Source organism: Helianthus annuus, chromosome 9, assembly GCF_002127325.2.
Source record: "Helianthus annuus cultivar XRQ/B chromosome 9, HanXRQr2.0-SUNRISE, whole genome shotgun sequence".
Lineage (NCBI taxonomy): Eukaryota > Viridiplantae > Streptophyta > Magnoliopsida > Asterales > Asteraceae > Helianthus > Helianthus annuus.
In genome coordinates this window covers 52,316,318-52,388,406 of record NC_035441.2, presented here as the reverse complement: position 1 = coordinate 52,388,406, position 72,089 = coordinate 52,316,318, and the positions used below count along the sequence as shown (strand labels likewise).

Sequence of the window (72,089 nt, the reverse complement as noted above, 5' to 3'; positions counted from 1 at the left end):
CACATGCCTTAGTCTTCAATTGCAAATGAATCGTCTTGCCTTCCGGCGGTTTCCATCGCCCCATCTACTCGATAATACCTATACAGATTAGAGAAAACTCTTCATTGTACCATCACCCTCAACGATTGAATGGGTTTCAATTCCCTCCCTGCCTGATTGAATGTCCACTCAATTTTCGCATTGAATGCAATTTAAGATTGAATATCATTTATAATCCTTACAAGAAACTGAAGAAGTTAAGACGTTCCTTTTATTTACTCATCGTCACCACCGTCACCGTTTACTTCATCAGCGGCAACAGTTACGATCACCAAATCTGTTGTTCCCCAAATTCTCATACCCAAAGACAAAATCTGGCATGTAAGTTTTATCATTGTAACAATTTATTACAACCCTATGTGATTTGATTGATGTTTTAATTGAAATATTTTTATTATCGCTGTTTTAATATAGGAATTAGAGACTTGGGTTAGCAACGTTATTAGGGTTTCTGGGTTCGGCATATGGGACAATTGGGACTGTTGGTGGAGGGGGCATAAAAATATTGTCCTGCTGCAAAGCTTTGATATGCAGATTGTGTTAATCATTATTTTTTTATAGTATTCAGCATAATCATCACGAACATAATGCATATAATGTTAGTTGATTCCTACTTCCTCATGGTTTTATTTGAATGGTTATTGATTTGTTTAGGAAAGGTGTCATTGCAAATGGTCAGAATGTTGTGAACAAGCACATTATCAACGGTGGTGAAAAGATATAGTTAGAACATGAATCCAATGTCTTTAAATCGGCTATCGATTGTGCTCAGTGACTATGGTTTCTTCACAAGTACCCTGGAGGATGCAGAGTTCATCATGATTAAAGGTATCTAAGCCATTTAATGGTGATTTCTCTAATATTCTGTGGTGATTTTAAAGTTTAGATATTGGCAGATGACGAACATCTCCTAATTATGAACTTTCAAGCGAAGCCGGCCGACAAGGATAAGCATAATGTCTAAGAAAGCTGCAGCTATGATATACACAATTTCACTTGGACCTAATCTAAAAGGTCGAGGTACTTTGAATTGGGTTGGCTGATATAATTGGTCAACCCAACACAAACCATTTAATAAATGACTAACCTGAACATGACGTATTTAATAAACTGGTTGGTCCGATATCCCGTATAAGTTTTAGGCTTTTGTATTTTGTTTTTATGCTTGTATTTAGATTCATGTGTGTTTAGGTAGGTTTATGTGTGTTTAGGTAGGTTTGATGTCTTTGACACTAATGAATACATGTTCGGGCTCACATATTCAACCCATCAACATGAAATCCTTAAACTCACCATCCAGCATGTGCACAACCTTGATAGTTTTCAATTAAACTAAATTGTTAGCTTTGTTTGCTCTTAAGGGTTGCGGGGTATGTAGTATGGCCAAATGTTGCCCTATATCATTGTGTGTGGCATAGACTTCTCATTGTTTTTTATTTTACACAAATAGTTCACAATCAAATTGCCCAACTAAGCTGATTAAATTTTGACAATATTTATTCATCTGTATGTGTAGGCATAAGGGTTGGAAAGACAACTTTTTTTTTTTGCAAAGAACTACGAATGAAACTCTTGAGCTTTAGGATCTCATTGAGATTGTTCCTGAACCCACTGACAAGTGGAAACATATTGGGTCTGATCACTTTAATATATTAGATGCTTTTTATGCTGAGACGCAAAGGTATGCTTACATGTTCCAGAACCATGTATTTGTTACAAGAGTTATGCAGAGAAGGAGTCATCGAGTAGAATTAATACCCTCAGATTGATGGAGAAAAGTGTTTTCAATGATAGGATGGTATGTTTTATGTTTTATAATTTGAACTTATAAGTTATCAAAATTATCGATTTCTAGCTAGGCCTTGTTTATAATGTTTCTCCATTCTATATGAAAGTTCCTATTGATATACTAAATCATAGAAGCAACAAATCTTTTATTTGGTCATTGCAACAAATCTTTTATTTGGTCATTGGACATTTGTAGCCTACAAATGAAAACCATCAGTTTTTTTTTAAACCATTGTAAAAAAATTAACCAACATTCGAGGCCATGAGGAAATTTTCTTGGTTTTCGGGTCAAACATGTAAATTGTCTTCCCAATAAACATAATATTTTTTTGGCATTTCTCTAGGATGCGAGGCTTCAACCATATATAAAATCCGAGTCGATCCCAGAAACCAATGACGAACCAGTGAAGGTGGTGTTTTTTTTTTTTTTTGAAAAGTAACTTTCATTAACACAACCGCCAACCCAAGCCGGGCCAGCAACAGAACAACCAAAAAACTACTTACATATTTACAAATGAAACCCAATCTCTCCAGTCTACCCCTTTATACTTCGATCTACAAGAAAACCATAAAAAACCTATCGCTTTAATCTCACTAATGATACCATCGATTCTGACTTCGCGTTAGAAAAAATAGCATTGTTTCTAGCTCGCCAAATACTCCAACAAGCGATCAAAATAATTCCTTGTACCGCCTCTTTCTTCTTCTCTGATCCGATGAGCTCTTTAAAAAAGGAAAAAAGGTCCTTGATGGAGAATGCATAAAAATTGGATATTTTACACCATGTACTTAATCCATTCCATACATTTACAGCAACGAAACAAGAGTTAAAAACGTGTTCGACTGTCTCCTCTTCCGATTTGCATAAAGGGCAAAGAGTCACCAGTATTCACATTTCTTTTCCTTAGCGCCGCGGCTGTCTGAATTTTGTCCATTTCCGACCTCCACGCGTGAATGTTCACTTTTGCGGGAACCAACTTGCACCAAGACAAGACGAAAGAACTATCCAGACTCGAGACATCTAACAATAAGCGCTTAACAGATTTAACCGAGAACTTACCTTCCGAATCTGCTCCCCATTTCCAGCCGTCCGAATCAGCCGATAACTGCACCAACATAAGCGCATTTGACAGCTGATCAAGGACAGCCAGCAGCCCTGCGTCGATGATATCAGACCTCCAGTGCCAAAGAAGCCGACTTTCGCTACCATCCTTCTGTAATCTATCAGCTACCAAGCATCTCTTATTGGCCTCGAGTCTAAAGAGATCCGGGAATTTGATTTTTAACGGCTCGCAGAAAAGCCATGGGTCTAACCAAAATGCAATCTCCTCTCTATTACCCACAGTACCTATCAAAAGATTCCTAAGAGGCTTCCCCTCAACCTTTGTGTTGAAGAAATTTTTACAAATACTACCCCAAACTCCATTGAACGTTTTTTTGAAAGGAAGACATTCCCATCCCACCCGGCTCGAGTGGATAGCGTCTATGACTTTTCTCCAAAGGCTATTACTTTCCGTCTTGTACCTCCATCCCCATTTGGCTAGAAGAGACGTGTTCACGACATGTAACTTATTTAAACCCAAACCTCCATTTTTTAGGCCGAGTGGCCCTATCCTACGCGACCCAATGCATCTTTTTCTCCTCCAACGAACCCCCCCATAAGAATTTTTTCACCATAGACTCTAAATCGGCTATAACTTTCTTGGGAGCTTTATATAGGGAGAAGTAATAATAAGGAAGACTCTCCATAACCGACTTAATTAGGACAACCCTACCTCCGATAGAAAGAAGGTGGGATCTCCATTTAGCGAGCCGCGAACGAAACACATCAATGACCGGTTGCCAATTAGCAACGCGATTCATATTGGCACCAACAATGAGATCAAGGTATTTAAAAGGAGAGCGACCCGGCTTACATCCAACTACATTGGCCAAACCTTCAACCTCGTCAAGCCCCACTCCTAACCCAAAAAGATTCGACTTGTCGATGTTGATATTCAATCCCTAACTCAAAAAAAAAACACCGAAGGATACGAACCACATTAACCACCTCATTTCTTGACCATTCTCCCATCACGATAGCATCGTCCGCGTAGAAGAGATGGGAAACGGTAAGCCCGTTGTTATTGATCTTGATGCCTCTAATAACCTCCGCCTCTTTAGCTTTATCAATCATACAAGAAAGAGCCTCTATCACGACAAGGAAAAGGAAAGGAGAAAGAATGGTAAAGACATGGTTTTGGACTCTAAAAAGAATGGTAATTTATCAAATGCTTGGTTGAACATGCATTTTCTTTTAATATTATAGCAAGTAATCTGAATATTTGATCCATTTATACATGGATCTTACCGTGTTTAATCTTGGTTTTACAATTCTACTAGAGATCTATGCCTCATGGTGTGGACACTGCAAATAACTAGCCGCAATCTTAGAAGAAGTGGCTTTCTAATTCGAGTATGATCCAGGTGTTAACCATCGCAAAACTCGTAAGTGCTCGCTTGTTTTCTCCATTGTAGAGGTGGCAAGACTGGCAATGGTGATTGAGCCAGTCTATAACATATAAACTTTATGCCCAAAATTTTAAATGGCCCCAAATCATAATTTGTTCTGTTTTTAAAAAAAAAAAATGTTATTTGTTTCTTAATTCTTGATATCATATTATTATACATTTATACTAGATATATTCATATTTAACTTCCAACTCGGTCCCATCCCTAGAAAAAGGGGACACTTTGTTACGCTAATAAACTTTCTAAGACTAAAGTGTCAAATTTAAATTTTGCTTTACGCCCTGAAATAGGTTGGGCAAGTTTGCTTTGGGTGGGGTAACGTGTCAGAACCGGTAGGCGTAGACCATCTTGACATAGTGGTGCACAAAAAACCCGAACCCGGACCCGGACCCGAAAAAAAAACCCGGAACCGGGTATTATAAAACCCGGGGTTTTTATACCCGAACCCGACCCCGACCCTACCCGTAGGGTAGGGACCGGGTATGCATATTTGATCTAAAACCCGAACCCGGAACCGGGTTTTTTTATACCCGGTTTATACCCGAAACCCGGTTTTATAAATACCCGAACCCGAACCCGGAACCGGGTTTTATAAATACCCGGAACCGGTTTTTAAAAAAACCCGATTTTGATGTAATCTTGTTTAATTATGTATGCATTAAGACTTCTAGTTCTTATGATTTAACAAAATTATGTATGCACTTTGATGTAATCTTGTTTAATTATTAGGTTTCTAATGATATTTGCCACCGCTACTTAATTATTTAGTATATTTCATTACAAGTGGAAACAAATATGCCAATATATGTTGGCCCTTCTATTTTCTTTGTTTGTTTAATATCATTATTAGTTTTTGTATTTAATAAATTGTGCCTCTGTTTATAAAGTTCAAGAATAACCACATGAAGAACTATAAATTGTGCCTCTGTTTATAAATTGTGCCTCTGTTTATCAATAGATTTGATGTCTATGTGTGAGAGTTATGTTTGATACATTTTATAAGCATAGTTCCGGTCGGGTTTTTTTAATACCCGGTGCGGGTTTTTTCCCAACCCGATGCATACCCGAACCCTACCCGATGAATACCCGAACCGGACCCGAACCCGGAAATAGGGTATTATAATACCCGGGTTTTATAAAACCCGACCCGAACCCTACCCGAACCCGGGTATATAGGGTATACATTTTTGGTAGAGAACCCGGACCCGGACCGGACCCGGTTTTTAAAAAAACCCGATTTTGTAAAACCCGATCCTACCCGAACCCGATCCTACCCGAAACCCGGTTTTTAAAAAAACCCGATTTGTGCACCACTATCTTGACAATTATTTATTTCTAATATGTTTGTGGCATATATATATTGTAGGATGGAACCAAAAACGACATTCCAAGCGAGTCATTTGATGTTAAAAGGTTACAAGACCCGAACTGATCTTTAAATCATCAAGTGGTAAACTTGTGCAACATGAAAGACACATGACAAAGGAGGACTTGATTAAGTTCATTTAAAAGAATCACGTAGTCACTTTCAAGTTGACTTCTTCGACGGACTTTAAAGAAATCTTGTTTTTTTTTCACTCTTATGTAGTTGGCTATGCACTCTTGTAGAGACATTAAGTTCAAATTTAAGGTTTTTACATTTAATCTATAGCAAATTATTCCATTATAAATAAGCAACTACATTTTGCTTGGATGAATTGTAACATATGCTTTGAGAGTGTTTCAAAAAAAAAAAATTGATATTTCACTTTTCACCCAAACATTTCATATTTTATATTTTGACCCCTTTTATTTATTTTATTTTTTTTTGTTTTAATCAAAAATTTTTCATCTTTTATAATTTAACACAACACTTTATTATTTACAACTTTGGTCCTCAATACTTTTTATCTTTCGCAAGTTTTTCGTTTTACGTTTCATTCTAAATTTTGCGAGTTAACATGTCGTAGCGTGCATGTGAGGTATAACAATTTTTTTCTCTATTTTTTCATATTTGACAGACCCGTCGCAACACGACATTTTTTCCCTTTTGAAAAGTTCGTCGCAATGGGCAAGTCCTAGATCGACTAAGTTATTATTTTCTACGTTTTACGTTTCTGGTTAATTTCTTCGCTAACATGTCGTAGCGTCCATGTGAGGTTTAACGTTTTTTGCTCTATTTTTTCATATTTGACAGACCGTCGCAACGCGTCTATTTTTTCCCTTTTGAAATGTTCGCCGCAAAGGGCAAGTCCTAGATCGACTAAGTTATTATTTTCTACGTTTTACGTTTCTGGTTAATTTCTTCGCATTAACATACTGTAACGGGTGTACGTGGTTCAACGATTTTAGTCTACTTTTCGTTCAGTATAATTTTTACCATTTTTAACCCAAACATTTCATATTTTATATTTTGACATTTAGTCTGCTTTTCGTTCAGTGTAATTTTTACTATTTTATCTATTTTATTTTTATGATGTTGAGAGTCGATGTCGTTGTGGCATTGGTACTGGTTTTACGAACGTTTTTAACCTGTTAAATTTTTTACGAATACTTTGTTTCGGTTTACCCCTATACTTCCTTTACTTAAAAACTATTTTTTACGTGCATATTTTATGTACGGGTATGTATAAATATGATTTGTTCTACATTCCGACGAAAACTTTTTTATAGATGAGTCAGGTCAAATATAATACGTTTTCGTTTAAAGAAACAATTTTTAGGTGCATATTTTTATGTACGTTTTGGTATAAATTCAAATTGTTCTACGTTCCGACGTAAACTTTTTTGGGAAATGATTCAGGTCAAATTTAATATGTTTTCGTATTTATTTTATGTATGTTTCGTAAAGTTTGTTTCGAACTGAGTGGAGTCAAATTATGGTTTCTTTTTCTCTCTTTTTTCGAAAGCTCTAATTAATTCCTTTCGATTACATGTGCATATTTCCTTCATACCCGTTACATTTTTTATGTATGAGTTGGGTCACATATAATACGTTATGATTGTTCGATACCAATTTGATTTACTTTACGTTTGATCCAATTACAATGCTTATACAGGTTACATTGAGTTCAACTGGATATGTCTAAATATGTGTTTTCATATGGTTAATGCATCATATAACGTCTGGACTAATCCGTTCAATGTTTACGATGTACCCGCGCCACAACGCGGGCGGTTCTTAACCCTAGCTGGTATTAAAAATAAATTACGTGAAACCATTACGCAGTGTGTGTCAAAAAAATATAAATACCCGCAACAACGCGCGGACATTCCCACTATTATAACAATGACGGTTCAGTTTTAGTCAACCAAAAACAACCGTTTTATTATTTTTGTTGAGTCAAACCGGACGCTTGTTGATACCGTTTTGTCATATCACGACTCTATTTTTTGTTGTTTTGTCTTTCGTTTGCTAACGGTGCCGTATTTGGTCGAAATTGGTGTTGTTCGTTATAGCGGTGACATAAGTCTTTATGATTATCAATCAATATAAAAGACGGATTGGTACTCTTTTAGGCCTATCGGTTCGGTAATATAGTTAAACAACTTACGATTTATTTGTCGGTTTAAGGGTTGAATTATGTTTCTGCCCTGTATTGTCGACTCCGCTGCAACGCGCGAGTTTCCCACTAGTATATATATATATATATATATATATATATATATATATATATATATATATATATATATATATATATATATATATATATATATATATATATATATATATATATATATAGGGGGCCGCTAAAATGAAAACCACCCCCAGTTGTAAGAACCCCGAGAACCAATCTCCACCAATTAGATAATGACAACCAAAAGGGTAATATAGTCATTTAATTAAAACCATCAAATAATCTCTCACTCCTCATTAATGTCTCTTTTTAAAGTTTTTTTCATTTTCTCTCTCTCTCTTCATTTCTCTCTCTTCATATTTCTCTCTCCTATTTTTGTTACTTTATAAAAAAAATTTTGTAAAAAAAAATCTAAAAATTTTTTTAAAAAAAAAATTAAAACCGTAAAAAAAGTTTTCGTAAAAATGTAAAAAGTAAAAAAAAAAACGTGTGTGTAAAAATAGATTTTTGTAAAAAAAGGTTAAAACCGTAAAAAAGTTTTCATATAAATTTTTGCCTTTTGTAAAAAAAGTTTTTACGAAAAAAAAATTTATAAAAAAAAATTTAAAACCGTAAAAAACGTTTTCGTAAAAAATCGTTAAAAAGTTTAAATAACGTGTGTGTAAAAAAAATTTGTAAAAAAAAGGTTAAAACCGTAAAAAAAATATCGTATAAATTCTTTTTTTTGTTAAAAAGTTTTTTTGTAAAAAAAATTGTAAAAGAGTTTTTTTGTAATTTTTTTTTTTATAAAAATAAAGTTTAAAACCGTAAAAAAAAGTTTACAACCGTAAAAAAAAACATAAAAAGTGTGCATAAAAAAACAACGCGTAAAAACAGGGCGTAAAAAATGGCGCGTAAAAAAACAGCACGTATAAAACGGGGTGTAAAAAACGGGGCGTAAAAAACGGCTCGTAAAAAACCAGGCCATAAAACGACACGTAATTACGGGGGCATAAAACAGCGCGTAAAAACGGCACGTAAAAACGTTTTTTGTAAAAAAATCCTGATAAAAATTGTTTTTTGTAAAAAAAAATCAGCGCATAACAACGGTGCATAAAAATGACTTGTAAAAAACCGAGTGATAAAACGACGCGTAAATAAGGGGCGTGAATACGGGGCATAAAAACTGCGCGGAAAAACGGGACTTCAAAAACGGCGCGGTAAAAAACGGCGCGTAAAATTGGGCATAAAAACGGCGTGTAAATAACCGGTCGCAAAAACGGCGCGTAAAAACAGGGCGTAAAAAAGGGCGCGTAAAAGCGCGACGTAAAAAACGGCGCCTAAAAGCGGGGCTTAAAAAGCCGGGAATTAAAAACGACGTGCAAAAAATTGTTTTTGTTTAAAAAATCTGGATCTAAAATGGATTTTAATAAAAAAATTATGTTTTAAAAGAAACCAGTAATATAATTATACAAAAAAAGTAATAAAAAAACAATAAAAACAAAAAGACAAAAAAGAGTAAATTTACTTAACTACCCTTTTACATTAAAATATAAAAAACATAATAAGACAAAAAGTATTTAATATTAGTTTTAATTACTTTTAATCTCATCCATCCATCTTGAAGAACGGATGGTTGGAAAGTGGTTCTCTCGATTCTTACAACTGGGGGTGGTTTTCATTTTGGCGGTCCCCTATATATATATATATATATATATATATATATATATGGGAGAGGATCATGAGAAAACAACGTTTAAATGAGAAAACTAGAAAACTAATTAAAAGAGCCTTAAAAAAGCTAAAAAAACATACCAAATTTTTTTTACAATTTTTAATAAAAAAATCGCTCATTTTATGGATGGAAAAAAATTTTCAAAAAAAAAAATTTGTTGTACTGCACATGTGCAATATATGTGCATTATATGTGTACTACACATGTGCACTATATCCGTAATAGTGCACATATGTAATACAACAAAAAAAATTATTTATTTTTTTAAATTTTCTTCTATACATAAAAACTAGCGATTTTTTTATAAAAATTTGTTAAAAAAAAATTGGGTATGTTTTTTAGGCTTTTTTTTAGTTAGTTTTTTGGTTTTCTCATTTAAATTAGTTTTCTCATGATCCATCCCCTATATATATATATATATATATATATATATATATATATATATATATATATATATATATATATAGGTAAAGGATCCTGTACAAAGTCATACTTTTGTAAGAAGTGTGAGAAATAATTTGGGGATGACAAGTGTCCTCTATCTTAATTAATTCAAAAGGGTATATTAGTAATTTATCTTTCTTATCAATTAATTGAGTTTCAAGATAATAACTGGAAAAAAAAACTGTCGTCCTATTTTTTTGCAAGATCCAATTCGATTTTCACCTACGTATCATTTCTTCATCATCTTAATCGCAACATCTTTTAATGTATATTGTTCATATCTTCTTTTCATTATCTTTAAATTGCAATACAATGTTTTTTGGATTCCAGATAAAACTCCATGACTTGAATCATAGTCAATGTCTCCAGAATGTATCCAGATGTTTTAAAACACCACGCCATGAACAATGTCTACAGAGAAAACACCATGACTTGAATCATACTCATGATGTTTTAAATTCCGGGAATGTTTTGTATTGATTCTCCAGATGTTAATACACCATGGATGTAATCACAATACAATGTTTTTTTTGGATTCCAGATAAAACACCATGACTTGAATCATAGTCATGGTGTTTTAAAATCTGGGAGTGTTTTGTATTGATAAAACACCATGACTTGAATCATAGATGTTTAAAACACCACGCAATGAACAATGTCTCCAAATAAAACACCATGATGACTTGAATCATAGTCATGGTGTTTTAAAATCTGGGAATGTTTTGTATTGATAAAACACCATGCCTTGAATCATAGATGTTTAAAACACCACGCCATGAACAATGTCTCCAGATAAAACACCATGACTTGAATCATAGTCATGGTGTTTACGATTTTTATACAATGTCTCCAGATAAAACACCATGACTTGAATCATAGATGTTTAAAACACCACGCCATGAACAATGTCTCCAGATAAAACACCATGACTTGAATCATAGTCAATTTATCCAGTTGTTTTAAAACACCATGCCATGAATCTGATTACAGTTCTCGTTATGATAATGTATGACGAATATGCAACCAAAGACCTCCTACAATTAAGGTGAATCATTAATTCCGATATTTAAGGAAAAATGAGTAAATGTAGGAGTTTTTTGGTCGTGTATGATATGGTTACCATATTTCAAACATTGAAAAAGACACTATTGCCCTTCAATTTTATATAAGGTCCCTCTAATTAAAACACAATTTACATTTTTATACCCTATTGATCTCAACCATTAGATCAAATATCCAATGGTTTAAAACACTTCTTACCCTTCTTACATTTTAGACACTTTTCACCGTATCCCTACCATATATATATATATGTATATATATATATATATATATATATATATATATATATATATATATATATATATATATATATATATATATATATAGGGGAAGATTCATTTGAGAAGGATCTTCTTGCAAGAAGGAAACTAAATTACTCTAGACCCTATATTTTTTTATCAATGGTTGTGAATCAAGATATCATTTTTGTCCACTTTTAATTACTCTTTAATTAATAAGGGTAAGATAGATAATTTAATGTAGGATATTAATAAATTTTTATAAACGGTTACTCAAGTCTCATAAATGGCACCATAATTTTCTCCTTCATCACCATTAATGTGGTGGGTCCTATACCAATTTTATTATGTGTGACAAAATTACTTTAAAGTGTTGTGCCCTACACACATTTTATTATGATTCACAAAATTATTTAAAAGTGTTATGATCCTACACATTCTGTACCCTACACCATAACATTATCTTTATGGTGTAGGAAACGTTGTTTTTATGGTGTAGGAAACGTTGAATATGTAGGATCATGTGCAAGAATGTTTTTATTGTGTAACGTGCACAACTATTTTATAGGAAATAGATTCATTAAATGATTAAAGTTCATTAATTAGAATAGCAAAAATAAATGATAGACTAATTAAATGATTGGTTTAAATTACCTTTGTGTCATTTATTCTTAATTTGTGATTTCTTCTCATTTAAACTCTCCACTAAATATATATATATATATATATATATATATATAATTGCGCTAAAATAAGAACCACCTCCAGTTGTAAGAACCGTGAGAACTACTTGATCCGGGGCGAGTTGGACCAAATTTTTTTTTCATAAACGTAGATGCGTGTATTATAAACACATTTGTAAAAAAAATTCAAAAAAAAATGTCGTGTGTGTAGTTTTGAGCACCACAAGTTTGTGTTACGGGTACCGTAAATTTTCCGGTAAGATTTACGGTACCCGTAAACACAAACTTTGTGACACCCCGTTGAAACGTTTTCACTTACACTAGCTTACCAGTGACTGCCTTAACTTTCGGGACGAAAGTTCTTAAAACTTGGGGATAATGTGACACTTCGGGTTTTCCCGAGCAACCATCTCTGTATTTAATCAACGTGTATATATATGATATTGAATGAAAGTTTGTGATTCTCCGTGACGTGCTAATTGTCGATAACATGTATGTATTATATATATTTATATAGATAAAGTGTGTGAGTGTGTGTGTGTGAGGTGAGCCGAAACCATGACCCAACTCGAGACCCCTTGGTCTCGAGTGAACAGTAAGACATATTAGGGGCCGGTTTGGTTTGGGCCATGTGAAAGCCCAAGTCGCAACACCCTAAGCCCACTCGAGATCTTATATAAACCAACCCTCCCATCCCTTAACCATTTTTACAACACTCCTCTCACAACACTCTCACTCTCTCTCTCTCACTCTCTCACTAAACCTTACAAGCACCAACATTCACCTTCATCCTCTTCATACTCGGATACAAACCGGAAACACCAAGCCCTCGGATCAACTCGAACATCTCATTAGGAAGATCATCCCTCTTATCCTTCATCAACCGGTTAGTGGATTTTTGAGGATTACTATGACTTCTTGGTTGATTTATGAATTATGTTAACCAAATAATTGATATGTGCTTAATAGAAATGTTATTGATTGTGATAAGTTTCATTCCTATTATAGATGTGAAGCCGAAGAGGGTGAATATTATGTGTTTATATGTTCTTGTGTCTTACATGCTAGAAATAGGATCAAGTATGAAATCTAGTTGGGTAACTTGGCATGTTTCGAATGTTTTGGATGTTTGTAACGTAGGGCTGCTAGAAATGCCGATAATATTACAAATGAAAAGTGGAAAATACTTGTTTTGGGTCGGTTAAATGATAGTCTAGACATGATGAACATCTGATGATTTTGATGAACAATTTGAATATGTTATGAACATGATGAATATTTGAAATTTTGCTTGTTTGATTTGTTTTGGGTTGCAATCAGACAAGGAAACATGTTTAGTGGGGATAGTACACAAATTTCATGAAAATGCAATTCTATTGGTTAGTACTGTCGACAGGTTCTAGAAGATTCTGTGCACGTAACTGCGGTTGCGAGTCGGAACCTCTGGTTGCGACTCGAGACCAAGGCATGACAACTCGAGATCTCCTAGTTGCGACTCGAGATTGCGACTCGCAAGCAGCACACTCGAGACCAGGCATGATGAACCGCAACCGAGGTTGCGAGTCGGAACCTCTGGCTGCGACTCGAGACCAAGGCATGATAAGCCGAAACCAGAGTTGCGAGTCGGAATCCCCCGGTTGCGACTCGAAACCATGCATTACGAGTCGAAACCGCCCTTGTCTCGACTGGGCTGCCTTAGTGTTATTGGGCCGTGACTTGTTGGGCTAACTGTTGACTGGACTGCATGTGTATCTGTTACTGTTTGTTGTGTAGATGTTAGGCAGGCCCAATAACCCAACTGTTTGTATGCTTGTATGCTAAATGTGTTTATACGTGTTACTAATACATGATTACGTGTACCCCAACTTGACCTATATTTGGTGACCATGCTAGGACGTGGTGACCAACGTGATTGACCGGGTATTTAATCTACCGAGCAACCCAAGGTGAGTTCACAACCTAAAGCATGCGTTCCCGGTGGTTTGGGAAACGGAACTACAACCAACACTATCCCCTATGAGGGATACAACTTACTTTTCTTCCCTTGTTATTGGGAACCTTTGGTTAATTACTGTTTATAAGGATTGCAACTAACGGCACTAAACGAAACTCTATCACTCAAGTCCCTACTACATAATACCGATTAGTCGCCGGGGCCAGGCGAACGGGTTATTAGTTGATAGCGCTATTTAGGTTTTACCAACCTCACACCGTGCCATGGTTTGGGATCGGTCGTGAACTAATGTACTCAGGCATCCGTCAATGATGATAGAACATTGACATCGGGGCATCCTGCGGAAACGCAAACGGTTACCTAGTGTTCGGTATTGGAAAAAAAACAGTTTAGTCGCTAACTTTTGGGGTAGCTCCCCATGGCATGTATAAACGGATAAATTAACTGGTGAACAAGTTTTTGGTAATTAAAACTGGATAACTAGTGAACTCACTCAGCATTATTGTTGACCCCTTACTGCATGCTTTGCAGGTAACCAGTGACTGAGGAGCTGCTGCTTGGGAATGTGTAGTGATCGTCAAAAAACCCGTGTGTTGGGTTTTATTTATCTTGAACCATGAACTATCTTTTAAAACTGTTTGGTTTATGCTTCCGCTGTTTTGTTTAAACTTACTATCGAACTTAAACTAAGATGTTGCTAAACTACTCAAGATAGCAAATTACTTTACTAATAACCAATGCTTAGTATAATTGGTGGCTGGATCCTGGTCGGTCACGCCCTCAAGCGGATGTTACTCCGCAGGTGGAATTTGGGGGTGTGACAGATTGGTATCAGAGCCATTGGTTATAGTGAACTTGGTTTTAAAAAGGGGAAAATCTTTTTGAGAAAAACCAGACTATAACCCGTGACTTGTGACGACACTACACTCCAAGTGCAAGGCTCGACTTATCTGACCTCCTAGCTCGGACCCATAATTACTTGCTTGTTTATCTTATGTTTTCTGCTTTACTATACGTACTAGTTTGCCTGATTAGATAGATACGCCTCCCCTCTTCTATCTCATTCTTGCTATGTTACGACACCACACTCATATTATGTTTTCTGGTTATGAAGACAATGAGTGGACGCGGACGAGGAAACGTCAACATGACTCAGGCTCAGTTCACTAACCTGCTCAACACGGTGGCTGCAGCTTTCGCAGCTCACCCTATAGGTAAGCTCGTTGTTTTAGGATGTTTAGATCCTACCGCCACATCGTCTTTTCGCCTCTAAACCTATTTCGCTTCACTCCTCACAACAGGTCAGCCTGCGCCTGTGCAACCACGTGTTTGTACCTTCAAGACCTTCATGGATTGCGAACCTCTTCCGTTCAGTGGCACTGAGGGCGCCATAGGTCTTCTACACTGGATCGAGAAGGTCGAAGCTGTTTTTGTTGTCTGCGAGTGTCCCCCTGCTAATTGGGTAAAGTTTGCTACTGGTACTCTCGAGGGAAGCGCACTTTCGTGGTGGAAGGCGCAAATTCAAATGCTTGGTTTGGAGACTGCTAACGCTACTGCATGGGAAGATTTCAAGGATATGATCAAAGAAGAGTACTGTCACAGGGATGACATCCACAAACTCTAGGACGAGTACTATGAACTCAAGATGGTTGGGTCAGAGATTGAGACCTACACCAAGCTGTCCAACGACTATGCTGCTCTTTGCCCAAACATGTCCCGACCCATGTACCGAAGGATCGAATTGTACGTCAAGGGCTTAGTCCCAGAAATCAGGAGCCATGTGACCTCGGCCAACCTCACTACCATACAGCCTGTGGTCCGTCTTGCCCACAAACTCACTAACCAGGCTGTGGAAGAGGGCAGGTTGCCCAAAAGGATCAGTGCTGCGGAAGGAACTTCCAGTGATGGCAAACGAAAGTGGGATGAAAATCAGGGCAAAGATGCTAACTCTACTCAGGCCCCAGCTCAGCAAAGGAAAACTGACAACAACAAGGGCACTCAGCAACAGGGTGGCTACCGGGGAAGCTACCCTAAGTGCAACAAGTGTAACAGGCACCACAATGGGGCATGTAACAAGGGTCAGTGTCAGCGATGCCACAAGATGGGGCACGAAGCCAAGGATTGTAGAAGTCAGTTCCCAGCAAGGCAGAATCAGCAACAACCTCAACAGCAACAGCAGCAGGGAAACAACCGAGCCTGTTTTAAATGCGGGGCAACAGGGCACATGCGAAAGGATTGCCCTGAACTGAATCAGAATCGCAACAACAACCAGGGAGCTGGGAACAATGAGCAAAACAACAATGCTGGGAATGGTGCAAGGGGCAGAGCTTTCGTGATTGGAGCTGGAGAAGCAAGGAACGACCCCAACGTCGTGGCGGGTAAGTTCCTACTTGATGATCGTTATGTTTCTGTGTTATTTGATTCCGGTGCCGATGCCAGTTATGTATCCCTTCGCATTAGTAAGAAACTTAAGCACCCGCCTGCATTATTAAGTTCTAAGCACGTCGTCGAGATAGCTAATGGTAGGAACATCGAGGCCACGCACGTGATCCACGACTGCACACTAGAATTGTCTGGCCACACGTTTAGTATCGATCTTTTCCCTGTCAAACTTGGAAGCTTCGACGTCGTCATCGGTATGGATTGGTTATCCAAACATCGCGCTGAGATTCTCTGTCAAGAGAAAGCGGTTCGTATACCTCGTCGTTCTGGCCAACCCCTCATCGTTCAAGGCAACAAAAGTGGAGAAGTCACACGCATTATCTCGCTCCTGAAAGCTCAGAAGTGTTTACAAAACGGGCACACCGCTATCCTAGCACTTGTCACCGACACCCACGAAAAGGAAAAGAGGATTGAAATTTTTCCTGTAGTACGTGACTATCCCGAGGTATTTCCTGAGGAACTACCTGGACTCCCTCCCCACCGACAGGTCGAATTTCAAATCGAGCTAGCTCCCGGAGCAGCACCCATAGCTCGTGCGCCTTACCGTCTAGCCCCTGCAGAACTGAAGGAACTCTCTACGCAACTACAGGAACTATTGGATAAAGGATTTATCCGTCCTAGTTCGTCACCCTGGGGAGCCCCAGTACTCTTTGTCAAGAAGAAGGATGGCACATTCCGAATGTGCATCGACTATCGTGAGTTGAACAAGGTTACCATCAAAAATCGTTACCCTCTCCCGCGCATCGACGACCTGTTCGATCAGTTGCAAGGATCGAGCTACTATTCTAAGATTGACCTGCGATCAGGCTATCATCAGCTGAGAGTTCGTAATGAAGACATCTCTAAGACTGCGTTCAGAACCCGTTACGGTCATTACGAGTTCCTCGTTATGCCTTTTGGAATGACTAACGCACCTGCGGTTTTCATGGATCTCATGAACCGAGTGTGCAAGCCTTACCTCGACAAATTCGTGATTGTGTTTATCGACGACATCCTGATCTACTCGAAAAGTCAAGAAGAGCATGAACGACACCTACGCCTTATCCTCGAACTCTTACGCAAGGAGCAATTGTACGCCAAATTCTCGAAGTGTGACTTTTGGCTTCGAGAGGTCCATTTCCTTGGGCATGTGGTCAACAGGGACGGCATTCACGTCGACCCCGCTAAGATCGACTCGATAAAGAATTGGCCTACGCCCAAGACCCCAACCGAAGTTCGCCAATTCTTGGGATTGGCAGGATACTACCGCAGATTCATCAAGGGATTCTCAAAGATTGCACAACCTCTCACGACTCTTACCCAGAAAGGCATTGTTTACAAGTGGAATGAAGCTCGGGAGTCGGCTTTTCAAAGGCTAAAGGATAACCTCTGTAGCGCTCCTATTCTCTCGTTGCCTGAAGGCACTGACGACTTTGTAGTTTACTGCGATGCGTCTATCCATGGGCTCGGTTGCGTGTTAATGCAACGCGAGAAGGTTATTGCCTACGCCTCTCGACAACTCAAGATGCATGAAAGAAACTACACTACGCATGATTTGGAACTGGGAGCAGTGATCTTTGCTCTTAAGATATGGAGACATTACCTGTACGGTACCAAGTGCACTATCTACACCGATCACAGGAGTCTCGAGCATATCTTTAGGCAAAAGGAATTAAACATGCGACAACGTCGATGGGTCGAACTCCTGAATGACTACGAATGCGCCATCAAGTACCATCCGGGCAAAACCAATGTCGTGGCAGACGCCCTCAGCCGAAAGGACACTATACCAAAGCGCGTGCGAGCATTGCAGCTTACCATCCAGTCTAACCTCCCTACCCAGATCCGCAATGCTCAAGTCGAAGCATTGAAACCGGAAAACATCAGGGCTGAGTCCCTGCGAGGATCGAGACAGCGACTAGAACAGAAGGAAGATGGCGCTTACTATGTAACAGGGCGCATTTGGGTCCCACTCTATGGAGATTTACGTGAACTCGTGATGGATGAAGCCCACAAGTCCCGCTACTCAGTACATCCTGGCTCGGATAAGATGTACCACGACTTGAGGACTACATATTGGTGGCCTGGTATGAAGGCCCACATCGCAACATATGTCAGCAAATGTTTGACTTGCGCAAGAGTCAAGACAGAGTACCAGAAGCCAGCAGGCCTACTTCAACAACCAGAAATCCCGCAATGGAAATGGGAGCAAATTTCCATGGATTTTGTTACAGGGCTACCTAGATCTCAACGCGGAAATGACACTATTTGGGTAATAGTAGATCGATTGACCAAGTCCGCGCACTTTCTGGCTATTAAAGAAACAGACAAGTTTTCTACCATGGCGGAGATTTACTTAAAGGAAGTAGTTTCGAGGCACGGGGTGCCAACCTCAATTATTTCCGACCGAGACGCTCGTTTTACCTCGGAATTATGGCAAGCTATGCACAAATCCTTTGGCTCACGTTTGGACATGAGCACTGCCTATCACCCGCAAACGGATGGACAGTCCGAACGCACCATTCAAACCCTAGAAGACATGCTTAGAGCATGTGTGATCGATTTTGGCAAGAATTAGGAGAAGCATCTACCGCTAGTAGAGTTCTCCTACAACAACAGCTACCACACTAGTATTCAGGTAGCACCTTTTGAGGCACTGTACGGTCGTAAATGCCGGTCACCTCTTTGCTGGGCAGAAATCGGTGATAGTCAAATCACGGGCCCAGAGATGGTGGTAGATACAACGGAAAAGATTGCCCAGATCAGACAACGCATGGCGGCAGCTCGTGACCGTCAGAAGAGTTACGCTGATAAGCGTAGGAAACCATTGGAATTCCAGGTCGGTGACCGGGTTCTACTTAAAGTCTCACCCTGGAAGGGTGTGGTTCGCTTTGGTAAAAGGGGCAAGCTTAATCCACGATATATCGGACCATTCGAAATTACCGAGAAAATCGGTAAGGTTGCTTATAGATTGAACCTGCCTGAAGAACTGAGTGCAGTACACAACGTATTCCACGTATCTAATCTGAAGAAGTGTCTATCAGATGAAACGCTCGTAATTCCTTTCAGGGAACTAACTATTGATGAACAGCTACACTTTACTGAGGAACCGATTGAGATCACGGATCGAGAGATCAAAATCCTCAAACGTAGCCAGATACCTCTTGTACGAGTCCATTGGAACTCGCGAAGTGGCCCAGAGTTTACCTGGGAGCGGGAAGACCAGATGAAGCACAAGTATCCCCAGTTGTTCCCAAACGAAAACCCCAGCACTGAAGCTGCAACTGAATTTCGGGACGAAATTCCCAACTAACGGGGGGATGATGTGACACCCCGTTGAAACGTTTTCACTTACACTAGCTTACCAGTGACTGCCTTAACTTTCGGGACGAAAGTTCTTAAAACTTGGGGATAATGTGACACTTCGGGTTTTCCCGAGCAACCATCTTTGTATTTAATCAACGTGTATATATATGATATTGAATGAAAGTTTGTGATTCTCCGTGACGTGCTAATTGTCGATAACATGTATGTATTATATATATTTATATAGATAAAGTGTGTGAGTGTGTGTGTGTGAGGTGAGCCGAAACCATGACCCAACTCGAGACCCCTTGGTCTCGAGTGAACAGTAAGACATATTAGGGGCCGGTTTGGTTTGGGCCATGTGAAAGCCCAAGTCGCAACACCCTAAGCCCACTCGAGATCTTATATAAACCAACCCTCCCATCCCTTAACCATTTTTACAACACTCCTCTCACAACACTCTCACTCTCTCTCTCACTCTCTCACTAAACCTTACAAGCACCAACATTCACCTTCATCCTCTTCATACTCGGATACAAACCGGAAACACCAAGCCCTCGGATCAACTCGAACATCTCATTAGGAAGATCATCCCTCTTATCCTTCATCAACCGGTTAGTGGATTTTTGAGGATTACTATGACTTCTTGGTTGATTTATGAATTATGTTAACCAAATAAGTGATATGTGCTTAATAGAAATGTTATTGATTGTGATAAGTTTCATTCCTATTATAGATGTGAAGCCGAAGAGGGTGAATATTATGTGTTTATATGTTCTTGTGTCTTACATGCTAGAAATAGGATCAAGTATGAAATCTAGTTGGGTAACTTGGCATGTTTCGAATGTTTTGGATGTTTGTAACGTAGGGCTGCTAGAAATGCCGATAATATTACAAATGAAAAGTGGAAAATACTTGTTTTGGGTCGGTTAAATGATAGTCTAGACATGATGAACATTTGATGATTTTGATGAACAATTTGAATATGTTATGAACATGATGAATATTTGAAATTCTGCTTGTTTGATTTGTTTTGGGTTGCAATCAGACAAGGAAACATGTTTAGTGGGGATAGTACACAAATTTCATGAAAATGCAATTCTATTGGTTAGTACTGTCGACAGGTTCTAGAAGATTCTGTGCACGTAACTGCGGTTGCGAGTCGGAACCTCTGGTTGCGACTCGAGACCAAGGCATGACAACTCGAGATCTCCTAGTTGCGACTCGAGATTGCGACTCGCAAGCAGCACACTCGAGACCAGGCATGATGAACCGCAACCGAGGTTGCGAGTCGGAACCTCTGGCTGCGACTCGAGACCAAGGCATGATAAGCCGAAACCAGAGTTGCGAGTCGGAATCCCCCGGTTGCGACTCGAAACCATGCATTACGAGTCGAAACCGCCCTTGTCTCGACTGGGCTGCCTTAGTGTTATTGGGCCGTGACTTGTTGGGCTAACTGTTGACTGGACTGCATGTGTATCTGTTACTGTTTGTTGTGTAGATGTTTGGCAGGCCCAATAACCCAACTGTTTGTATGCTTGTATGCTAAATGTGTTTATACGTGTTACTAATACATGATTACGTGTACCCCAACTTGACCTATATTTGGTGACCATGCTAGGACGTGGTGACCAACGTGATTGACCGGGTATTTAATCTACCGAGCAACCCAAGGTGAGTTCACAACCTAAAGCATGCGTTCCCGGTGGTTTGGGAAACGGAACTACAAACAACACTATCCCCTATGAGGGATACAACTTACTTTTCTTCCCTTGTTATTGGGAACCTTTGGTTAATTACTGTTTATACGGATTGCAACTAACGGCACTAAACGAAACTCTATCACTCAAGTCCCTACTACATAATACCGATTAGTCGCCGGGGCCAGGCGAACGGGTTATTAGTTGATAGCGCTATTTAGGTTTTACCAACCTCACACCGTGCCATGGTTTGGGATCGTTCGTGAACTAATGTACTCAGGCATCCGTCAATGATGATAGAACATTGACATCGGGGCATCCTGCGGAAACGCAAACGGTTACCTAGTGTTCGGTATTGGAAAAAAAACAGTTTAGTCGCTAACTTTTGGGGTAGCTCCCCATGGCATGTATAAACGGATAAATTAACTGGTGAACAAGTTTTTGGTAATTAAAACTGGACAACTAGTGAACTCACTCAGCATTATTGTTGACCCCTTACTGCATGCTTTGCAGGTAACCAGTGACTGAGGAGCTGCTGCTTGGGAATGTGTAGTGATCGTCAAAAAACCCGTGTGTTGGGTTTTATTTATCTTGAACCATGAACTATCTTTTAAAACTGTTTGGTTTATGCTTCCGCTGTTTTGTTTAAACTTACTATCGAACTTAAACTAAGATGTTGCTAAACTACTCAAGATAGCAAATTACTTTACTAATAACCAATGCTTAGTATAATTGGTGGCTGGATCCTGGTCGGTCACGCCCTCAAGCGGATGTTACTCCGCAGGTGGAATTTGGGGGTGTGACAAACTTGTTGTGCTCAAAACTACACACACGACTTTTTTTTTTGATTTTTTTTACAAATGTGTTTATAATACGCGCATCTACGTTTATCAAAAAAATTTGGACCACCTCGCCCCGTACGGTGTAGTTCTCATGGTTCTTACAACTCGAGGTGGTTCTCATTTTAGCAGTCCCCTATATATATATATTTGCTATACTTGCTTCAAAATTATTATATGTAAATGTAATCAATAAACACCTTTATGTATTGTATGCTAAACCTGTAAACTGTAATCAATAAATATCTGTATGTGTTGTATGCTAAACTTGTAAACTGTAATCAATAAACACCTGTTGTTTGGACACTAGGGTATAGCAAAACCCTTCTTGTATACTTACTTATTCAATAGATATTTTATCTTAGGTCGGGTGTAATGGACCTAATACTTAATTAACATGTACAAACACGTTAACACATGTCGAGCAAACCAAGGTGAGTTCACTAATTTTTCACAAGCATGCGTCCCGGGGGGGGGGGACAAACAAACTACTATTACTCCTAGGAGGAATACTTTTTCTATATGTTGTAGTTTAAAGTCGATGTTGGTTAATAAACTCAAAATCTATCACGAAAGTCCTATTTATATACCGAGCTAGTTGCCTGGGAGGCAATGGGTTATTAGTTGATAGCGCTATTAGGCCTAACAAACCTCTCACCTTGCTGGGAGCCGGGCGTGAACTAATGACCTTAAACACTTTGATCAATGATGATAGACATTGATGAGGGCACCAAAACAGAACAGTCAATCGGTATCGAGTTTATTATTCATGTCTTTAAACTAAACACTTACTGGTTATACGTTAAACAAAACTGTGAACTCGCCAACTTTAGGTTGACACACTTTTCTGGATGCTTGTAGGTCGATAGATACATTAGGCTTTGGAACTTGCAGTCTGGGGAGCTGGGAGTGCCATGGGGCGTACTACTTGATGCGAACGATTAACAATATTCAATTTATAATGATTTGATTGATTATGTTGAAATAGTTACATTTGCTTCCGATGAACACATGGTTTGTTATAAATTATTTTGAAGTTTTCACTTCTCATGTTGGACATGACGATTGTGTTTAATAATATTTTACTATTAGTTCAACGTGATTAGTAGCTACATCCTGGTACATCACACGCCTCGCGGTGAGATCCGCATATGGTATTTTGGGGGTGTCATGGACCATTGGAGTGTCCACCGTGGGATGGACCATTGCCATATCGGCCACCCCTATTGCACCCCCTTCCACGTCCCCATGATGGCTGTCGAATGCATTTGGATCGTAGGGAATGACGACAATGTTGTTTGCCGGACCTTGACCATCAGAAGGGTTATTCTTGTTGCTTCGTGAAGCAATGAGAACGGGTTGTTGCTGAGCGTTTTGATGGTGTTGTTCCAACTATATCATGCTCCATGCATTATCTCATGTGGTGCTCGACTGATTGATGAAGGAGGCCACCGTGTCAAACTAGATCAATGTGTTTAACCGGCTTATGGGATGCCGGATTCTAAGTTAAGTAGAAGGCATTTCGGTTATCACATAGTAATGTTGGGTGACCAAGAGGCAATGCATGTGGTTCATGTAACAAGTGAGTTATCCAAACTATTTCAGCTACTATGTTAGCCATGGCTTGGTACTCAGATTCACAACTGGATAGAGATATAGTGTGTTGTTTCGTGGCTTCCATGATTCAAGATTTCCACCAAGAAAGATGGAGTAACCATAACAAGATCTACGATTCTCAATGCATAGAGCCTAATCAGCGTCGGAATAACCAAGAATAATGGTACTTCTTGGCTTACTAAACAACAAACTAAAGGTTAATGTCCCTTTAACATAACAAAGAATCAGCTTAATGTATTGAAGTAAGTAGTAGTCGGGTCTTGCAGACACTGACTCACCTGATTAACTGCTATATAAGATATTTGGATGTATAATATTTAATTATTGTAATGCTCAGACAAGAGAACGGTCAAGTGTGGGATCCTAAAAAGGATCGCTTGTAGTAGTAAACGTCTCATGAGGAGCTAAAGGAATATGAACTAGTTTAGAAACTAGTAAATCCGCCTGTTTGAGTATGTCATGGGCATACTTCGACTGACTAAGAAACAAACCATTGTTAGTATAAGTCCCCTTAAGGCCAAGAAAATAATTTAGATGTCTAAAATCTTTGATAGCAAACTCACTATTTAACCGAGTAATAAATGAAGCAATTTGATGTTCTTTATTACAATGAGGATCAATCATCAACATAAACAAGCAAGTACATAATGAAAGAGTCTCTTTTAAAAACAAACAGAGAAGTGTCAGCCCAACTGCAATTAAAGCCATTATGTAGAAGAAACATGCCTAACCACTAAAACCATGCACATGGTGCTTGTTTAAGAGCACACAAAGCTTTGTTTAAATGACACACATAATCAGGAAAACACGTATCTACAAATCCAGGTGATTTCTCCATATAAACGGTCTCATTTAGATGGCCATTCAAAAAGGCATTTTTGATATCAAACCAATGAAGTTTCTAATTATAAATAACAGCAAGAGAGAGGACAACTCGTACCGTCGATGCTTTTACCATCGAGATAAACACATGAGAATAGTCCAAACCTAGAATTTCAGTGTATCCCTATCCCTGTGCCACGAATCTATATCCTTAAATCGTTCAACAGTGCCATTTGAGATATATTTTGTTCGAAAGACCAATTTCATGCCAACAAAATTACCCCCTTGTTAGTAGAGGAACCAAAGACCATGTGACATGTTATTTTAAAGCCAGCATTTCTTCATGCATAGCCACCATCCATTGAGGAGTTTTAGAAGCTTACTTAAAACCTTTGTGTTTATTGTAGGTAAATAAAGCTAAATAAAGCATGCAAGTCTTAAGATAAGTCAAGTTTGCTTGTTGACGAGGCTTAAAATTTATGGCTTTTTCACTTTTAATCATCATATGAGATTGATTACAAGCAATTATATGAGAAGGATTATCCAAACATTGAGTACAAGGCCCAATATAAGATGATTTTATGGGTTGGGTTGGCGCTTCAGTGGACTTCACATGGACATAAGACATTACAATATCTTCCAAAAAAACTATTGAGCTGCAACAAATTGAAGTCTTCTGAAGAGATTCAAATTGAGAATGGAAAACATATCTCATAAAATCAAGCATGATGTGTAACATAAACTCTATCGGTTACCGGATTAAGACATCTATATCCCTTGTATTGTGAGTTATAACCAAGAAAGATGCAAGAAAGTCTTCTTGGTAAGAGCTTGTCTTCAGCATAATCACAAAAATAAGGAAAAACTTTAAACCCAAAGATGCGATAGTTACTATAAACTGGTACCCGAGAGAATAACAACTTAAATGGAGACTTGTCTTCCAAGACTGTAGTGTGGAATCGATTGATAATGTACACTACAGTACTAAAGGCATCTACCTAATAAGAAACTGGTGCATTGGCATTAAACAACTTAAATAACTAGTTTCAACAATCTGTCGATGCTTCCTCTCTGCACGTCCATTTTGTTGAGATGTATATGACACAGAACGACGAAATGTACCATTATCCTCAAGAAGTTGCCGAACAGTATGATTTACAACTTATGTGCCACCATCGCTCTGGAAGAATTTAAATAAGCATTATCTCATTAAAAAGTTATGTACATCATCATCATAGAAAACTGTGTTTGAACAAGATTCATGAAAGAAGAAAATCCAGATTTTTCCTTCATGGGATAAAACCAACAGAATCAAGAATAGTCATCGACATGATAGTGATTACCAACAATCGTTGTAACCAGAGCAGGCCCTCCATAAATCACAATGACTTAAATCTAATGTATTCAAAGATCGTTTTTCATTGGCTTCAGGTGATAAGCGGTAAGCCTTTGAAAATTGACAAGGTGAACAAGCACTAGGTTTTGGCAATACTGATGTAACCGTAAGACAACCTGACTTAGTCAGCATGTAAATAGTAGCAAACACTACATGTCCTAATCTATTGTGCCACACTTCAAATGATGCCTGGATGATTGCTGAAATTAGAAACAACTGCTAAAGATTGTGGCCAATCTTTTAGAACGCATAACCGTTTTCACATCTACATGTGGCAAGGACCCATTTAGTCATTCTATCTTGAATATAAAACAATGGTTGTGAAAATAAAATGTCTAGAGGATTCTATGTTGCGAGTTTGCTAATTGTTAAAAGATTCTTTGTCAAATTAGGAATAACCAAAATATCACTTTCACTTAACTTAGGATTATCGTATACCTATGATTGTCCAATATGTGATATAGGAATAATGTTCCGTTGCCAAAGGTTAGGATTATTGTATACCTATGAATGTCCAATATGTGATATAGGAATAATGTTAGCGTTGCCAAAGGTTACACAGGCATTGCCTGAATAGGGAGTCGGATTATTCACATGATTAATGGTTGGGAGCACCCAAATCAACATACCAAGCAACTTTAGGAAAACTCCTTGAGACTTTCCTGGTTCTAACGTATATGAAGTAAGAGTAGGGCAAGTTTTAGCATGATAACCTGAATTTATGCATAACTGACAAAGTGGGGTAATGATATATGTGGAAAAGAAGGGAGATTGAAGTCGGATATGGTATCCAACTAGGTCTTCAAGAATAAGCAGTAGAGATTTCTACATTTAGTCACAATTATTCCAATATTAAATCAGAATGAAATTCACCCTATGGAGTACTGTAATATCCACTTTGACGTAAGATTAGAAGAAAGAAAGAAATTGAAAGGAAGATCCACTTTGAAGGAATTGCAAATTACGATGAAATTGCAAGTGATGTAGCAATACAATAACCAATGAAAGTTATTGGATAAATATTACGACAAGAATAATTAAGTTGATAGCAGCAGAAAGATGATTCTGAGAAGGAGGTCGAAGATCACACGCACGACTCCGGCCGTCCGGCGAGAAAAAAATATAGGGTTAGTACTTGATACCATCTTAGGGTGAAAATCTCAACACTCTATTCGGTGGAGATTGAATGTATTATGTAAAAACAAATATTACATGAATTATATATGAAAATAAAGAAATTTCAAGAGGTGTACAAACTAGGGCTGGCATATCGGGTCAACCCGATCTGTTAAGACACGAACACGATAAGACACAAACACGAAACATGTAAACACAAACACGACACGAAATCTTATCGTGTCAGATTTTCCAAACACGAACACGAACCTGTTTAAGACACGAAATGACATGTTAAGACACGAAAATGTTACCAACATATCATATGACCTGTTTAAGACACAAATACGACATGTTAAGACACAAATACTACCTGTTAAGACACGAGCATGACCTGTTAAGACACGAACATGACCTGTTATTCCAGATTTGAAATTAGCGATTAAGGAACATGTTTAGTGAAAATTAATCGCCAAAGGTTCACAAAAGTCATAAAACATGCATAAACACATAATGTCTTAACAAACTTTAAAGGAAATCCATAAAAGTCTAATCATAACATCCAAATAGTTTCAACATTCAAGTTCCCATGTGTCTTTCTTTCTCAAGATCTTCAATTCCAAACAATCAAACCTACACACAAATAATTATAGTCGTATTAGGCATGGACAATTTGTGATAACTTATTCATATAGTTTTATCAAGCAACATTTCTAGAAACATTTGAAGTGGGTACCTTAGGATGTTCTCTTATTTTTAACAAGCAACACTACTTGAAGAATTTGGAGTGGATACCTTAGGATTGTTCACAGAATTTGAAGCATTTGATTCACGGCTAATATCAAGCGACATTATATCTTCTATGAGCTCATCTACACTAACTTGGTTCGAACCTACAAAGTACAAACAAATATACATAATAACATTAATAGAATACCATGCAAAAAAACATAGGAAAATAAAGTGAAAAGACATTACAGAAATCTCCAAATAACTAATCTTTTGTGCATATGAGAGCCTCAACGGTATCTTTGCAAAGTGAACTTTCATTAAGTACTCTTCCACTTGCACTGAATGTAGACTCTGATGCGACAGTAGATACTGGAATGGTCAAAAAGTCTCTTGCCATTCTCGCAAGTGCGGGATATCTAAACTTATTGGTTTTCCAAAAAGCCAACACATCAAGTTCGCAGCTTCTATCAACCCTTGACTCCGTCAAATACATTTGCAATTCCGATTTTTTGTTAATTGTAAAATCTTTAATTTGAAATTGATCAAAATCCTAAAAAAATATTAGGAAATTAGTTAGTCAATAATTAAACACAATATATAAATATATAAATAAATTACCTTAAGACTTGCACTCATTCCATAGGCATGTGTAGAATTATCCATTGTGTCCTCAATCTCTTTACTTGCATTTAAAGCACGTGTTGGATCATCCCTTCTATCATCACTGGCCACATTTAACATGTTGACATATTCATTAAATGTAGAATTCAAAAACTGATCAACATTTGAATATTCGGGGCTCGCCTCTCCATATATTTGTGAATAACTCCAGTCGATAAAATGCAACTTGTATCTAGGATCCAACACTACGGCTATGGCTAAGGTAAGACTAAAATCTGACAATATTTTTGAAACTTGGTCATCATCAGTTCTGCCATATTCTTGATATACTCATCATTTGAACTCATACCCTCAAACAACGTAAGATAAGCCATAAATGTGACAACTGTCAAATATCCATGTAATTCCATACATGTTAAACAATAATTTATGCTTTAATGACTGTCCTTGATTTAAATTTATGACATGAAGGCTTTTTGATTATTGTCATATACATACAAGTGCATCACACATTGCATGATTTCATATCATTATTGCATGCAACACTTTATGATTCAAATGATGCACGAAACAAAGTTAGCACAGTTATCAGACAAACTAAAAGTACTGACGGGTGTTCAGTACTCAGACAGACATGATGTTAAGACACAGAATGAGCCAGAAACCAAGAGTTACACTAGTATAGTGTGTAGGAAAGTAAGGATCATAAAACTGCCTTCCTAGAGATAGTTTAAGTGCCGGAAAGTGCCTAAAACTCACACAAACTGCAGAATTCTGCAATTTTCAGCAAAAATCAGCACTTTAACAACACAATATTACGCAGAATTATGGTTTAATGGTCCAGAATTCCTTCCTAGGTATCGGGAATCAAAACTGTCACAAAAAGGAACATAAAGCACACTAAACTGCGTAGTTTAGCATCTTAACGAACCGGTAACCAACTGAACAACCGGACACTACCCGAAACACCAAATTTTCACTAGAAGCATTGTTTTATCATTTCCGAGCTAGTAATGGTCACCGAACATCATAACATGCCTTATAATTACATAACACACATATAACACTAACTTACACTTAGATACTAACCTAATCACCTAACTATCCATTACATTCTAACCAATACCCCCCCTCATTTCACGGTTACAAGGGGTGGACCCACCCCTTGATTTCTTTAATTTGTTTATTTGATCTTGTTGCTAGCTTTAGAAACACATTACACAATGGTTATGCACATGTTGGAGTGTTGTTATTATAAACCACAAGTTCTATACATAAACTCATTTTCACAAAACACCAACACACTCCATCTCTCCCTTTCCTCCTCCCTCACGGCCGAGAACAACCACACCCACCACCACCACTTTCCTTTCTTGTTCATGCAATATAAGGTGTTACAAAGGTGCCAGAAGCAAGATTAAGGAGCTTGGTGCCATTGGAAGTTGAAGGACCTCTCTCAAGAGCTTTTAACCACCAAGTTTATCACCTTCTTCATCTTTGGTTTCTTCCCTAGCCTTGTGCTAGTAGTAAGACTCTCATAACTCCATTTTACTTCTTATAATGAAGGTTAAAAGAATATGTAAGATGTTAAACATGAAGATCATGAAAGAATAAGAAGATAATCTTTAACATAAAGCTCACTAACATAAGAATCTATGTTGTTTAAGTGTATGTGTGCATCTTGATGGTTGATTTCTTGTGTTTATGATGTTAAACATCATAAGAAGCTTGCTAGATTGTGATTAAACACATGATCTAGCAAGTGAGAGGATAGATCTTGTGAAATCAAAATGATCATCCTATTAGGTAAAACATGAACTTGAAAATAAAGATGTTTTTGAACATGATGATGATTTATACATAAAATAAGTCTTGTAGATGGATGATTTCAAACATGATTTTCTCAAGAAACCAAGTTTATATATAAGATTTACATAGTCATGATTTTTAAAGAAACTAACCATGTTTTTAGTGTTAAATCAAGTATAGAAATATGTTGTTAACAAGAAAAATTCAAAAGAATGATTTTTAGAAAAATCATCTTATAAGTTGTGAATGACTAAATTCTTCAAGAATGAGATTTATAAAAAATAATCATGTTTTAAAGGGTAACTAAACCTACTAAATAACATACTAAGTTACTACAAGTTTTTACAAAATTTCAAGTTCATGATGTTGTGTAAATTGCATGATTTTGGCACATGGTAAGTGTTGATTGAATATGTTGATGATTGGTGATGATTTTAAAGAAAATGATATGCTTTGAAAGCATGGAAACCTCCATTTTTAAGGGGAAACTATGGCAAAATTGTAGAATTTAAACACTTAGAAAAATATTTTTAAACAAGTGTTTGTAAGTAAATTTTAACCATGGTTTTTCATATAAAAATTGCCATAAATTTTGTTACAAAGATTACAAATATTGGAGGTTGGTTTTTGATAAATAAAAGTGACTAAGTATATATTTAGGAAAGTATATATTTAGATGTCACAACTTGTGTGATTACTTGTATATTATGTGTACTAGTTATATTATTTTAGGACTTGAAATAATATAACTTACCTAAATACCAAGAATTATAATACAAAATATTAGCAAAATTCCAAGAAAATAAATATACAATTTATACCCGAATAGTGGACAAACCGAACAAAGAATATGGATTACATATATATTCCGGAATTAAGTTCATATATATTTTGACAAATAAGCTAAACGGTATTTTGGAAACCAAAGAAACGGAAATTATAATTTTTACAAGTGTTACAAAAATATATCAAATTTTTGTCAAGAAGAAAATATATTATTTTTGAGTAAAGAAAAATATATATGTTTTCTTGAACTATTAGGAAGATATATTATTTTTGAAGAAAATAAATATTTTCTTAAACAAACCAAAAATATATTGTTTTGGGTGGAAAATGGATTTATAAATATTTTCTAAGTTAATTTTAAAAATATATTATTTTTGAGGTTTATATGAAAATATAATTATTTCTGCCAAGAAGGATTTATGGTTATTTTCTATAAAAGATTTTTTACAAAATATAAATATTTTAAGAATACAAATTGGTGATTTTTATTGGTTAAAAATAATATTCTGGAAACTTAAATACAATAATTAAGTATAAGAATACTCAAAAAATACAATAAAAATACGTATTCTCGTACGTATAAATACACACTAGAATATGCCACCAATACTTGGCAAAAATACACAAGTCTAAGAATACAAGTATAAGTATACCCATCCTTGGGAAAGTATTCATGGAAGGAATTTCAAAACAAATAAGTTAAAATATATTATTTAAACAAATATTCCAAAAATTAATAAATATAATTTAAGTTAAAATATTATTATTTTAACAAATAATTATATACTTTGGAATAATATTTATTACATCAAAACGTAACTCAAGGATGCTAAATCATAACAATTAAGACTAAAAGTCGTGGCACGACCCATCCGTCTAATAGAACGTAGCACGTGTGTAGGTAGTTGCACGACTCCAGGACCGGATCTTTGAGTTACACCAGTTTGCAGGACGCAAGATTGTGAGTTCATGTCCCCCTTTTCTTATAACTATTTTCAGTTTTATAACTTCGGGGGTGAAATACATGCTACAAATGTTACAATGATTACAAATGGTATGGTTAGCTAAGGAATGAACTCTTAGACCATGTGAATGGGTAGGCGTTAACTTGAGACCATTAATCCTTTTATAAGGACCGAGGGGCATGAGTGATAGATCTATTCGGGTGTTGCGAGCCCCACCCATGGGTCCGCAAGTTGGCCGCATGTGTTGACTATGTCGTTCCAGCCGGGTGGCCCGGTACGAAATACGCAAAGGATTGAATCTTCCTACACCGTTGCACACATATTAATGACCTTGCAAATCATTAATTGATATGTTCCTAGACGCTTTCATACCTGTTTACAAATACATACTTACAGTGATTACAAGTTTATTTCGAGCTCACATACAAAACACATGAACTCGCTCAACTTTTGTTGATGTTTTCAAATTACATGTATTTCAGGAAATTGATAATGGATCTGGCGGGCGTTCAAGGTTTTCAAGATGTGTCTACAATAAACGATGCCATCCTGTATGGGAGGGTTTGAATCGTGTATTTTATCTTTGATAAGATACATGAATCAAAGCCTCATTTTATTAGTGTCTTTTGTTAAAGTCCACTATCGAACTTGAAACACTTGGTTGGTTTGTATTTTAAACTCGAAGTATTAGTTGGCGTTAAACAATGTAGTTTGTAATATTTTGAATCATATTTATGGATGAACATCGTGCTTTTTATCATTTAGTTGCTTGGTATAATTGAATGCAATGGTATTAAACAAGTCACACATAATACGCTTCCGCAAAAGTCAGGGTGTGACAATAAAGACGTGTGAATAGTACAAGTTTACAATCGGATATTTGGTACCCGAAAAAACATTGGTCACATCATAAAATACTCAAAGAAAAATACATATCTTTCTAATCTTTTCCCACTCTAATGCATTTGGACAATGCTTAAAATTAGAATTACTTAATTCTAAATGATAAAAAGCACGTCGATAATAAAGAGCGGCATCAAGCATCAAAAAAGTTGAATTCCACCTTGTAACAACATCTTGCCTTAACCCCTTTTTCTTCTTAATAGAAAGCAACTGAACATAATCCGAAAAATTTTCTTTCCTTTGTTGTGAACCTTTCACATACTTGATACTTTCTCTAATTTTATAAACACACTCATCAATTTCTTTTAACCCATCTTGCACAATCAAGTTCAAAATATGTGCAGAACATCTCAAGTGAAAAAAATTACTCTTAGAAACAAGTGGTGACTTTGCATTCAGTTGTTCTCTCAAAAGCCCAACAAAAGTGTCATTAGAAGAAGCATTATCTAAAGTCACAAAGAATATTTTGTTTTCTATGCCCCATTCTAGTAAAATAGAAAACACTTTCTCACATAAAGCAATGCCAGTATGAGGTGGTGGCATAAAAGAAAATGATAAAACTCTTTTTTTGCAAAATCCAATTTGTATCCATAAAATGAACAATAATTGCTAAATACCTATCAGTAGGAATTGAAGTCCATAAATCTGAAGTTAGACATAATCTGCCAGGTGTACTACAAACTAAGCTTACATTACTGAATTCACTCTCATGAAGAAGTAAGGGGTTGAAGTTGCTTGAGTTACTTTCAATAACTTAAATCTTTTTTTTTTTTTTTGAACAACGACGACTATATACTAATATAGCGACCAGCCAGAGGCAGAGGCTGAAAAACAAAGTTCCAAAACACAAAACAAATGGTCATACAAAAATATCGAATTCTAACCAACTATTCCAATCCATCGCGGCACCTGAAGCTCTGCTCTTGACCCAAATAAATGTCTCCTCCTTAATAATTTCAACTATTTTCTGCACCGACACCATATTTCCATTGAACTCTTTTTCGTTATGGGTCAACCAAAGTCTCCAGATAGTCAATGTGGATATTGCTTAGATAGTGTTAAATTTGCTTTAAAGTAACTGCAATGTAATTACTTATATGGTTTTTAGTCTTTAAGGCAGTGGTTTAAGGGTAGGGTTAATTGAAAATTCATAAAGCCTCCATTTTTAAAGTTTGTTTTATGCTTTAAAAAAGATTAACTAGGAATATAATGGGGAGGCAATTTCCAGCGAGGAGAAACGAATACCGGCAAGGAGATGTGGCGCAAGTCCATACAAGCAGAAAAAGATGGATACCAAAAGCAGATCTGGTAGACAACATGAAAGACCTTCGGCAGCGAAAAGCAGAGGAAGTTCAGAAGATTGCTAACTTTAAAAAGCTATCAAGAAGGAGGTTGGGAGACCTATCATTGGAAGCATACAAGAAAGAATCGTAACACAAATATCTACAGGGGTAAAGGAGTGACTGAAACCACAAATGTGTTCATTTCAAATCTACTGGAGGACGTGTCGTAGTCTTCCTTGAAATGAAAGTTTGGGAATTTTGGTGAACTTGCAGCAGTGTACGTTGTAAAGAAGAAAGACAAGGCGGGGAACTTTTTCGGGTTTCTTCGATTCATGAATGTAACGGACAAGGAGGATCTGATTGACAAAATGTCAAACGTAACCATCGGTCATGCTAAAATTGGTGTTAACCTTGCGAGATAGGTGATGCGTGTGTAGTGTAATATATTTTTAGATATATATTTAAGCCCTTTTTACACTTTTAGCCAAGTTTTAAATTTATAAAACACGATATTTACTAACACTAAACACACATATGGGCAAGTGCACCCATCGTGGACGTAGTATAGTGTTGGTAAGATACCGAGGTCGTCCAAGGACACAAGAGCTTTTAATACCGGTTTATCCTCAACGTCTAATCAAATCAAAAAGGTTAGAAAATGTTTTAAACTAAGAAAAGTAAAAAACTAACTAAATGCTGAAAAATAAAATAAAATAAAAACAGATAGACAAGATGAATCACTTCGATCCGACACGTGTATTAGTATAACCTTTGATTATTTTCGCACTTTTGCACTTGTTTAAGAGATTATCTTAGTTATTGTAGTAGGCCCCTCTTTTGAAGGTGACGTTACCCTCAACCCAGTAGTTTGAGTCAGCAAGGATACAATCCTAAAGGGTCGGATTATTGAAAGATAATGAATTAAGTTATTAATGCAAATTGTGGTAGGCCCCGCTTTTGGCGGTGACGTTACCCTCGGCTAAGTAGTCTGAGTCAGCAGGGATACAGTCCTAAATAGCCGGGTTATAGTATTAATAGTAGTTAACTTATGAGGGGGTAAAAGAGTTTGGATCCCCGCCATCCAATACCTATGGGCATTGAAGGAGATCCTACTAAATTTGACCCAGGTCCCAAGCAGGACCTCTAAACGCTGAACAAGGGCAAGACCTTTACCAAACCGTTCCCTTAACCCCCGACCAGGTAGTCAACATACCTCCATATAGACCGTGGAGATATGAATGGTGAAAATCTTTTATTTTATATAGACAGTAAAATAATGCCAAGACACCACGGACAAACGATAAGGAAAGATCACCTTCAACATAAGTAACTAGTTATTAAAGTCATTAATACAAAACCAAATAAAAAGTGCAAAAGATTAAAAATAAAAAGTATTATACTAAACACTTGTCTTCACCAAGTGATGTAAGAGACTTAGGCAAACATGGCCTTGATTGTCAAGAACTCTTACGATCAATCTTGGATCCCGAGACGACTCACACACTCTATGATGGACAATGGATGATGGTGGTGGATGATGGTGTTATGGTGGTGGTGGGTGGTGGATGAAGTGTGAGAGAGGTGGTGTGCCAAGGGATGAGAGAGAATGAAACCAAGCTCCTCTATTTATAGGCTGAACAGAACGCTGGACACGGCCCCGTGTCCGCTGGACACGGCCCCGTGCCCGTCTGACATTCTCTCTCTTCATTAATTGTAATTGCGAATTACAATTAATGCGCCTGCTGTACTTTCACCACGCCCCCGTGCTCGCTGGACACGGCCCCGTGGTGAGCAATGGAAGCTTCTACTGGTTTGTCTTTTCTGCTGCTTCCTGGGCACGCCCCCGTGTTCGCTGGACACGGGGCGTGTTCAGACTCTGTTTCTTTCTCTTTGCCTTGGGAGGTGCCGTTGAGGGTCCGGGCAGTCCACTTTTGTTCCTTTTCTTGTATTTTTGGTAGAATTAGTAGTCTTTTTGCTTCTTTTGTGATTTTGAGCTCATTTCATCCTGAAAATACAAAAGGAAGACAAAAACACTCTTTTTCCAACATTAGTACTTAAAAAGGGTTAGTTTTATGCCTTAATTGATGTGTTTTATATGTTGCATTTTACACACATCAAATACCCCCACACTTGAACTTTTGCTTGTCCTCAAGCAAAACTCTTTAAATGTGGCTTACACTCCCAAATGGAATAGGTAGAAGAGAAGTTTTTTAGCTTGTCCTAGAGTTTCGGGAATCCAAGGTTTTTATAGGTTTTATTTTTATTTATTTACAGTCCTATTCGTCATGATTTATTTTTGAACGTTTCATAAGACAAATTACTTAATCGGGCATAACATGCCTTATAAAATTCCATTTATATACAAGTTCACATACCTCACGGGAGATCACTCAACACTCGGCCGAAAGTGTATATTTTAGTGAATCACTCGAGAGCGGCACGGAACTTACGTCTTCCATAGGCTTGCCAAGCAATCAATCCTCCTCCTTTTTAACTTTTTACCTTTGTAAATATCAAGAGGACTTTTGGGGTGAAGGCTTGGGTTTAAAGGTGGGTGGTTGGTTAGTGGTTAGTAAAAAGGGCGAAAATCGTAGCAAGTGTCGGTTTTCGTAAAATACCTTGTTTTTAGTGACTTATTATTTTTGAAGTATTTCTCCAAACAAGCTTTTGTAGCTTTTGTTTGTTTTTGACTTCATATATATATATATATATATATATATATTTTTGATGTCACATGAAAGGGCAAGTTGACGAAAAACCGAGCTTGTTACTAAAATAAAAGGTGAAAAAAAATGAAAAAGGTTTTTGGTGGGATTTTGGGTAATGAAATGAAATGAAAGGTTTAGGCTCAAAGGGGTTTTCTAGGGGGATTTTGGGTAGGTAAAAAAAATGAAAAATAATGGTTTTGAAAGAAAAATAGTTAGTCCTAATGCCTCCATCATTTACTTACTTGGGTTTAAGTTGGTAAGGACCGGGAATGTATCGTCGTGGCAAGTTCTAGATCTGTAAAAACCGAGCGGCTATTCACACAAGAAACGAAAAATGAGCATTTAATCTAAATATGTGTATTTTTTTTATGCTCAATAAAGGCTCAAAACTCACTTTTGTGGGAATGGGTTTTTTATGTGACCAAGCATATATAATCGAATTTTTAACTAGACTTGTTATACCGTTTCATAATTTTCTTATGTTAGTTCTTTTTATCACGACGTTATCGGTTGTAAACTTGTAAAAATATAACCTTTTTAGAACTTGTTATTCCCAACTTAAACTAAAACAAGTAAAAAAATGTGAAAATGTTTTTGAAAAAAATTTTGGGGTGTTTAGCGGTTCCAATAGAGTTTTGTGTAAGGCTTGTGTTTAGGATTTTGCAAAATTTCAAGGTTTTAGCATCCCCCCACACTTAAATTACACATTGTCCTCAATGTGTCCAAAAATAAAGTTTTTGGTTGATTAGAATGTATAAAAGTGTGTTAAAAAGCAAAGATTTATGTTACTGGCATCCTGGACACGGCCCCGTGGTGACCGGGCACGGCCCCGTGGTCAAGTGCCAGTAACAAAAATTACAGAATTGAAACAGAAGCCTGGACACGGGGGCGTGTCCGCTGAACACGGCCCGTGTCCAGTTACCTGAACTGGGTGATTTTCTGCAGGGGGCTCAGCACGGGGCCGTGTTGGTTGGGCACGGCCCGTGTTGAGCCTTCTGTTATGGAGATTTTTGTCGGGTTGCTCTGTTCTTCGTGCATGGTTCCATTTTTCTCGTTCCCTTTTTCATCCATTACCACCATGAATGTGTTTTATTCTGCAAAAACTAAAAGATTAAACTAAACATAAGGATAGATCCGCGGAATGCCCCCGTGGTGCGCCACGTTTATAAGGGTCCTTGGCTAGACCCGATTCCCGGCTATATATCTTCTGAGTGGAGTGCCTTGCCTCCCAAATTACACCGTCGGAGAGCGGCATCCAAACTTGAATCAATAACCTTCATGTAGTTGACCGGATCGTCGTCCTCTATTCTCTTCCCAACTCCGAACTTCACCTCATCGTCCCCATACCTCAAAGTGAGTGTCCCGTCATTCATGTCTACCACTGCTTGTGCTGTGGCAAGGAAGGGCCTCCCTAGAATAAGGGGGACTTCGGTGTCTTCCTCCATGTCGAGTATGACAAAGTCAACTGGATAAACGAATCTGCTTACCCTTACCAAGACATTTTCGATGACACCTTGCGGGAACTTGACTGATCGATCCGCGAGTTGTATGCTTATTTTTGTAGGGCTCGTGGTTCCCAAGCCAAGCCTTTTGAACATTGATGAGGGCATGAGGTTAATGCTAGCCCCTAAGTCGGCTAGGGCATTGCGAACGGGTGATTCCCCTATTGAGCATGGAATCGTGAAACTTCCGGGATCGATTTTCTTTTGGGGTAGTTTATTGAGTACGAGGGCAGAGCATTCTTCGCCTAAGTTAACTAATTGCAAATTTTCAATTTTCTTTTTATGTGTAAGGAAGTCCCTCATGAATTTAGAGTATTTGGGCATTTGGGTTAGGACTTCGATAAAAGGAATATTGACATGCAATTGTTTTAGAATTTTGCGAACTGCTCATTGGTCTTTTGACGAATTAACCTACCGGGGTACGGAACTCGAGGAGCCTTGGTAGGCTCTGTTGATGGGGGAGGTTCCTTTTCCTGCAGATGTGTTGGCGTTGTTTCTTCCGTTGCTGGAGGTACTTCTGCAGGCCCTACGGTGCGGTTTCGTAGTGTGATGAGGTGAGCTTGCGCCTTTGGGTTAGTTTCGGTATTGCTAGGTAATGCGCCTTGCGGTCTCTCGGAAAAATTTTGAGCTAGTTGATTTATTTGTTTTTCTATGTTTTGAATGCTAGCTTGTTGATTCCTAAAATTTGATTCTAATTGTAGGAATCTTTCCGAGTTTTTCTTATCAGTGTCAGAGACGAGGCGAGATATAGTATCTTCGAGCCTTTCTCGTCCACCTTGTTGTTGAGTGAAATTTTGTGACTCATTTCTTGATTGCTGAAAGTTTGTTCGTTGCGTTTGTTGGTTACTACTATTGCCGGTTTCCCTCCAACCAAGGTTTGGGTGGTTTCGCCATCCTTGGTTGTAAGTTCCCGTTGGAGGACCCGACGGCCTAGGTCTATTATCAATGTAGTTTACCATTTCTTGTTGATCGTCCGTTTCTTTCATGCAACTCCAATTTTCATGTGACCCACCACACCCTTCACAAGCCATAACCGAGACTGTTTTTGTCATTTCTAATTTTTTTTATTTTTGAAGAAAGGGCCTCGATTTGGGCTTGTAAAGAGGTGTTTTCGTCGACCTTATGGGCGCCCGGGGCGATAGACTTATTTCCCCGGGGGGTGTGCCATTGAAAATTGGTTTGAGCAATTTCCTCAATCTGATTATATATTTCGTGTGGGCGTCGATTACCTAAAAGTCCCCCGGAGCTAGAATCAAGTTTCTGCCTAGTATGTGGCAACAATCCATTGTAGAAAGTGGATACTTGTTGCCATATTGCGAGGCCGTGATGGGGACACTTGCGTAATAGCTCCTTGAACCTTTCCCAAGTTTCATATAAGGATTCCCCATCCTCTTGTGAGTATGTATTAATTTCAGCCATTAATTTAGCAGTTTTAGAAGGAGGGAAATACTTATATAGAAACTTTTGGGCCAATTCATCCCAGGTGTTTACCGATCCAGCTGGGAGGGTGTTGAGCCAAGCTTTCGCTCGGTCTTTCAGTGAGAATGGAAACATACGGAGGCGGATGGCGTCGTTTGATGCTCCATTGATCCGAAAGGTATCACATATTTCTAAGAAATTAGTTATATGTAGATGGGGATCCTCGTCCGCAAGCCCGTGAAAGGTTGCGGAGTTTTGGAGCATTTGTATCAAGTGCGGTCGAAGTTCGAAGTTATTAGCTTCGACATTCGGGGCATTGATAGCGGCGCCTAGATTACCTACGGTGGGCCGTAGATAATCCATAAGGGTACGTTGGTCTGCCATTGGGGGTGGATCACCCGAAACCTTCTCTTGGTTTTTGGCTTTTAACCTTTTTCTGAGAAAGCGTTCGGGTTCTTCTAATGGTTCCTTTATGTCTTTATTGGAACTGGAGCTCATACACTACGCGAGGTTGGCGTCGGGTTCCAAGTCCTGCAATAAAAACAGAAAAGAATGTCGGTCAGATGGTTCACCACGGCCCCGTGTTCAGCGAACACGGCCCCGTGGTCGGAATTACAGTGATTGCTTTTCAGATCCCAGTTACTGGAAGTTGGACACGGCCCCGTGTTGCACCGACACGGCCCCGTGGTCAGCCTTCTATAACTTGAAAAACAAAAACTGCCAGTAACGTTGCTGAGCACGGCCCGTGTCCGACCAGGCACGGCCCCGTGCTGAGCTCTGCAGAAGCTGAAAAATCTAAAAAAAAATCCTAAAAAATTAAAGAAAAATAAAAATATGATTAGGCCGTTGATTCCTAACTTTCTTAAAATCCTTGTGTCCCCGGCAACGGCGCCAAAAACTTGATGCGTGTGTAGTGTAATATATTTTTAGATATATATTTAAGCCCTTTTTACACTTTTAGCCAAGTTTTAAATTTATAAAACACGATATTTACTAACACTAAACACACATATGGGCAAGTGCACCCATCGTGGACGTAGTATAGTGTTGGTAAGATACCGAGGTCGTCCAAGGACACAAGAGCTTTTAATACCGGTTTATCCTCAACGTCTAATCAAATCAAAAAGGTTAGAAAATGTTTTAAACTAAGAAAAGTAAAAAACTAACTAAATGCTGAAAAATAAAATAAAATAAAAACAGATAGACAAGATGAATCACTTGGATCCGACACGTGTATTAGTATAACCTTTGATTATTTTCGCACTTTTGCACTTGTTTAAGAGATTATCTTAGTTATTGTAGTAGGCCCCTCTTTTGAAGGTGACGTTACCCTCAACCCAGTAGTTTGAGTCAGCAAGGATACAATCCTAAAGGGTCGGATTATTGAAAGATAATGAATTAAGTTATTAATGCAAATTGTGGTAGGCCCCGCTTTTGGCGGTGACGTTACCCTCGGCTAAGTAGTCTGAGTCAGCAGGGATACAGTCCTAAATAGCCGGGTTATAGTATTAATGGTAGTTAACTTATGAGGGGGTCAAAGAGTTTGGATCCCCGCCATCCAATACCTATGGGCATTGAAGGAGATCCTACTAAATTTGACCCAGGTCCCAAGCAGGACCTCTAAACGCTGAACAAGGGCAAGACCTTTACCAAACCGTTCCCTTAACCCCCGACCAGGTAGCCAACATACCTCCATATAGACCGTGGAGATATGAATGGTGAAAATCTTTTATTTTATATAGACAGTAAAATAATGCCAAGACACCACGGACAAACGATAAGGAAAGATCACCTTCAACATAAGTAACTAGTTATTAAAGTCATTAATACAAAACCAAATAAAAAGTGCAAAAGATTAAAAATAAAAAGTATTATACTAAACATTTGTCTTCACCAAGTGATGTAAGAGACTTAGGCAAACATAGCCTTGATTGTCAAGAACTCTTACGATCAATCTTGGATCCCGAGACGACTCACACACTCTATGAATGACAATGGATGATGGTGGTGGATGATGGTGTTATGGTGGTGGTGGGTGGTGGATGAAGTGTGAGAGAGGTGGTGTGCCAAGGGATGAGAGAGAATGAAACCAAGCTCCTCTATTTATAGGCTGAACAGAACGCTGGACACGGCCCCGTGTCCGCTGGACACGGCCCCGTGCCCGTCTGACATTCTCTCTCTTCATTAATTGTAATTGCGAATTACAATTAATACGCCTGCTGTACTTTCACCACGCCCCCGTGCTCGCTGGACACGGCCCCGTGGTGAGCAATGGAAGCTTCTACTGGTTTGTCTTTTCTGCTGCTTCCTGGGCACGCCCCCGTGTTCGCTGGACACGGGGCGTGTTCAGACTCTGTTTCTTTCTCTTTGCCTTGGGAGGTGCCGTTGAGGGTCCGGGCAGTCCACTTTTGTTCCTTTTCTTGTATTTTTGGTAGAATTAGTAGTCTTTTTGCTTCTTTTGTGATTTTGAGCTCATTTCATCCTGAAAATACAAAAGGAAGACAAAAACACTCTTTTTCCAACATTAGTACTTAAAAAGGGTTAGTTTTATGCCTTAATTGATGTGTTTTATATGTTGCATTTTACACACATCAATAGGATAAATGGTCAGTGAAACCTCAGAGGGTAGAGCCTATACCTTCGATGACCAAATCCAAGAGACAACCGTTTGTCGGTTCTGGTATACCTCAGTGGCCTTCGATGAATAATATTTCAGTAGGGCGATCATTTAATGATACGGTTGCTTGTGGGCATGGTGTTAAACCAAGACCTAAATCTTTACTTCTCTCTTCTGAGGAGACAACTTCTGCAAATGTGTGGAAAGATTTATCCTTGGTAGGGGAGGTAAAGAACATCTTAGATTTGTTTTTGGTCAAGGGTTTTCTCATCAAGTTGGGATATAAAATGTGAGTATCGGTTCTTTTGGAGGTCTTAACTTTCTTATGAAGTTTGATAGCAAAGAATTAGCAATTGATCTCTTAAAATCAAATGTGTGGCAAGGGTTGATGGTATCCCTCACCCCATGGGATGACTCTAATGTTCAATTGGATCGCTTGGCATGGATTACCATACGTGGTCTATCGAGTCATCTATGGAAGGCGGAGGTTTTTGATTTGATCGGGAATGGTTTTGGGAGGGTTGTTCAATCGTCTTTGGCCTTGCCGACTGATGTTAACCTTACTTGTGGGAAGGTGGGGGTTATCACAAGATATGTTTCCATGATTAATCAAGAAATTACGGTTCGTTAGAGGTCCAAAGTTTTTTTGGTCTTGGTTGAAGAGGATTTTGTCATATAGGTGCCATCGTTTGGCGGCTCTGATGAAGATTCGGGATATTCGTCGTCATACTCATCGGCCACTCCGGTGGGAACCTCAAAGTTGGAAAGTACTAAAATTATGGTTGATTGCATGCATGTCCATAATAATTCTTTTTTGAGTTTGGAAACCACGTCACAAACAGTTGTAATGCAAGAATCGCCTTTTATTTTGCAACCAGGGTTAAATGCGGCCCAACTGGATGTCTTTAATGATGTGGACCTTGATAATAATTTTGGGTTGCGTTCCAAAAAAGATCTGATTGGCCACTTAATCACTCGCCATTGGGTTCTCATCCCATTTTTTCAATCGAACCTAGATCTTAACACACCCCCACCCATTGAAGTTTATTAGAGTATTTTTTTAACCTCTGGGTGTTCTCAGAGACCAGTGAGTAAAGACTCCAGGAAATACAAATCCTTAAAGAGGTCAATGGCTACTTCGAATGACAGTGGATGGGATTTTCCTCTGCCTAAGGTTGTAGAAGAACCTGCTGTAGCTGTTGAAGATTAGCGTGTGGTAACTGAAGGTGAGATCTAGGCAGGGGATACAGAAGGTGTAATAAATCATCAGGAGCATGAGACTGGAGTTGTAGTTGAAGATGAGGTGTCTCTCACTAAAAAAAGTCGGTATCTTTGTCGGAGTTAATCTGGCCGACCGAGACCATTAGGTTCGTGAGCCTTTCCCAGGTGAGGAGTCCCAATTTGTTACCTCATGAATTACTTATCCATTAATATACGAGGTATGGGCAATGCGGATAAGCTTGGTTGAATTAGAGAGATCAAACAGAATCACAAAATTAATTTCAGTGGGTTTCAAGAGTCGCAATTTTTTGATGTGTCTAGAATATATCTTTTAGCTTTTTAGGGTCAATCTCCTTTTGACTTTAATTATTCAGATGCTCATGGGCGTTCGGGGGGGTACTATTTCAATGTGGGATCCTACTGTTTTCACGAAATCGGGAGGGTCTAAGAGCAGGTACTGGCTGCTTACTCTGGATTTATAAAAGGCTTCCCCTTGGAGTTTCATATTCTTAATGTATATGCTCCTCAAACTACACTTGCTAAAAAATATTTGGGATGAGTTGATTGAAATCAAAGAGTCGAAACAAGGTATTTGGATCATTTTGGAGATTTTAATGCAGTTATAGGCATCGAGGATAGACGTAACTCAAACTTTAATCATCTGGAAGCTAAACATTTTAATGATTTCATTTGTAATTGTGGTTTGTCAGAATTCTCTATGAAGGGAAGACGGTTTACCTGTGTTAAGAAGAAGTGCGCCAAAGCTAGTAAGTTAAACGTTTCCTTGTTTGTCCGAATTTTTTAGATAATTGGGCAGATGCTTGTCTTACGGCCTTACCCCGATATCTTTCGGATCATTCTCCGCTTGTTCTTGCCACTGATCCAAGAGATTTTGGTCCTTTACCATTTCGTTTTTTAATTCTTGGATGGAACGACCTGGTTTTGATGAGGTGGTTAAAAAGGCGAATGCATCCTTTTCTTTTACTGGGGATCCAGATGTGTTTCTAGCAAAAAAGTTAAGACACACTAAGAAGATTTTGAAAAGAGTGGATGGGAGAAATAAAACTTAAGGAATTTGAGCTTAAGAAGAATTTAATCCTTGGGCTATCTCAACTGGACGAGCGTATGGAATCTCATACACTTGCTAAAGATGAACAATATAGGTTCACTCGGAATGTATGGTTACACTTTTAGAGATTGAAACCATAGCTATAAAAGATAATACGCAAAAATCACGGGTGAAATGGGCATCTTTTGGTGATGAGAATTCGAAATATTTTCATGGTGTAATTAATGCCAAATGTGGGAGAACGAGATTTCATGGGCTTGAATTAAATAGAGCTTGGTGTGATAATCCTAAGATTATTAAACGGGAAGCGTTACGGTTTTTTTCTGGTCGTTTTAAAGAATCTGATATAGAGCGGCCGCTCCTTGAATGATATAATATTTGTAAAGTATCTGATTCTAATGCAAATTTTCTTATTGCCCCGTTTTTTGGAGTCCGAGATTAAAGCCGCGGTTTGGAATGTGGTGAAGATCGCTCTCCGGGTCCAGATGGTTTTAACTTTCGTTTATTAAACACTTCTAGAATATTCTTGGTATTGATTTTATAAATGCTCTAAACTTTTTCCATAGTAATGAAAAATTATCACCAGCTTGTCGTTCATCTTTCATCACTCTTGTGCCTAAAATCAATGACCCTATTGGGTTCAATGACTTTAGGCCTATTAATCTTATCGGTTCGATCACTAAAGTTATTTCAAAAGTTTTGGCCAATCGGATTAAATGTGTTATTGGTTCCGTTATATCGAAAACGCTGTCACCTTTTCTTAAAGATAGGAATATAGTTGATGGGCCACTGATTCTGAATGAATTAATATCTTGGTTAGAGAAGAAGAAATCGAAAGCTTTCCTATTCAAAATTGATTTCGAATAAGCTTTTGATCACATAAGTTGGAAGTTCTTCGATTCTATACAAGAACAAATGAATTTCCCAGCTAAGTGGCGTCGTTGGATTTGGATAGTTTTATATCTTCAGCAAAGTCATCGATTCTAATTTACGGCTCGCCTACATTTGAATTCAAATACCAAAGAGGAGTACGACAAGGTGATCCCCTATCCCCTTTCCTTTTCATTATTAAAATGGAAGCACTATCGTGTATGATTAATTGTGCTAGTGAGAAAGGAATTCTGAAAGGTGTTAGCACTCCTAATAACGGGCGGATAATATCCCACCTTTTTATGCCGATGACGCACTCATTATTGGAGATTGGTCAAAAGATAATATCCTTAATATGTCTCGCCTCTTGAAATGTTTCTTTTTGGTCTCAGGGCTTCAAGTGAATTTTAATAAATCCAATGTATTTGGCATTGGAATTCAGTAACTAGAATTGGATGGTATTGCAAATCTTTTAGGCTGTGCTCCGGGCTCTTTACTTTTCTCATATTTAGGTCTTCCCGTGGGCGCAAATATGAACCGGGTTGCCAATTGGGCTCCTGTTATTAAAAGTTTGATGATAGGCTTTCCATGTGGAAATCAACTACTCTCTCGATAGGTGGTCACTTAACACTTCTTAAGTCGGTAATGGAAACTTTACCAACTTATTTCTTTTCTCTTTACAGAGCTCCTATTAGCATCCTAGATCAACTTGAAGCGAAAAGACGGAGGTTTTTCCTCGGAAAATGATAAAATCAATTAGGTTTGTTGGTCTAAAATCACATCTCCTTTGGAAGAGGGTGGATTGGGTCTCACTTCGCTAAAAGATGCTAATTTGGCACTTTTGTCAAAATGGTGGTGGCTTTTTAAAGTGGAAAAACAATCTCTTTGGAACAAGTTATCGTGGCTATTCACAGTTCCTCTCGGGTATTTAATGTTTTGCCATATTCTAACAGATTTCCTGGTGTGTGAGGTTCCATTGTTAGGTTGGGGAATCAACTTTCTTCTCTTAATATTAAACTCGGTTATCTAATTAAAGGATAGGTTGGTAATGGCGAATCAGTTCGCTTTTGGTGGGTTCGCAGCCTCTTAAGGATTACTTCCCTAATCTTTTTTCTAGTGCATCATTTAAAAATGAATCGGTTACTGATTGTTTTGACTCTGTCACTAGAATTTAGAAATGGAGATGGAGAACTAATGTACCAGAACTGGTTTTTTCCACTGAGCTTTATTCGCTAGTGGATTTGATACAGACGGTTCAGTTAACAGGTGACATAGATAGATGGATTTGGACCGCAGAAAGGGACGGTATCTTTACGGTTGCCTCAATGAAAAAAGTTCTCCACAAAGCGGTCGTGACAAGTTCGACTAAAAGGCAACCCACTTTCTAGAACAATTGGGTGCCTAAAAAGATTAACATCTTCTCTTGGAGAGCTAGCTTGGATCCCATCCCGACAAGGGAGAACCTCATTCATAGGAACATCAATTTGGATTCGGATCTATGTAGTCTTTGCAACTATGATATCGAATCAACCTCTCATTTGCTTGTCTCATGTTCTATGGCCTCTTATGTTTGGCAAGCAATTTCAAATTGGTGTAATGTGACTCCTATTTATGCCTTTTTAGTTCTGGATCTCTTGAATTTGCATAAGTTCTGTCATTTTGAAAAGAAGAAACGTAAAGTTCTTCAAGGGATTATTATGATAGCTTGTTGGTGCACTTGGAAGGCGAGAAACGACACAATCTTCTCAAGCAAAGAGACAACTGGTGCAAGGGTGATTGAAGATATAAAGTCGCTAATTTTTTTGTGGACTAAAAATAGGTCCCCTTTTAAAGCTTTTAAGATTGAGTCAGTGGTGTAATTTCTCTTTTTAATTGTATGTTTTGATCTTTGGCTACTAGTATCTTAGTAGTATGTTGTCTTTATAAACGTTTACCGTTCGAAAAAAAAATTATTACAAGAACTGAACATTCAATATTTGAAATATAAAGTCTTATTCAATATTTTGATACAGATATATCAAAGGCCTTTATTAAACGTAAATTCTAGTTTTGCAATTTACATTTATTTATTATTTTAAACCGAAAAATATATAGACCCTCTTGTTTTTGTGGTGTAATGATAAACGATGGGAGTTTTTGGAGAGTATAAAGATTTGTCAAATTATCACTCTTTGCGGTAATTGTGGTGTAATGATGAACGATGGGATTTTTGTTTATTTGTTTCCAAAATTAAATATTTTTAATGGCAAAATTAAAATACATTCATAAAAAAAATGATTGTTCTTGCCACTATAAATATTCTTGAGGAATATAACGACTTCACCACTATATATTTTTCTTTATAGAGTTCTTTTCTCTTCTTATTTTATTCTATTTTTAGTATATAACTATGTTTAGTCATTTTAACACAGAGAATATAAAACCATGCGTAGTGGGTATTATTGGGTATTATTGAGCAATCAAACAAGCCCAATCAAGTCGCCTCCCCACCCCTGTGCATTAGACCACCCGTAGTGTTTGCCCATTTGGGCGTTTTTCATGCTCAATCACGCCCAAAACTGCCCTTTAGCCACTACGCATGGGCGTGTTTGGCAATATTTTTGTGCAGGCGTTTTTTATATCACGCCAAAGGGGGGAGAGCTTGTGTTAGGACCGGTTTTGACTCCGGAACGATTGCGTAACCGAACGTGTGATGTGCGGAATCCGTACACGAACGTGACCGAACACACGAGACATACTCAATCTGTGATTCTATTGACCGCCTGAAAAGTGGTATAAAGATAAAGGACAAAACTTGTAATTTTTTCCTTTAAATGAAGGTGGTTGGGAGTTAGGAGAGGTATTAAATGAGTTGGTTGGAGGTTAGAAGGTAGGTTTGGGGTATTAAATTAGTTGCTTGGAGGTTAGGACATTAAAGAAAGTGGTTGAGAAGATGAAAATTTTCATTTTTGACATAAACAGCCCCTATAGTTTAGCTTCTTGTGTATTTTATGGTATTACTTGTATACTAATCATATAATTAAGTATAAAACATGATTAAAAGTATAGGTTGAGTATTGTAAGTATATAATTAAGCATTTGTATGTATAAAACATATAAAATATGTATTTTTGACAGTTTGTAGGTAAAGTAAGTGTGTGTTTACGTGAATGATGGACATGTATCAAGTATGTATCTAGGGTGAAGGTAAGACGCGTATGTATATTTAACGTATAATGTGTATAAAATAATCAAGCTTTTATTACAATTAAAGCGTTGGTTTATAATGATTGGCAATGAATACGATTACAAAAGAATACGAGTTTCCATAAATAGAATACAAGGCGAGCTTTCTAAATAAGGGAAGTTCTATAAAGCGAGGCGTTACACTTCTCATAAGAAGAACTGGTTCTTCCATGTGGAGTCGTTTTGAGTGGTCTTGAGAATTGGGAGAGGTTGGTGAGGTTTATCCTTGAACAGAAAGCAACTAGAGTCATGGGTGACTAAGGAGTAGAGATATGAAAGCTCAAATAACTTGAAATCAAAGTCTTCAGCTTTGATAATCTCTTTGATGGTATAAAGAGCTCTCTAAAGCATGGGCATGGCCTGTCTATAACTGATTCCGGCCAGAATGAAGAATCTTTGGGTGAGGTCTGGAAAAAGGGTAAGAATAACCTAGAAGAAAAAACAAGGCTGGAAAGTAAACCCACACTGGCAAAATCGCATCACTACGAACAGATGGATTGAACGGCTGGAAAATGGTTTCCGGTGGAAAACAGGGGAAAAGGCTCTCAATCTCCGGGTCGGTGAACTTACAAATCTCTGATGAAGGATTCATCAAGAGATTCTGACTTTGGGGTGTGTTATCCTTCTCTGGGCTATTACCGGGAAAGGATCGAGTGATCATCTTCGTCATTTTCAGATAAAGGAATGAAGGATTTAGAGAAGAAAATAGAGAAAGAGAAAGAGTAATACCTGATTAAAACTCTGGAATGAAGATATATGAGAGGATCTTCTGATCTTTAAAGATATTGAGAAGTTATCTCTAGCCTATTAATCGCAATGATGGTTATAGCCAGTCCACTCGCATACGTCAGAGACCGTAACGGCTAGTTGAATAGTGTAACGACTAGTCCGAATTGAATGGCAATATGACAGCTGTGAATCCTTTTCTCACACCCCAACCGATGACGGAACATTGGGGCGAGGCACTAAGCGAAACAGATTATCAAGAGAAATTCCATAACGACTAAATTACCAAATAGTTAATATTATGTCCCATACCATAACCCATTAAGTAATCTAATGATTACAGTCATAGATATTCACAAAACAAAACATGTTCTGACAACTCAGATTTAAATAAATAAATTGTCTTTCTTTCTAGACTCTCCTACTTGATTCCCACATAGCAAGCAACATCCTAGCATCTCAAACATCTGTCACATACGTTAAAATAAAGGTCAATACACATAGCGTAAAGGTGAGCATACAAGTTTGATATAATAATAGAGTTCGTAATAGTTTACGCATAACCAGCATGTAACATGTATAAAGTGAAGGCAAGTAGGTTATCGACAGAGAAATATGCACAGACGTGACTGCCAGTTGTAGAATGCGCAACACATATCCCCACTAGGACACGTGAAGTAAATCCCTTTAACAACTGTCCACGACAGGTGCTGAGCCTAAACTATAGTACTATCGTTGCTAAGGTGTCAGGCAACAATCACTGTGTTAACATAACATACAAGCATTCATCGAATAACATGTAGCATGCAATAACGGTTAGGGTATAAATAGTGTTTGCGTAGTGTGATTGATGTGATTTGAATATAGGTAACGTATGTCACACCCAAAAGTGCGTAAAGCAAAAAAGGGATCGAGTATACTCACAGATTGTGTTTAACAAGTAAACACTCTCTTGGATTGAAGGGAGCGCTGAGAGAGATTAGCCTGAACAGTCAACGATAGCATAACGATAAGCGGCGCGTAAAACGGTGCAAAGGTGATAAGTGTCGGTTGGTAATCCGATCGGATGGCTAGTCGATCGGATGGCCATTCGATTGGATTGACATCTTATTTGCTAAGGATGTGTTTGTGTATGATGGCTTTGAAGTTTTCATTGTAGCATTTTGAAAACAGAGAAGTATCTCTACCTTTCAGGTAGTTCGATCGAACGGCGGTTCGATCGGATGACTGACGATTCGTTCGGCGAGGTATTTCTTAGAGAAAAAGTTCACAACAGTATTGTCACTCGATCGGATGGTCTACCGTTCGGGTGGCAATCTGTTAGAACTGACTGTGCATTGAACATGTTGAAAATTGTTTAGGTGTTGAAGTCCCAAATGTCACCTGGTCGGATGGTCGTTTGATCGGATGGCAATCCGATCAGACGACAGTCCGTTCGACGTTCAGATCTTTAAAAAGTTGAAACAAAAGTTTAAGTGTGGAACTAAGTGTAAGCCGATCGGACGGCTGTTCGATCGGATGGCAATCCGATCGGACGACAATCTGTCCCAATGACCTCATCATCTTTGACACTTGATTGTTTTGATAGTTTTGTAGTTTTGATTGAGACGGTGTGATAACGTGCTAGAAAACGGAAGCCCCGTCTTGTCCTAAGTGACCCGATCGAACAGGAATCACCCTAGTCCGAACAGTCAACTGTTCAAGATGGTCGTTCATGTTTAACCCAAAATCAATGGTCTCTTAGATAGAATTCAGATCTTGAACCAACACATCACTAAGAAAGAGTAGAAGATCGGACTGAGCTCCGATTCTATCGGTTTTGAGTGCATTGAGTGTAAAAGAGTTGAAAGAAAGTTGGAAAACCATCTTTTAGTCCTTTTAACCATGAATATGTGTAGATCTATGCGAAAACATTGTTGATTCATGTGGAAATCCTTCAGATCTGAGTTGTTCTTGGTGGAATGAAGTCAAAACTTGAAGTTCATAAGAACTCCATGATGACATCATCCTAGAACACCTCAAATCCACTGATTTCATGGTTAAAAGTTAAGATTCAAAGGTGAAAAAGATGAAGGAGTGTGTGTAGATCATAGAAGTACAGGATTTATGTTGGAAACTTACAAGAATCGCGAGAAATCGAGAGAAAGGAGTGCTTGAGCGAGCTGGTCGAGTGGAGGAGCTGTCACATCACAAATGATGTGACAGGAGGGTATTTATTGGGTTTCCAAAAGAGGAAAGTGTGCAGGGTCGGATTGGCCACCGATCAGATGGCAACTCGATCGGATGGCAATCCGATCGGATGGCCACTCGATCGGTTGGCTATTCGATCCTGGTGTCCGGCGTGTTGAGTTTCATCGTTTCGATTCGCGTGTTGAGCATTGCGATGCGTTTCGAGCGAGCGATGCGATAGATTAATAATAAACACACAAATACTATATATAACATACAATCATCATAATTAACCAGCGTTTAGCGTTTGCAATTCGATTGCGATAGAGTTGCGTTTGCGTTTCGATTAATCACCACAACATAAACATAAATAAACATGCACAAATAACACCTAAATAGAATACACACGTAAAACAATATCCAGAACGTATGATTCGAGTTGCGAATGCAAATGCGATTGCGATGCGGTAAGCGATAAAGCGATAAAACATGCGATAAACATCGATTAACCCTCGATTATTACTAAATACTCCACATAATACAACTAAAGCAAACAAAACAAAAGATTCGATTACAAGTCAAAGAAGTCAACAGTAGTTAAACAAGGAGTGACAGATCGCAATTGGCAATCTTTTCTTCCTTTGACTTCAATCTTGACTTTGACTTTGACTTTCGAGACACGGGGTGTTATACATGTTCACAATCGCTATATCGGGGGCAATTTTTAGGGTATAGGTTTTTATAAATATGGATCATCCTGAGGTGTTTCCTAGATCAGTTATCCTTAGCGGGTAGTGCATGGACTCAGAGGATCAAGGATCCTTATTATTACTTGTGATTTCTAACAATTGTTCTCGATGTTTTCTAATATTCATGTCCAGGTTATTGATGAAGTGGACTGAGTCTTTGCTGGAATCTTGGGAATAATTCGTTCAAGATGTTGCACGTGCTATTTCCACAAACGGACATGGGGCTTGAACGTGGTTTTCCAAGATTATCGGACTTAGTTGTTAGGCTTATTCAAAAGGGTTGATTAAGTGTTAGATTAGATAACTACACACACTCTCGAATAAACTACGAACCAGAACTCTCATAACACTTAAAGCTTTCAGTTGTAAAACACTTGATCAATATCCGAAGTTGTAATCTCTTTTCAGTTGTGCAATATAGTTGATAGTGATAGTTTTCACTATCCAAGGTTTTTATGCCGGTGATCTACTAGTGATCAAGGGCTTTTACTCGTACAAATCTTTGTGTTCGTTTACCTTATTCATACAGCAATCATTTTATCATTGTTCATCAACTAAGCACTCTAGCTCACTTTACAAATTTAGTTACATTATCCTTGATCAGATTTTTGACCAAAACACCTAATAGGGCATTTACCCCCAAAAAAATAGATATTGGATGTATGTTTGCATCTTGTTGCATAATATGATTATTGAAGATGAAGGCAAGACAAAATGAAAATACAATGAAAAAGACACCAAGAGTCTAATATGTGGACGCTACACATGGAGGTTGTGCGCTGAAAATACAATGAAAACGACACCAAGAGTCTAATATGTGGAAGCTACACATGGAGGTTGTGCGCAACAACCTTCATGCAGATTTGATTGAATATATTTTGCAATTCGGTGCAAATTTGATTGAATATATTTTGCAATTCGGACGTATTGATAGTGATTAGTTGTGTCTTTTTATTTTTTTAATCACGTAGGTTTATTATTTTTCTAAATATATTTTTTTTTATTTTATTATTATGTAGTTTTATTATTTTGGTATTGAATACTTTAACTTAGTTTTATTTATTAAATTGTACAATTAGATTAAATAAATTATTTGTTTAAGAAAACAGTGAGGGGAAGGGAGGGGAGGGAGAGGGAGAGAAGGGGAGGTTTGAGAAATAATACATAGGTTGGAGATGGAAGGGAAGGATGGAAGAGATGCTAATATGGTGTTGAGATAACGATTCAAAATAAAGGGACGTTACACCATAGCACATAGATCATTCACATTCCATTTATCAAACCATCTCCGTCTTTAAAAATTTTTAAAAAATCTTCTAAAAATACAGTAAATCTCATCCTTTGTTTCTCTCCCTAAAGCTAAATTATATAAAAAAATGTAATATTATTATGAACGTATAAAAACGAGCAATATAATAAAATAAGAGTTTGTTAGTAAGATAAAGATAAACATAGAAGATGAAATATGGGTTTTTTTTTTTTTTAAATGAGAGATAAATTTTATAAAAATATAATTTTTAGTTCTAAGAAAGAATAGAAAATGATGGAGGGGATGTGAAGCCTTAATCTTGTTAGACGACACTGATATTGTGGAAAGAATATTCATTCTTTTGTCATTTCTATCCAAATTTGGTCTAGCTAATACAATATAAAAATGCACTAATCAACACAATCCACAATTCGTGGACGAATACGCCATGCCACGCCAAATCATATTCATGTTTTATGAGAATTAATAGGTTTTGCATTCAATATTATGGTTTATGAATATATCTGCCTGCAAGAATTGCTGCATCCATGACAGCACTAATGGTGGTGGTGACGTCATCAACGTCACATGTGTTGCCCTTGAATGTCTTGCTTCCTGCTCTCTTGAACCTTTCTACACACCCCAGCAGACCCTGATTGCAAACCTCACTCAAATAATTGTCTATAAGAAAATGAAATTTAAATGTTAGTTCTTGTTTGTACTCGTAAGTTTAGTGTTAACCGTTTTGGCTATAGAGTTTATCTAGGATTTAGGTTTGAATGGGTTGGTGCGCGGACCACACTTACAGAGTTTAAGTGGGTTTTTTAAAAAGTTTATGGCTCGTAGCTCGTTTGAATTAGGGTCGTTCAAATGAGTCAAGCCGAGTTAAGGCATCATGGTTTGTAGAAAGGCCATGCTTATGAAGCCAACGTAAGCCCAGACGTTTGGCTCGATTGAGTTAAACTCAGCATTTGGTATTTATACGCTATAACTCAGTTTTATTTATAAATAGGCATAGCGTAGACCACAATAATGTTAATTGTAATATCAATTATTACTTCGATATTAGAATTAATTTTAAATTTAAAGGCTCAAGCATTTTATGAGTCAAGCTCGAGCTTAAATTAACATCCGTTTGAACTAAATGAGTCTAGCCAAACTGACTCATTTATCTTCTAGCCTGAGCCTAAAGTTGGCTCACCTCAGCTCCCTCATTAAGCAATGCAGAAGTTTAAAGGCCCAAAACCAAAATGCAGACCCTATATATACTACTATATCAAGTGTGTGGAGAGTTCAAATGAGAAGAAACTTTTTCTAAGAAGAAAAAAAAAAAGAAATTTAAACCAATAAGAATGCTTTATTTTACTTCTTTTAATATAAGTATTCAATGTTACAATAAGGGTAATATGGTAAACCTACAAAGATCATTAATTAGTAATATTCCTCTTTAATAGCTAACTACATTAAAATTTGAAACTTATCTTCAAATTATATATTTTTTCAATAAAATAAAATAAAATAAAATAATTTAGAGTGTAGGATAAATTACAATGTGTATATGATAAATTACGGGTTGTGTAGGATAAATTTCAACATATGTAGGGTAAATTTCAAAAGGTGTAGGGTAACTTTTTGTTGTGTGTAGTCAAAAAAACATTAGTGTGAAGGATGATAGTTTTTATGACTAATTAATTAGTTAAAAATGACAATAAATGAGATAAGTGAAAAGTATTTAATTTTTTACAATTGTACCATTTGTTCTTTTTCTTCTCACATAAATATTCTTCTCAAATGAACCTTCCCCTGTCAAGTGTAAGAAATATAAGGATTTTACACACTTCTTTTCTCATGACTTGTAAACAGTGACGGATGCAGGAACTTCTTTTAATGGGTTCGTTTTGATAGATTCTCAGTATTTTTTCCAAACCGAGTGGGTTCATATGAACCCACAAAACAGGGCTGATCCGCCACTGCTTGTAAACTATTTTGAGTGTGTGTCCACAAAAAAAAATAACATTTATGTTAAAATAACCAATAAAAAGTTGTAAGAACAACAATATAATAAATGCAGTATATGCATAATATCTAATTAGTTTATCTACATTTTGTTGATGTAAAGAATGTGCCAAACAACAGTATAATGATATATAATATGTCGATCCTATGCAGCAATTGTGCCGAAGATAACATGCAGGAGAGCACCTCACATGTGACGTGCCGCATATTTCGTTGTTTTTATTGATTTTTTTTCCAAATAAAAAGGTATAGTGACTATTTTTATTGTAGTTTCAATTATTACACAAATATTGTCGTTCACGTCACCTATCTTTACAGGTATTTTTTTTTTAATCACAATTCTTCCTGTCATTTTTAGGCGAAGATTTGTTTTTAAATTCAATTTCACAATTTTTTACAAAAATTTAAGCCGGATAACTTTCTAGCCCATTTTCACAGTTTTTCATCAGTTCTTGGCAGGTATATTGATTTCATCATTTAAGAAAAAAACACATACTATCAATCAAAATTGAGAAGAATGACTAACTCTTAAAAAAAATATTCACATGCTAACAATTGAAATATGGGAAAAAAACTAAAGCTATTCACATGTTTAAAGTAGGAGAAACACTAAAAGGATTTAGAAGATGTTCACATTAAAAATTTAGATTTGTTAAGGAAAAATCTAAACTTTTGGGATCTTATATATCACAATGTAAGTAGTATCTTTGTCTTCCTATGTGGTGATGGCATTACAATGTTAATAAGTCAATAACATTTGCGAAAGTAGGACATAATGACTAGTTATTTGAGGTACAAGGGCCACCATTGTCAACAATTATGACACGATCACCCGGTTAAAAAAACATAACACGAAAACAAGGATTTGAGACGGCATCCAAGAAAGTGGCGGGGACTGGGAACTAAAATCTTTGCTAGCGAATACTCTACTGCGGATACACAAACATTTTGAAGTTTCATTTTGTTTCAACTCACGTTTAACTTAATTACAACTATACTAGCGCGTTCTTTTTATTATTTGAGTATCTAACATGTGATTCATATCATAGAAAAATTGTTCTACTTTGAATAAAAATTATAAGGAGAGGGAAAGAATCATTAGCGAAGTGAAGTCGGTGGGGTTTTTATGGGTTAGAAATAGAACGAAATTTAAAAACTTAACTTGGGAAAATTTGTATGAATTTGTAATTATGTAGTGTTGTTTGTCTTCGATGGCCTCCCAGTTTTCGGGTTGGCGTTTCTCTAATGAAGTTCTCGTTAAAAAAAAGGGAAAGAATTATACTCGAGAAAAGAAAACAAACAAATTGTGTTTGTCGGTAAACTTTTAAGTTCTAGGGGTGGAACGGGAGCATGGTGACATTTATATCTCAACAACTAACCCATAATAAAACGAGTTTGGTGGATTTTATTTATTGTATTTGGTCACATCTCACTGTCAAATGAAGAGATTAAAGTAATAAACTAAAAGCAAAATCTTTTATTTTAAAAAATAATCGTTAATTGTTACATGAATATAAGAAGAAAAAAAAAAGAGAAATGATATATGGCATTTGGTGTTGCGAATTGTTAAAAACAAAACATTATATTAAATTAGAATTGTAATTTATTATTTAGCAATATGTCTCAAAAATAAATTTTAGTAATAACCTAGATTATAAATTACTGTTTTTTTTTTCAAAGAAAAGTCATTAAGAATAAATTTTATACTGTTTTTTTATTTTCAAAGAGAAGTCATTCAAAATAAATTTTAATCAAACGTTGCTAAGATGTTAGGCCAAATTTTCTTTCTATCATTATCAAGTGTGTGAATACCTATTTCATGAAGGATTTCAATTTTGTATAGGGTGAGTTTCAATTGAGAACTCATGTCTTTTGTGAGAACTGCCATAATTTGATAAAAAAACGAATCAAAATAAAAAGAAAATAAAAATTATGGACAACCAATAGTGCTAAAATACATCAAAAAAAATGTATTTACATGAAATTACACATGATGTATAAAAAAATTGTTGATGAGAAAGATGAATTAATTGGAAAGTAACTTTGTTTGTTGTGTTTAGGCAATAATGCTATTGTATTTATATATTTTTTATTTATTTATTTATTACTTTTTGTCAAGTTTTTAAGGTTCTTACAAAATTTATGAGTTTTCAAAATAACCCTTCTCGTATTATTCTAAGTGTTTTGGATATACAAAGTTACCCTTTTAAAGAAAATACTTTAAAACAAACTAATATATTATATCTTAGTAGTTTAGATATAATCTTTTACATAAAAACTGAAAAATAAAGATTATTTCTCCATATCTATTCTAAATGATTATTTCTCACTGAATTTTTTCAACTAAAAGTTAGTGCCTTTAAACACTTTGAGAGAGAAAGATTTTAGGTTCAAATCACATAAAAGAAAAAAATAAAAGAAATTTGTTGTTAAAAAAACTAAAAGGAGAATTAAACTTCGATTTTTAACTTAACTATTGCATTTTTTCAAGATATATTAACAAATCTGGATAATCTATATTCTACAAATATATATTATATTGTATAATATACAACGTATATAATAAAAACAAACCAATAGCAATTATTGCATGGATTGAATCAAATGTAGTGTCCATCATGAGACCCAATTATTAATTAGAATACATGTATCATGTAAAAAGACGTCTTCTTACCTATGGCATTATAGCCTAGTGGTATTGGGGTGAGATAAGGCTTATAACCATTAGGTCATAGCTTCGATTCTTACAAAGGGGGTTTTCCCAGATTTATTGGGTTTCCTCCTGAATTGGTGTATAAGCATTATTGCCTAGTGGAGATGGATATGATCGGGTGGTTCTGCTGGTGGCACGATGATACTCCAGTGGTCCGTCAGTGATCCAAATTTGCCGTTCAAAAAAAAAAAAGACGTCTTCTTAAACGTATACCAAAGACTCTTGTCTATACTTCGCCATTAATCAAAATGTTATCCATTTTTATATTTATGAAATAAAATCAAGGTAAAAAAATACGTATGCTCCAAAGTATTAAATAAAATTTGAGATTTAAGTCCATCAAATTTACAGAACCCAAAATTTAGAATTCTTTTATTGGAAAAAAAAAAAAGGCGAACACTCCTGCTAATGCTAATAAAAAGCTTAGCCGCCCGAGGGTATCACTCCATCTAGACCCCTACTAGTTATGTTCATGACCATAATTGTTAATAATCAAGAAACGACACTCTATCTAGACCCTCTCTAGTACCGTCCATGACCATAATTGTTAACACTCAAGAAACGACAACTTTCACGGAAAGTTCTAAGGATATTTGCAATTCAACCAACACTTAACCAAAACTTAACATTAAACTCGGTAATGATTTTTAAAACTCATTATTTAAAACAATAAAAAGAGTGTGATGATACTCACTGTTGTTGGCTGAAATGCAAGCATCATGCTTCATACAACAAGCATCAAGTTCATCACAAGGCTTTGCTCCCGGGCATCCACTGTATAATATCCCACAATACTTTCCATATCTTAACAATGGTGGCACTGTTAATACAAACATATACATCATATCATTTATTTTTCCAAATCTATAAAAAAATGTAATTATATTATAAAGCCACAAGTATTTATATGTACCTTTGCAGAAGGATGATTCACATTTGTTGCTGCATTCTTTAGACTAAATATTAAAAATTTAAGATAATAACACATGAATTAAAAAAACAAAATATGTTTATGAATAAAGAAATTAGTAAATAAAAATGAAGCATACCAAACTGAGGCCCGTGTCTCCACCAACATGAACGTTAAGGGCCAAAAGGGAAATACCATAACAATTGAGGGTAAGAATGCAAATCAAGAAAAGGAAGGGTGAAGCCATTGAAGAAGAGAAGCAAAAAGAACTGAAAGATGAAGCATGGTTTTGCTTAAAAGCTCTTACTTATATGGAGAGATGGTTGGACCATAAGGGGTGGGATGGGTGGGTACGGTAGGGTAGGGGTTGGGGGGGGGGGGCTAGGGTAGGTGGGGTATAAAACTCATCAAAAGTGCTTGGTTTTTTCTTTTTGTGTAGTAGGGAGTCTCGTGACAAATTTTTGGATATCTAGTGTCATGTGTGTAGTTTACATTTCTTACCTCACTGACAACTTGTATGAGATTTTGAATTTTGACTTGTTAATATATGTTATATACTTATTTATATATAATAATAGTATTGGATGTAGTTGGGTTATAAGGAAAATTATTAAGGTTGAATAAAAGCATATTGGTTAACTATAATGGCTATAGTTAAATACTACTTATCAAGTCATTAAATTAATTCAAAAATGATATAGAAAGATACCAATAATGAACAATGCAAGTTTCATTATACACGTGATCATGACACTTGTTATCATTACAAATACTAAATTGTGTTATATTATGATTTATATGACCAGCATGTTAAGCGAATCAAGTCATTAAATACAATTATGCTCTTAAAGTATATACCAATATGGAAAATGTATGTATTACTTATTATACACGTGATCACGACACTTGTACCTTATCGCTACAATACCAAATTGTGTTTTTTTTTTCTTTTTTGTATTTTAGTGTTTGCTTATTTTTTTAGTAATGTGTTGCATTATGTGTTTATAAGACCATCTTCAATGAACCATTTGATGCATTGCATGGGACCATCACCTATGATGCTAGGGGTGTGCATGATTGGTTTGGATTAGTTTTGGGCTCAAATCAAAATTTTGGTCTTTGGTTCGATACCGGTACCGGGTACCATTTGCTCATCCCTATTTTATGTATGTTTTTGATAATGGGTCGGTTTTTGACTTCATATATGGGTTTGAAATGTTTCAGCCCAAAGAAATGGTCCAAAAAATAAACTTGGGCCCAAAACTTTTGACCAAATGTATTGGTCAATCACTTATTAATGAATTTGGGTTAAAAACCTTTTACCCAAAATAATCAGTTTAGGATTTTGGGCCATTGATCCAATAACAAACATTCAAACACATTCGGTTTGGTTTTAGTACAGTTTGGTGTGGTTCGGCTTTGTAACAACGTATAATGAAACGGAATGGTAATTTCCGTTTAAAAGATACTATACTGAACTGAACAGCCAGTAATTAGTTTTAGTTGGTTATTTCAGCTCAATTTTATCAGCAATAATAGTTTCAGTAAAGTTAATGGGTTTTTCGCTCAACGTCACGACATTTTTCGTATTTGTTACCCCAAACACATTGTCGGCTTCATCAAACCTACACTCATCATTAGTCATTAACCTCCATCAATGCATGCCAAATATAAGGGTGAGCCTCATACATACTCACAAGTGACTAAGGTAGTGTTTAGTATGAAGAAATTAGAAGGCATAATGGAATTCATCATTTTGATTGAAAGAAAGAAAACATGTTTGGTTATCATACATTAATGAAATGGATCACTCCATGAGGAATGTGATTGCTTTCATTTCAAGTATTTACATTCCTTGGGAATGGGTGTTTTTTTTTATTGCTTTAAGGAATGGAAAAAAAATTAACAAATGTGGTTATTGTTGTTGTTGTGGACAAGTGTAATTCACACATTCAACCTCACATTCATTTTCACAAGTGTCACTATCACATCCATCATCTCCTTAAACTTTTTTGTGTAAAAAACTCCTTGACTCATTTTGATTATAGATTACTAATGTTTTTTTGCCATTTTTTTTTTCTAAGTTGTTTGAAAAATCTAGGGTTTATTCTTAACTATTCTCTTGAATGTGGGGAGTGAGGTGGAAGTGATTGGGGGAGAGAATTGAAGAGTTTAACAACGTTAAGAACCTGGGGTATGATAGGGCAGGGGTTTGAGGTATGGGTTGACACGTGGAGTTCGAGTCCTCCGCTAAAAAGTGACGTGTCCATGGGGTATGGCGAGGCGTGGCTAGCCCGCGTGGCTTGGCAGGTTTATTAAAATAAAAATAAAAAAAAAACTAAAATTAAAAAATACACACAACATTTAAAAAAAACCTAAAATTTTATTAAATTCCTAAAAATTACAAAATTCTACCAAAAAAAGGATTACAAAATAAAAAAAAAAACCTAAAGCGTTAGGTCGATTTCGAAAAGGGCGAGCTTGTCGAACGGCTTCCGCTCCTTGCCCCGGAACTCGATGTTGGCCACCGCCACCCAGTCTTCGTGACTTATCTCACCGCCCGGGACGCTGTCGTAGTAGGCTTTAAAACGATCGAGCTTCGGTCGTAGATCGCGCCACTTGTGTTGGCACGCGTTTAAATTGTGTCGGTCGTTTCCCACGTTGTGTCGGTAGCTAGCGAAAGCTTCCAGCCAGTAACGGGTCTCACCGGGTTGGCGGCCCTTCATCGCGTCCACGACGCTCGTGACAAGGGCTAGCTCTTCCTCGTGCGTCCAAGAGGCCATCGATCAAGTGTTTGTGGGTAGCGGTTCAGGTAGGTGACTTGGGTTGGGTAGCGATGTGGATAGCCGGTGGGGTTGGGGGTTATATAGCGATGTGGACAGGTGGGTGGGTAAACCGTTTGGCTTGGCCAAACGGTTATATTTTAAAATTTAAACATGGCCCGCTATGACCTAGCCAACAAGCGAATAGGAGCCGGCCACATAGGACCGCTAGAGCCTAGACATGCCCAACGCCTGGGCTGAAACTCCCGCCCAAGAGGCCACGCCCAAACCCAAGCCCACCCGGAATAATGACTTGGACATTTTCAGCCAACCCACACTCCAACCCCCGCCCCATACCCCATATTCTAACAACACCATATTCGTTGTAGTGGGGGAGAATGTTAACAAAAGTAAATCGCTTATATTGTGGACTTTGCAAAACTTTTCTGGAATGAAGATTTGTTTGTTTCATAGTTAGTCCCACTCTAAAAGTCAACAATTTCACCTATTGTATATGTTTTGTTGACTATTTATGATGGTCATAATGTTTGTTTTTGTATATGATTACAAAGATGATAAGTTATTTGTGCACAAAGTTCTAAATGAGTACAATCTCACTCTTTGTTAAGACCATGTGTAGTGGGGCGTTTTCTTTAAAAAAATTTCAAAAAAAACGCCCAATAACGCCTACCCCACCATTACAGGGGGCGTTACTTTATAAAATTTTTGAAAAAAAAGTCATCCGGCGTTTTCTTTGAAACGCCCAAACAAACAAGCATAAACTTTGACTGACCAATAGGAGCATAGATTAGTGGATGACTTTTCATCTTTTTGAATAAGTTTTTTTTTAATCCTTTTTAATAATTGGAAGGGGCATTATTAGGCATTATGCCCACTACACCACTTTTGCTATAATGCCCCATGCTGACTGGGATGACACATGTCGGATAATGCCCCATGGTGAGGGCATTATAATTCATCACCACTACACATGGTCTAAGTAAGGATATCAATTTTTGCTCGTTTTCCCATTTATCATTTAATTTTTTATCAGCATAATTGATGAATATTGATTATTAAAAACTTTTAAAATATTTTGAGTTTAAAAGTTGGTAATCTGACAAATTATTTCTAGAAAGTTTAATATGTATGGACAAAAGTGTTTCAAGTAAACCTAATATGGTGTGCTCTTCACATAAGTAAGAATATTGTACAAGATGATAATCAAGGAAACGTCATTCACCATTCATTCCCATCGACTCTTTTCCACGTAAAGTTCTTTTTTTCACTTTTGTTAAATTCGTACAAGCTGCTAACTTGCAATTTTAATACTGGTACTGCTAAATGGGTCATGTTTGTCAGTTAAATACGACATAAGCACAGAAATTACACATGGACCCAAAAATCAAGATAGACAGATGAACATGAACATGACACGTGTATTCGCAACTTGACACAAACACAACCCCTTTAACCTGAAAAAAAATTTTTATTTAGGTTTCGTTCCTTTTATACTAATAGTTTAGAATTCTAAACTCACGTGTTGTTTATCTTTTTAAAGAAACTAGAATGGATAACCCGCGTTGCAGGGTCGGTTTTTGTAACGTGATTTTAGTGTACTGATTTTTGTTTTGTAATTGCTTATCGATTAAAACGTAGACTAACTGAAAACGTCCAGAAAATCAGAATGAAAATGTATTATACTTGACATGACTCCTAAATAACTCGAATTTATAATATCTAATGAAAACGTATTATAATTATCATGATTTGTTTCTGGACAAAATATACGTCAGAACGTATACCAACTAAAAGTCTATAAAAATTAGCATGAAAAAGTACTATATTTAACCTGACTCATTTCGTAAAAATAAACTACGTTAAAATGTAAAACAACTTGAATTTATAGCGATACATACATAAGAATAAGCATGTAAAATTTGAGAGATCAAAACCAAAATGATGTAAGTATCAATAATGAAAATTGAGGGAGTGAGGTACATAAAAAAGACAAAAATCAAGAAAAGAAATGGCTATCACATAGATCTTTGGACCATATTCAGAATACTATAATTCTTGTAAATAGATTTAAAATAAAGGATTGTTTTGGATTGTGTTTGAGTCACCTACATCTCAAATAGTTTCTGTTCTAGCTAATAACTTCTCCTATTATATATAAAATAACTAGTACGGTGCACGTGCGATGCGGTGGGGACACTTTGGATTGCGGCACTCGTTTCTAGTAGTTTTCTTATTCGTATAATATTTATGATAACATTATTGTGATGGATATATGTCATTAGTGTTACACATATGTAAACTTTTGTTTTTTTTATAAAAAGTAATAATCAAAAGACAAAAAATAAAAGATAAGTTGTTATAATTGTAAAGTATGTTTATTTTATTGGTTAAATTATAAAGTATAATTTTATTCTTTAAAGTTCATAACATTTTTTAAATATCCACATATTACTCATCCAATAAACTTTAAGTTTAAAATTTTTGTTTTTATAAAAATAAAAAATAGTATTTGATTCGTAAGTACGTTTTAGAGCTTTAACTTAAATTGTTAAATTTCGGTTTTTTACAGATATAAAAAAAATTATATTTTTATAAAATTTCAAGAACTGTTTTTATAAAAAAAAAGGATGTTAAGAGTTTATTTCTTTATTAAATTTATATCATACTAAGTTCAGCTTTTTAGTTCCTAACTAATCGTATCTATATAAGTCTACTTTTAATTTGTAATCCCTAAAAATATGCAACACAATCTACTATGTATCTAGTCAAGTTGGTAAAGAATTATTTTGAAATTGACTAATATTATCTAGAACAATATAGTTGAACTTATAATTCATAAAAATTTGCAACACAATTTAATATTTATCTAGTAAAGATTGTAAATTTCTGGAGTATTTTATTTATATTAGTTGTTGCAAAAACTGTTTATAAAAGAATTATTTTTTTATAAAACAAAATGTTTTGTTTATAAATAAAGTAAAAAATTGTTTTACACATGTAAAGTTTCGTTTTTTTATAAAAAAAATGATAATCAAATGACAAAAATAAAAGATAAGTTATAGTGGTAAAATAAGTTTATTTTGTTGGTTAAATGATAAAGTTTATAATTTTATTCTTTAAAGTTCATAACTCTTTTTAAATATCCACACGGTACTCATCCAATAAACCATAAGTTTAAAATTTTTGTTTTTATAAAAATAGAAAATAGTAGTTGACTCGTAAGTACGTTTTACACCTTTAACTTTAATTGATAACTTTCAGTTTTATATATATAAAAAATTTATATTTTTATAAAATTAAAAAAACAGTTTTTGTAAAAAATAGGATGTTAAGAGTTTAGTGGATAGTTCAAATGAAAAGAAAATTTTTGTAAGAATAAAAAGAATAAGTTTTAAACCAATAGAAATGTTCCATTTTACTTCATTTAATATGTGTATTTAATGTTATTAATAAGGGCATATATGTAAATTTCTAATTGTAATTAATTAGCTAACTTTTAAATATATACTCTTTCAAGATAAAATAATTTAAGGTGAAGGACAATTTTCGACATGTGTAAGATAAATTTTAGTATGTGTAGGAAAAAATTCTTAAATGTGTATGATAAATTTAGATATGCGTAGAGTTAATTTTAGTAAGTGTAAGATATATGTAAGATAAATTTTGAAATGTGTAGTATAAAATGTTTTTTGTTTTATTAATGAGAGATAACATAATTAATAGGTGGAGTTATAAACTATTCAATGTTTTACCATTATGCCATTTCTTCTTTTTCTTATCACATTAAATTTTTTCTCAAATGAACCTTCCCCGTTTAGTTTATATCTTTAGTAACTTTATATTATAGTAAGTTCAGTTTTTTTGTTTAGTTTTAAAGTTTATTACTTTATTAGTTTTTAATTAAGAATTACAAATGATTAGATTAATATTCAAGAATAACTGCAATATTTTATAATTTCAGCTTGAATATATCTAACTACAATATCTATTTATTGCAACTTTAGGATATTAACTTATATAAGTTTAGTTGACTTGTAAATTTTGAATACTAACTTTATTTTGAACTTTATTAATATGGCCAATAACTGCATTATATTAACACAAAAAATAAAGTTCAAATATAAAATAAACTTTATTCATACGTCTAGATCAAACATAACAGCTGAAAATGAAAAAAAAAAACATAAAAACACTTGATAGATTTCATATTAGACTGCATGAAATATGTCTCGCTTCTGAATTAACACTCGAGGTATTTTTAATCGGGTTTTCTGGTTTGTGCTTGAATCGGCAGTATCTTCTAATTCCCCTTCTTTGTCATTGTCCTCAGAATCGTCTAAATTAATAACCTCACTCCATTTCCATTCAGTGAGTCTCTTAGATCTTTTCCTTTGAGTTTCAAACTTTCGATCGTTAAAAAGGACAAAAATTGAATACAAAAGTTAAAAAAAGATTAAATAAAACTTAAAATTACCTCTTTACTAAATTCACGTTAAAGATTAGACTTGTATGGACTAAACATTGCACCATAAGAAATAATATCAACACTTTTATCACCATCATCCTGCAATAAACACACATATTATAACATAACAAACATGTTAATATGAAAGATATACGCAAAAATAATACTTGAAAACCAGCAAAATCAATACCTTAGAAGCTTGTTCGACAAATGGGTTGTTTAAATTGTCATGTTCATCATGCAACTGAATCGGAAAAAGAAAATAAGTTAACATTCACATAAAAGTAAATAAAAGAAAACAATTATTCATTGCTGTCATATAACGGAACTGACCTTAGAATTTTCAATCTCGCATGCTTGGTTTTTTCTGCAACAATTGAATTCAGAAATAGATCCATTTTTTAACTTTGTTTAGCAATAGATATAGGGTGTCTTGCTATGTATTTATAGTAGTAACTATAGAAGTGCATTGGGGTTTAATTTTAGATTTGACAACCCTTTATTTAGGAAGTTTGTTGTAGTTAGTTTTAAGTTTTTATAAGATATATCTAAGTATAGATATTAGGCAGTTTTAATAAAATAAAATGTGACACATCATATCTTAATTTTATGTTACGATACTTTTAATTCCTTTTGTTTTTGTTTGCATAGATGGAGCCCATCTTTATAGATTAGCCGCATTAGATCACAAGTTTTAGTTACTTGTACATTAAAACATTATCGACTTGTACCTTTTAATCCATGCGTCAATATTGAACAAGACAACTACCGAAACATTGACAAAAATGTGTAGGTCGTCATGCTATCTTTGGATTTTTTTTAAACAGTATAGTTTATAAGATATGTCAAGGATACGTAAAAAAATTATAAGTTTGTTTTAGAATGATGAATTGTAACTAATTATCTATAATTTTGTTAAAACCTTAGGGATTTAAGTGTAATAAGTTTAGGGGCTAAAAAATAAATAGTGTTTAAAATACTAAACTACCCTATTTTAGGGGTCTTTATATAAATAAAGTGGGGGAAAAGTTTTTATTTTTTGGGTATCTTAAAATACCCATCCCTCATGCATTATAATTTAGTATAGATTATGTTTGGAAACCTTGGACATGATATATGCATTGCTAATAAGATTATGCAGCTGGTGGTGATGCCGACTAGTAGTTGCATCGAGACACACAATAAGGTTCACTATTATTTCATATAAAAAGGTTATTCAAATTTGTAAAGTTATAGGTTGGTTTTCGGTTTTATATTATGGTTTGCAATGTTTGAGCCAAAAAAGTCCAAAAATATAAATTTCGGCCCAAAACTTTTACCAAAAGTATTTGTTAACAACATATTAATGAGTTTGGGCGTAGGTGGTGGATTCGGACTAGGCGGTGGTGGCATGGTGGCAACATCATGGGTTAAATCTTTCCTCTATTTGAACAATATGGTTGACTATGGGTTGCGACCCGTCTTGAACAATATACTCTTCAAACAAATTACCTTCTGCACTTTATTTTCTTTTATGTTTGTGTGGTGATGGATGTTAAACTTGAAACGTTGGTAATTTAGGATTTTTCACTTTTCTTGTTAGATTATTCTTGTTGGACCAGCGCCACCAGCTCCAGCATCAGTATCTTCGAGAACCTTCTTCAAGGTTTCTATTGCAACCCCACATCATGCCAATTTGTCAATGGCCTTCAAGATCCCAAATTCTATAAATCCGAACTCTTGACGCTACCAATATAGTTACCAGCACAATCCACCTTGAAGAGGTCAAATTTGTCCTCCTTCGTTCTTGCAAGTTCCGCTGCTTTACCCTCCGAATAGCCATCCTTGAGACCACTATTGTAAGTAGCGTCGCCAAGGTCAAACATATATTTGATAAGTTCCTCAGACCTTACCAATCGGTCAGCAATCTACACAAGGGAAGGTAAGACATGTAACAAACATGCAAAGTATAAACTTAAGTCAAAACAGTAAAGACACTTGCCAAGGGAACACCGCGCGTGAGGAGCCACTTGCAATCATCACCAAGGTCCTGAGCCAACAGCTCTAGAGTTTTGTTTTGAGCCTGTTGATCCTCGATCGTCTTCTCCAACTCAACAACGCGCGCCCGCGCCTCCTCGTTACTTTTCCGGGCGGCAAGGGCCTCAGCTTCTTTCTCTTTGTATGCAGCAGAAAGGCGATCAAACTCTCTGATCTCCTTAGCCCTTTCATCATTTACCCTCACAACCTCATCCCACGCAGCTTTGAACTCGCGGTTGGATCCCTCACATGCTGCCGTCCAATCCTTTTGACGGTCAACATTGAGTTTCTGCTCCTTAGCCAACTTTTCCTCAACATTGGCCACCCGCCATAACAAACCCTTCTTTTCAGAGTCAAAAGCTTCCTTTTCAGCTGAAATGATCTTTTCTGCATTCTTAAACTCCATGATTTCTTCTCCCATGGAACACCATTCTCGGACAATCTCCTGGGTGGTTGAGAAAAAGTTTACGCCGAATTAAATATGATCATCCAGCAAGTTAAACCGTTTGCGATTCTTCTGATACAATCCCTTGGCAGGGGGGAGAGACAATGATTAGAACTCATGACAGTTATCAAGGTTATCTGTAACACCTCGAAGAATCACGACCAATATTATGAAGACACGTGTCATGAGCTTTAAACATGTAATGGATTGAATATGAGGGACGAAAGTTGTCAAACAATGTAAATATGTGAATAAAGGGATCCAAAGTGTCATCATGCCATTCTTGTGCCTCTGAATGATCTCACACGACGTTCGTATTCTTAAATGAATAATTGATCGAACATTGGAAGTCGTTTGTGTTAAAAATAAGGATCTTGTAAAGCATAAGGGTTAAAAGTGTCAACATGTTAAAGTTACCTCTGAATGACCTTTTAACGATCCCAAAACATTGTGACAATTTATTTTACTCCCAAGAATAACGGATATTAAATTCATAGAGTTTCGACGCGTTTAAATAATCAAAGTATCAATTCCAAAAAATAAGGGTCAAAAGCGTCAACGTTGCAATTTAAGACTTTTTCGGGTGATCGTATAACTAACCGGGGACTTAACGAAGTTTGTTTATGACTTAGAGTCCTTAAAAGTCAAGTTTGGGGGGTTAAAAGTGCAATAAAAACAAGTTAAAACAAGTTTAGAAAGACTAGGGAATAAGTTGCAATTTTTGAAAGTTTGTTAACCGGATTTGGCACTCATACCGGTCACGTAGACCTTGGTTAGGTCTTACGCGGGCCGCCTGAAACCTGCAGTTGCACAAAACATGCACAGTTGTCTGTTACAGCAGGTTACACCGACTTATATGCATGGTTTTCGAATTCAGGAGCTTGGCCAACAGATTTTCATGCATAGGGGACACCTGTGATGATCAGGAATCACCCATAGACCTTGTTGGATTGATCTTATGCAATCTAAGTTCCTATATAAAGAGTTCTAAGTTGCAACCACGAACTTGTTCGCTTCATTCTAACTCACTTTCTGGAGCTCTCTGGACCTCAAGCAAGATTCCTTAAGCTTCATTTTCATACTAAGTACTTCAGTAAGCTTCCTTAACCTCTCTAATTCGTGTTTTATTAGTTTAATGACCTAAAGTCAAAGCCATCGTAATTAAGCTTTGACTTAGTGATTAATCACTAATGGTCCAGTCATTTTTCGAATTGAAAGTGGCTATGAGTTGGTAATTATGTGGATAATAAACCCTTAAAAGGGCACCCTCTGATTTCCACTCTAACTATGTCAATTGTCGGGTCAAACTTAATTATAAAAAGTCAACAGAAAGCTATTTTTCAAATAAACACATAATTAACAATGTAGAAGCCATGAAACCTGTTTTAACACTTGTATAACTTGGTAATTAATGTAAGAACATGTCTAAGCATGTTCAACCCGACAATTTTGAGTTTAGGCTCGGTTCGGAACCGAAAGTCGCAAAAGTAGACTTTTGCTTTGACTTTCAGTTCTGGCCTGATTTAGATTGTTTTAGAAATGCCTTAGGGTTCCATTAGGACCATGTTACATATTAGTATAACCCTCTAAGTTTATACAATGTGGTTCCTTTGTAATCCTAGTTCGTTGCATGTTTCCGTTATATGCCTAAATTTGACCATTATGCCCTTTTCTTGTAAAAATGAGATTTTTGAAAATGTGAGAGGACAAAAACCTTCATTACTGATTTATAAACATGTCCTAAAAATTTGAAATCAGTTTGAGGTCTAAATTAGGAGTTATGCTCAATATCGTAATTGAGAGCTTTTTATTAATTATACGGCATAATTAGCATAAGGCCTATTTAAACCCAAATTTTGACACCAAACTTTTTACCCACTGATGTAATATAATATTTTGGGATTTTTGAAGATTTTTATTTATTTTTAAACTGATCATAACATAGGGTTCTAGCTTTGATTCGGTAATTGTCGGTTATACCATTTTTGCTAATAAAATGAGTTTTATAGCCTAGTAGTATCTTGGGGTGGGATAAGGCTTATGACCATTAGGTCATGGGTTCGATTCCCACAAAGGGGGGTTTTCCCAGATTTATTGGGTTTCCTCCTGAATTGGTGTATAGGCATTATTGCCTAGTGGAGATGGATATGATCGGGTGGTTCTGCTGGTGGCACGATAATACTCTAGTGGTCCGTCAGTGATTCAAATTTGCCATTCAAAAAAAATGAGTTTTATATAACATTTTGATACCAAACCTTTTGCTACTGATTTTATATGATAAATAAAATATTTTAGGCCTTCTGGACTGATAAAAATATCAGCTTTTCTTATATAACCCGAAAACCGCTTAAAACCGCCTTTATACGCGTTTTAAACGCATAGTATGAGTTAAAACTATTTTTAACATATAAGACTTAATACCTACTGATGTTTTAAGTAAATTTTTATACTTTAATAGTAAGCAAAAGTTTTGAACTCAGATTTCCAAATTTGACATTTAAAGCTTATGTGAAATTACCAAAATGCCCCTTCGGTGCATAATTTGGTTATAAATGAAAATTTTCACATATAGGCAATACCCTACTGATATGACCTGCAAAAATAATTATTTTACTAATCATTTCAGACCTGAACCTCATATTAATATTTAATCTCTTTTTTAAGCTTTAAAATGACCAAAATACCCCTACAGGGCATAGATTGATTTTAAATTCGTTTTAGGCATAATGGGAAGGTATCCTACTGATATCACAACATATTTAAGGCATATTAACTTGTGAAACCTGTATATGACTCTTTTGGTTACCCGTTATGCATTTTTCGCGTTCGGTACGGTTTATGTGACTAGTTTGCATAAATTGACCGAAACGGGTCAAACCTTATCATTTTTATCTCAAAATCCAGAATGTG

The 72,089-nt window shown here is 36.4% G+C and overlaps 2 protein-coding genes, 1 long non-coding RNA gene and 1 other non-coding gene across 4 annotated transcripts; 2 read left to right on the top strand and 2 right to left on the bottom strand.

The window, feature by feature from the left end:
- The first annotated feature begins 148 nt into the window (after nucleotides 1–148).
- LOC110908683 lies at nucleotides 149–2,200 on the top strand. The gene is made up of 4 exons (XR_002574789.2): nucleotides 149–360; nucleotides 694–867; nucleotides 936–1,837; nucleotides 2,172–2,200. It is a non-coding gene; the product is annotated as an uncharacterized LOC110908683 (long non-coding RNA).
- Nucleotides 2,201–27,835: 25,635 nt separating this feature from the next.
- Nucleotides 27,836–33,567, bottom strand: LOC110906951 (zinc finger BED domain-containing protein RICESLEEPER 4-like). Its single transcript, XM_022152003.1, has 5 exons — nucleotides 33,054–33,567; nucleotides 28,559–28,836; nucleotides 28,253–28,490; nucleotides 28,004–28,101; nucleotides 27,836–27,841 (listed from the first exon to the last, which is right to left on the bottom strand). Exons 1-5 carry the CDS (start codon nucleotides 33,565–33,567, stop codon nucleotides 27,836–27,838), a joined length of 1,134 nt encoding a protein of 377 aa, XP_022007695.1.
- Nucleotides 33,568–39,835: 6,268 nt separating this feature from the next.
- Nucleotides 39,836–39,942, top strand: LOC118482414. The gene has a single exon (XR_004868454.1). It is a non-coding gene; the product is annotated as a small nucleolar RNA R71 (small nucleolar RNA).
- A 14,227-nt stretch (nucleotides 39,943–54,169) lies between these two features.
- Nucleotides 54,170–59,768, bottom strand: LOC110908681 (phospholipase A2-alpha). Its single transcript, XM_022153648.2, has 4 exons — nucleotides 59,610–59,768; nucleotides 59,474–59,516; nucleotides 59,255–59,380; nucleotides 54,170–54,512 (listed from the first exon to the last, which is right to left on the bottom strand). The coding sequence occupies exons 1-4, from the start codon at nucleotides 59,715–59,717 to the stop codon at nucleotides 54,337–54,339; spliced, it is 453 nt and encodes a 150-aa protein (XP_022009340.1). The 5' UTR covers nucleotides 59,718–59,768; the 3' UTR covers nucleotides 54,170–54,336.
- Nucleotides 59,769–72,089: the final 12,321 nt, after the last annotated feature.

Coding starts and splice junctions, on each gene's coding strand:
- LOC110906951 (XM_022152003.1), bottom strand. CDS start 33,567: ATGCCACCACCTCATACTGGCATTGCTTTATGTGAGAAAGTGTTTTCT. Junction 28,837..33,053: donor GGAAAAGATTAGAAAGATAT/GTATTTTTCTTT, acceptor AAATATTGTCAG/ATTTTAGTCTTACCTTAGCC. Junction 28,102..28,252: donor TGGAAGAGTACTTAATGAAA/GTTCACTTTGCA, acceptor TGTACTTTGTAG/GTTCGAACCAAGTTAGTGTA.
- LOC110908681 (XM_022153648.2), bottom strand. CDS start 59,717: ATGGCTTCACCCTTCCTTTTCTTGATTTGCATTCTTACCCTCAATTGT. Junction 59,517..59,609: donor GAGACACGGGCCTCAGTTTG/GTATGCTTCATT, acceptor TTTAATATTTAG/TCTAAAGAATGCAGCAACAA. Junction 54,513..59,254: donor TTGCATTTCAGCCAACAACA/GTGAGTATCATC, acceptor ATTTTCTTATAG/ACAATTATTTGAGTGAGGTT.